The following is a 72089-nucleotide window of genomic DNA, read 5'->3' on the forward strand; positions in this document are numbered from 1 at the left end:
ACACACATATATATATATATATATATATATATATATATATATATATATATATATATAACTGAACAGCAGCTACATCTATAATGTCACGAGGATGGAAGGATGTTTTTTTTTCCTCGAAACAAAAAAAAAAAAGGTACAGAAGGACACTTCCTGTAAATGCCAGTTTCTGCATCACATACAGTACGAGGGACCCGCCAGGTCTATACGTGTCCAACATTATTGGATGCCGATTTATACCAAAAATGTCACACAAAAAAAGTCACAGAATGGATGGCAGCAAAAAAAAAAAAAAAAAAGAAAGAAAAATGGCACCACTCCTTAAATTCATTATTGACTTCATCTTTTCCTCGGATTTCAGGATTCAGGACTCAGAGCGTCTCTCCGCCATGTGAAATAACAGCGTCCCTCCGGTCTGGAGACCGACCACTTGACTCTGTGCTCTGACGTCAGGTCTGGACATGACGCGTGGACACCCCCAGGCCCACACTGTCTCACTCTGCCTGTGAGGACTCTCATATGGGAGACCGACATTAAGACCATGCAGGTCCTCCGATCTTCACCTCTTCTTGCCCATCTTCGTTAACCAAATCTTCACAGACATGTCACTGCATAAAAGATGGAGAGAGAAATCAAGTGAGAAGAAGGCAGAGAAGAAACAGGGGAAATAAGCCGTGGCAGCCAGAGAGAATAAAGAGCCAATCAATTGCCTGCATCTTCAAACACCTTCATTGTTACGCCCACTCAACATAGATGAGTGAGGCATGAAACATCGCTCTCTGTCTCACACACACACACACACTCACACACACACACACTCACACACACACACACACACACAGTGGATGATATACACCTCCCACTCTGACTCCCTCTTCAATTATAGAGCGACACCTTTTCTCATCCAAAATAAACATCAAAATGGTCTTGTTTCTCTTTTTCAAAGTCTCTGTGTAGTTTGTGTAGTTGTGTCAGAAATTGTGAGGAGCTGGTTTACACAAGTTTATATAAACCTCTCTGACTAAAATGTTAACTATTATGTAAATACAGAGTAAATCTGCTGCAATAAATTGGAATAAATTGGCAAATTCGCTGGTCCACCAAAGAGAACTCTGGACAGTTCTCATAGTGCCGCGTGCTATGTTTTAGTCATGATATAGTGAACTACTTAATATCAGTGTTATTGCTCTGAGAGTATGAAGCAGGGAGTCAGAGAAGTGCGAGGCAGACTCTGACCTGGTTTAAGTTCTCAGCTAGGATACAATTAAGGGGATTTATGCCGCCTGTGTGAGATGCAATTAAAACGGCAATGGGTTTTTTGCTCTGAACCGGATTTCACTTTGACACAGAAAGATGGCCAAGACCAAGCTTAGTTTTCATTATCCTTAATTGGGTGTACAGCTAGTCAGAGGAGCTAAATTTGACAAAGGCTGGCTTGTTCTTTTTTTAATTTTTTTTTTTTTTTTGTCAAGACACAAGATAGCTTCCAAAGTAGCAAGCAACTGTGTAAGGAGGAGAAGCCAGTGAAAAATCAGCATATTTAAAAGTGAGGGAGGTGAGAGGGGAAAAGGAAGGAGACAGAGCAGTACCACAGAGCAGCAGAGGTGGGAAGAGTTAGTGGAGGCTCATGGGAGGCTGGTGGCCCTGCCCTTGATGGCCAAGACTCGGCGGGGCAGACAGGGGGTGAGCCCAGGAACATAACTCCACAACTTCACCCGGCAATCACTACAGAGCCACCAGCAACAGGCCAGAATCAGGAGAGGTTGCGAAAGAGAGAGAGAGGGAGAGAAAGAGAGAATGAAAGAGAGAGAGAGAGAGAGAGAGAGAGAGAGAGAGAGAGACGGAGAGAGAGAAAGAGAGAGAGAGAGAGAGAGAATGAGGAGCCAGGAGCGAGGATAGTTCAAAGCACACAACTGCACAGTTAGCACCACAAGTTAGTAAAGAAAGGAAAGAACATCTCGACACAAATCTACCAAGTACACATTGACACTTCAACTTCTCTAAACAGTAAGCAGAGAAGAACAGATAGTACTTCCATGCTTTGCCTACAGGAAGCTGAAAGTACAGGTGTAAAATGGAACTGTTTAAAAAAAAAAAAAAAAAAAGGTCTTTTATAATGGAGCCTTTTAAATCATCAACTGTCTGTGAACAGATAATCCAAGATCTCAGGGTCCACAGCCAACAGCCCGTCATGCATTTGTCCAAACTCCTACTCTAATGGCCTAACTAGCAAGAACTTCTTTAACCAATCATAACCTCATGAATTACTCAGTTCTGCGCAAAAAGCAATTATTTCCACTGTTTTTCCAGTCAGGACAGTATAGCTTCTCCTCTGTTCCTCTGTCTCTCTTTCTCCTCATTAAAGTTGATCTCTTTCTTCCCCTAATGATTTCTTTTTTTTGTCATCTTCCTCCATGTGCTCCAATGCTGTAGGGTACTGTACCTGGAGGCAGTGAAGATCTGTTTCGAGTTGGTGCAGATGGCATTAATGGGACTGTCGTGACCTTTGATCTCTCCGATGGGGGTAAAGTTGTCCACGTTCCACACTTTGAGCATGCCCCCCCTGCACGCGCTCAGCAGCATGGGCCGACCAGGTACGTAGGCCAGGGCACAAACCCAGTCTTTGTGTGCATTGGGGATTTGCTGTGGAACAAAAGACAGACGAGGAAGTCAATAGCTGGGACTTTGCCTTTAACTCGCGTTGGTTTTTGGGCCAGCGACTAGAGATTATTCTGGAGTTCTCAAAAGATATCTATTTTATTATTCAATGAGATTTCCAGTGTTTTGCAGAATTTCTTCTCGAGTACCCTGAACAGTTCCTGTATTCGCTCCTTCCCTAAAATGGTTTCTTTGATTTTTACCATTCAAGGGCAGGAGGCTTCACTGACGCTGTGATAAAAGTCTCCCAGGGCTTTAGCGGAACAAAGAATGAATTTCTGAAATAATGGGCTAAAATGTGCATTGCTTTTGTTTAATATACGGTTGGCAGTGACGCGATATCACTAAACCAGCATAGAGGACACAGCAGAATCAGAAGAGTGTTGAAACTGTTCAGTGAACCTGAAGAGCGACTATAAGTCATTACAGCGTTCAGAGACAGAACACACAGAGCTGAAACGCGGCTCATTCTGCACCACAGAATAGCAACATCGAGCTTCCTCACGCGCCGCAGTAATGCAGCCCATAAACCAACGAGATGGCTGACCCCGTATCGCCACAGATCCGCAACTGGCCCCCGGGGAGCTAAACGGGATTTCTCATAACAGACTGAGCCAAAACCACATTATTTGGACAAATTTACTCAGGTGCTGAATCAGTGAGGAGAAACTTGTTTGCTGGGCACATATGAAGACAAACACACTGATTAAACAACGTTAACTACACAGGGATCTCGCCCTTCACAGATACGCGGCATGAGTCTCGACATATTCATTCAAGTGAGCTGTCAATCAACGACTAAACAAAAAAAAAAAAAAAAAAGACACAGACAGTCTTAGGGCAAACTCGAAGAATGTAAGCCATCATTAGCATTAGCATGCACGCATGTGTGCATGTGTGGATTATTCACGTTTTTTCCATTTATGTACTAAAAGCTATTCATTAAGAATCCTGAAATAAACACAGCAGCGTCCCGTCCCTCTGTCTCTCTGATAGGTGGGTAATTGATTGCGACACTGCAATCTCTTCTTGCCTCATAATAATGTCAAATTATCTCTGCCCTTTTCAGCAGAGTGGAGGAGACCTAAACTGTTCAGGTGCAGCACATGGTCTAGTCTAATACAGTAATGGGTTCTGATTGGTTTCCATAATATAGAAAAATAGGGAAAAAATAAGAGCAATCATTAAAAATGCAGCTCAGCTGTGCAATCGTAATGACTTGAGGTGTCATTGCAAGGTGACAAATAAAATAATGGTATAGAACCAATGAGTTGAAGATTAGCTATAATTGCATTCTTGAGGTGCGACAAAATATAATCTTTCAGCAGGATTTTGAACTTAATATTGCTTCTGTCAATCAAGTCGCTTGGCAATGTTAAATGACAATTTAAGCCAATCTTCTTAATCATCCGATCTCTGGTCTCTCACAGGGATCTGCATGCGTGGAGTGTGCGCTTGCAAGTCATACTAGCATAGTCATAATGCACCGTTCACGGATATGAAACTTTTATGAGCAAAAGGCAGCCAAGAGTTCTGAAGCTCTACTTAGCGATAGCACTGGTCCTGAGGATCCATGGATATTAAAATTCTGCCATTGCGCTTTTACCTGGATCAGTTCCTGCTGTTCCAGATCCCATTTCTTAATGCCGTTGTCACGGGAACCGCTAAAAAGGACGTCGCCTTGGATGGCCAGGCACTCAATGCCATCATAATGAGGTGGTTCAAAGTTATGAGCAGGGCCGATGTTCCCCTGGGCGCCCTCCGCCACATCAAACACCTGAACAACATGAATAGCACGGTACTTTTAGCTTCCATACACACAATGTATCAAAGCGCTATAGTCTCTGATCCTACATGGCGAGGTCACCACAAAGGGTTCAGAAAAACTACATAGGATGAAAGCAGGTCCGTGTCATAAAAAAAAAGAAACATATAAGATGACTCGACTGGGGGGAAAAAAAAACTCAGAAATATTCCTGATAGAAATAACATTAACATGTTAATGGATCAAAAGAGCCAGATACCTTCACATAGTGATCCTTTGACCCCGTGATGACCTGGTCTTTGCCTCCTGCAGAATGGCCCACCGTAAGGCACATAACCGATCCGATGTGGCCCGTCAGCTTGCCCGTGGCTTGCATCCTGTCAATACAGATGGTTGGCGTTAGTGTCGGGCTCCCTGACGCGAGCAGGGGGAAACGTGTGATGGGAGCGTTCCGATCCGTTATGAACACTGTAAGACGGGTAAGTTCAGGGCAGTTCTGAGGGGGGGGGGCGCGCACGGTACCTGTTCAGGTCCCATGTTCTGACGGTGTTGCCAGCGGCAGCGTAAAGCACAGAGCCGGAGGGATTCAAGGCAATCTGGTTGATCTGGTATTCACCCTGCGCTGTGGTGATGGTACGGGTGGTGGTACCAGCACAAGCATCACCTGACACCACCTGTCCAGAGGACCTACGAGGACAGGAAAAGACAGACAAAAAGTGAAGAGGGCAATAAAAACGTCATGTCACTTAACCCAAAAAAACCTAAGCCGCGGGACGCGGACACTCACGTGAGGGTGCGCACACATTTGGCTGAGTCGCGGATGTCCCACACTTTGATGTAGGAGGTGGAGACGGTGAAGACCAAACAAGAGCTGCTGCAGTATTTAACAGATACTACGTTGTTGGGGTGTCCTTTGAGTGTGACAATCTCCTGGCCCGTTACCAGGTTCCACATCTTGCAGGTTCGATCTACACGCGAGGGGAAGGGGGGGGGGGGTGGGGGAAGTGACAAACAGCTCTCTATTGAGCCTCGAATTTGCAACCTAGCACCTTTTAAACTACGACAAATGGCTTTCAGGATCACCTTGGAAACACAAGGATGAATAGGCGTAGCATAGAGTCAATGACCAGAGACAGTGCTCTGCATCTCGATAAACCATTTAGCTAATGACCCGTTGACTTGAATGTACATTGGAAATTGAAAATCAGGAGGTACAATTCGCTGATCTCGTTTTAGCACAGGCGAAACCCCCGAGGCAGCGGCGTCGGGATGGCCGCAGAACACAGGAGGCTGCGTCGCACTGAAACACGGGCATAAAGGTCTGTCCACGAGGACACGGTCCTCCGTACCCGAGCCGCTATAGTTTGACGGGCTCTCACGGATCTTTCCCCGCATTTGGTAATAAAACAGCAAATAATCAATCTCCATTTCACCGCCATTAAACAGTGTAGGATCAAAGGAAGTACTATATCTCATCTAAGCCAGGCCATTTTTCATTATCAGCCAAATCACTCCATCAATTCCCCGTGATTTAAACAGGCGTTGAGCTTCGCAGGCCCTTGGTGTTAAAGAATTGGATTATGTAATAGCTTCGGTCTGCAGGGTCACGGAGTAATACTTAATGCCCCTGGCAGTCAAGCCACTCCACTCCCCCATTAACCTGCTTTACAAGAGGAGGCTATTAAAGACCTAAATGAGCCGTGCTGAGTGTGGCTTCTAAATGGAGAGAAATACTCAGGAACTGTGTCTGTGTAAATGTGTTTTGGTACATGGGGGGGGATTATGCATGCGCGGTCCATACCTTTGGATCCGGTAAAGAGCAGTTCGTCTGTGGCGTCGAGACAAAGCACGGGTTTGGAGTGACCCTCTGCCACAGCCACACACTGCAGAGGAGCGGTGCGCCCCCCCTTCAGCCCCCCCGTGGGACTTATCACACCCCTGCGTGGAAACATATGGAGCATATGAAAACTGCAGCTGAAAAGAATGGGTTATTGGCAGGTGCGTGTGCGTGTGCGCGTGCGCGTGCCTGTGTGTGTGAAATAAACGAATTTCAGTGAGTGTCATCAGTCACGTACAGATTACTGCAGTCAAATCCAAGAGCCCGCAGACCAACGAGACGTCTAACACCGGCAGGCAAATAGACGAGCCTCCGCAAATCTTTCACACCATCTCAGTGACCAGCAGCTCTGGACTTTATTATTAACACTGGGGTACTTCATTAGCTTTATCGAGGAACAACTGTGAGCTACAGCTCCAATGCCAAGTCCACACTTTGTCAGTGGTGTTCCATCCGCTCCTGGCACAGTGGGGGTCGTAGATATGGACTCCAGCCAACCAGATTCAAGTTGGTGAAAAACAATAGACAGCAGCCATTGTCTAAAGCAGGTGCTAATTACACTCTGCTGGGCCTTATCTCTTTCAAAGACGGGGCACCCAGATAACCAGAGCGAGAAGATAACAGCACCAGAGATTTGCATGGATGTAATTCCCATGTTGCAGTAAAAAAAAAAAAAAAAAAACGTTCAAACTTTGGCTAAAAATATCATTTAGTCATAGTCATTAATGAAAAGGTTATGATTACTTGCAAAAGAGTATGAGGTTAAACTTATGGAAGCATTTCACAATATACTGGAACTAGTTAATGGCAAGATGCCTGAGAACTTGCCAGATGTTTGACTGAAATCCCTGGCACAGCTGATTTGTTTAAGTGAGCGAAGAAGCAAAATTGTTTACGCACGTCTGAAAATTACAGAGACAAGCTGAGCCTGTGTGTTTATAGTGAGTGACTGTGTGTGTGTGGGGGGGGGGTGTTTGTGTGTGTGTGTGTGTGTGTGTCTGTCTGTCTGTCTATCTGTGTATGTGTATGTGTATGTGTGTGTGTGTGTGTGTGTGTGTGTGTGTGTGTGCGCACGCACGTGTGTGTGGTTAGAAGAGAGAATATGAGATAGGGAGTTTTTTGTGAGCCGTCAGCGGGGGCTATTGTGTTCTTTGAGAGATATAAAAGCCTGAGTATCTGAGGAAAAATACTTAAATGTTTTTTTTTTTTACTTTTTTAATATTTCATTTCACATAAAAGATGAAAACCTCAAAAGAAGCTTTGGTAAAGATGGACAGCAACCCTCTTTTCTTGACAAGCAATCTCTTAGTCAGATCACACCAACTAAGTTCCCTCCAGCACCCAAAAGGCACATCAAAAAACTCTTAACAGTCAAACACCAAAACAAACAGGGCCTCACAGATCAACACACAATGATCGATGATCAGGCCTGTAATTGTTAGGTCAAACTCGCAAAGTCATAAACCATATATGTGTCCTTCCCAGTGTCTCTATGGACATTTATATGAACCAGTGCTTTCAATAAAAAATGTAAAAAAATGTTTTTTTGTGTGTATTTCAATAATATTGTTATTGTCTTGTCCTTTGTCTCTAGGCTGACAAAAATGTCCATGAACACTGCATGACACCTGTCAAGACATTTCATGTCAGTGGATAGAAGGTCTCACTGTAGACAACTCTACCACGCCACGAGGCTGACGATCCACTGCAGTCTAGCCTTGGCAAAAACACTAGTATGTTGGTAACCTAAATCACCATATCTGTCTTCAGAGTATCTCATTGTCTGTTGTGAAGTGACATTCACTGCCATGACATGTGGCAGGCCTTGTTTACGTTTAGAGTTATGATGGCCTTTTGCCGCAGGGTGAGAAAAGAGTTTCCATCTGTGAAGAAATTTAAACACCTACGGTGTTTTCTGATCGAGAGGCTTCCCTACAACGAAATGAAAAAAAAAAAATCCTTAAAAAGATGTTTGTGCTAGTAAGATTGTTTCTGTAGGACTCCTAGAAGGACTGGGAGAGTGAAAATGAATGCAGTAGGGGTTGTTTTCTTGTTGTTGTTTTTTTCTTTTTTTATTCCTGTTTGACTTATGCTTCTACACCCATCCATTATAGAGAGACAGAGAATAAATCTCTGTTTACATAAACAAAATCACAGCTCATCGCTGCCCCCTCTTGGAAACGTCAACTCTCTCCCTTCTTGCCTCGCACAACTAGACCTGCATGCCATCACAGCCAAAAACAAAAACAAAAACAAAAAAAACCAAAAACAAAGCACATCACTTTTCACAAACGAGTGATGTTGCACTTTTCTTGTCATACCTTTTCCCATTCCGTAAGCTACGGCTTGTTTTAGCTGCCAATTAGACCGCTCACTTTCAGAAGAGTCCATCTTTCATCAACCTGGCAAGCCAAAAACAAGCACTCCTCCCCTCAAAAATAATGAGCCTCTCGCACTGTTTGACACCGCTCCCAATGAGCCCGGTCTCTGAGTGCTCTCCAGGAAGCCGTCCGAGTGAGACGGAGATGAAGCCCACGCTGGGATGAAGGGAAATTGGTCTCTGGTGGGCAGAGGCCGGGCCGGCTCTGCCTCTCTGAAGTCCTAATAACGGCGGAGCGGAGCGGAGCCACCGTGCGGGGCCCAGCGGCACGAAGGTGACAGGGGGATGCGTGATTAAAGAGGAAACTGGGACAGAGCGGTTCTCCGGAGAGACGGAAATAAAAAAAAATAAAAGGGAAGAGAGGCCTGACGCTGGAGCTGTCACAGGGTGGGGAACACACAGCAACTACTGAGGTGTGAGGTGTGAGTTGGAGTTCGAGCTGATGAATATGTGGAGGAGCGAGGAGAAAGGTCCCCTACGCACGGCGCAAAAGTTATTTTCAATCTGCTGGAGCTTTCAAGGCAGGGCTCACCAATCTGCATAAAAACTGAACTGGCGTATTTGGACTAGTCCACAGTAGACAGAGTGACCTCACGTACATGAAAACAGATTTCTTTTTTTTCTTGTATACAAGATATATTCATATTCCAGGTAGCACTTATGAGTCCATGGGGGTGTTAACAAAACCATACCTTCATGTTTTCTCATGCAGTGGTTTTGTGACTCTACAACTTCTCATGACGCTCATTATTTGGTCTCTAATTAGAGCCATTCAGAGTAAAGCACCGTTTCAAGAGTAGTGTGTCATGCTGAGCAAGCCGATGAACATTACTATCAAAAACCATCAAACATCCTCAAACTCAAAAACACACACAGAGAGAGAGAAGCTTCATGCAGTGCCGCTATGTCAAAAGTGATGAGACAATCACACTTTAACAGAAACCTCGGTGAAACCATACCGTAGAAGTATAGCGTAAAGAAAAAAAAAAAAAAAAAGGAGATCTTTCAAATCAAATCGACATGCAGTATTTGGTCTGATGAAGAGTGAGCTCGTGGTTCTGGACCCCGAGAGGCCCGGGAGGAAACCGGATCAAGTGAACAACAGGAGAGCCGTCACATCCAGCCTGCCTTCCCTTTGTCATCTCTGTGTCTCTCCAGAGAAGCTCAGGAGGGAGGAAGAATGTGACAGACTTATAAACCCTATGGAATAACGGGGGAGGGACGTCACGTGAATGAACCTTATCAGCCTGGTTCCATACAGGGCATTAGGCAGACCACCAACCAAATCAAACAAAAGCTTTCCCTCGTCCAACGGCAGTCTTGTGACGATCAAAACCGCCCAATGTAAGACTTTAGATGAATGATGTCCGGAGCGGACTGATCCTCCTGGCTCGGTTTTGAAGCTTATCTGCTTGCCCGGACGTCATGGCGAGATCAGTCACTTCCTTCGGCCTGCACGGCGTCACTTAATAGCTCGTGAGCAATCTATGGACTGTGAGCCCAATACTATAGAGGGGAAAGATGTACCAGCTTATCAGTCAGTCTAAGGTACCACTCTCACTGACTGGAAAATAAAGAGCTTGCTCTCACCAACTTATTAGTTTCTGATGAGATGAGAAGAGGGCAACTCAACAGGAACAAGAAAAAGAAAAACAAAACAATCCTGCTGTCGGCGTCATGGGAGCTATAAGAGGTGCTGAGAAATCTCACAAGTGCCTTGCTAGATAAGGGAGGGAGAACTGAGCCGCATCCCAGGAAAGAGCCTGTAGGCTAAGATGCAGTTTGTAGGGGGTAACCTCCTAATGTGTCCATTGTAAAAACAGGGAATTTCCTCAAAGGGATTAATCAAGCATCGCTGCAATAATCATCGGCAAGCACCAGTGCTCCCCAGAATTAGCCAACATTTGATCTCAAGAAACATTTCTCTATTTCTCAGCATTGGCCAGAATCTGACGGAGAAGTAACAGGGAAATTAAAAAGCAGAACACGGAGATCCAAACGGAGCGGCGAGGAACGCAGCATTTTAAGCGTTTGAAATGCCGCGGTACGGATTTCACGAATCTGCCACGGGAGCAACATCTTTGGTTGCATATTTTAAGTGAAAATCTCCATTTCAAAACAACGTACGGGCAGCTGAAGTCTTAAAGCTCACGTTAAATAGGCTTTCAGGTCATAAGGTTCATTCAGTTCACACAGGGATCACAGCAAACACAGAACAGAAATGGGGGGGGGGGGGGGGGGGAACTGAGGAAAAGCATGCTTCCAAAAGGACCACACCCCCCCTGAAGCAGGGGGGGCAGGCCAGAGACAGGTCAATCAGGCAAGAGGAGACAGAATGACAGACAGAGATCTCTACCTGAGCACCTCCGAGAGAGAGGAGTCGCTGTCATCCGACCTACAGGGCAGAACAGCAGTAGGGTTAGGGGAAAGGCGGGAGGAGTCAGTAGGAATGGGGGAGGGATTAGGAGAGGAGCCTCTTAGGGAGCAGGCAGTACACAGGAGAGGAGTAGGAGGAAAGGGGGGAAACATTAGCAGGAGAGAGTATGCAGAGATTATTAGGAAGGATTACTGAAATCGGACCGGACATCGAAGGAGGAGCCCACTCGGCTGTCTGAATGAAAAGATTTGCTCCTGGCGTCCTCGGCACAGCGGTTTCACTTTATTGAACTTCGTGAGATTTGCAACTTGTGTAACCACAAAACTATTTACTGTTCTCGGTACACTTCATGGGTCAAATCACAGAACCGTTATTACAGTAGGAAGAAAGTGAGAGGAAGGCATTTAATGTATCTTGCGGGATACACAGGAGCAAATGTTTTCCACAGGCAGAAAGGTATCTGGATGGCTGAACCTCTTGTTTCAGATTTTATGATACACCCTATCCCTCAAAGAAACATAATTCCACACATCAATTCATGGTTAACATTCAAAGGCATTGAGTACTCACCAAAGCACCCTCGTTCTGACTCGCGTAACTCGGTCTTATCGTGGATGTCTTTGATCGCACTTTCATATGATCATTTTACAGGGGCTTCAGCAGAGTCCCATAGAGTTAAATTTTCTTTTAGTCCATAGATTTGATTAGACAGATAATCCACAAGATTTGATTTGGCTCACTGGACAGTGCCCCTGGCAATAAAAGGCTACGGCTGTGAACTCCGCAAAATTGGATATATACGTGCAGTGCACTTCAACAAGAGACGCAGTGACTAAAAGATGAGGGGGGGGGGGGGGACTAGCATCTAGCATCCACCCCTGAAGAAATATTAACTGAACTAGAGGTTAATGAAGTTCCTTTCATTTGAACCAACATGTCCTGTGTTATGCAATTTCTATTAGTTTGCAAATCACCACGTTTTTGAATACATGAATTAATCTGTGTCAACGAACGGCTGTGACAAGACGCCAGCGGTCTCCGTTTTGTCCCCCCTAACATTCTTGAATATACACTGATGATAATGATGAATTCAGATAATTAATATTAAGGTGTATGAACGTGTAGCCCTTCTGTGCTTCGGCAGCTTCCGTACTCTCCACAGAATGTCCGGATATCGTGTCCTGACCTCTAATTAAGATTTGTGTTTGCGTTCAGCTGGCGATGACTCAAACACAAATGAATAAACAGTGGAACAAGTTATTAATACAGAGTTGACATACAGTCGTAACCTGACTCACCGTGGTACGTAAGAGGCTGATCAGTCAGGATCGTTTTTTTTTTTTTTTATGGTGTGTGACAATAAAAAGAAGATGAAGAAGAAGAAGAACGATGATAATAATAAGTACACAAAAACAATCAACCAAAAAAAAGGTGTGAAGAAAACCAGTAAAACGAAGGCAGACGGTACTATCACAAACTCGGTGGTGGTTACAGAAAAAAAAAAACAAGACAAACTCTACTGTCGCACAGATTCTCACACTCCACTTTGAGCCTACAGACACACGCAGAGCGAGTGATAAAGGGAGCGTGGAGAAAACAGAAAATGACAAGGTGGAAAGTGTTCAAATGAATATCAGTGGAAGGTGACCACAAAAACCTGAAAAACAAAAAAAACAAGGGCAGATAACAGCCTGTCCGACAGTAAAATTAAGGAGGAGGCCAACAAATTACAGCCTCCGATTTCTAGGTGTCCACCCACATGCATGGGTCATATTCCAGGGGTAAGAAATAAGGAGATAAATCACTGACAGATGCATCAAATGATCAATTTAGCCCTCTATGGCAATAACAGACACTGCTGATTCAATTACCAAGAAAGACTGCCTTCAAAACCATCTTCGGAAAAAAAAAATAATTGGTTATCCTGGCCTAATTTCATCTCTCTTGGTGCTCTAATGAGACTCCGCAGGGCTCTTGTTCAAACTTTAACTTATCCTATGTGCTTCTCATTATCCTCGAATTCCTCCGACCATTAGAGATCAATACTGCCAGCAGTTCCCAGGGATAGCACAGCGTCCTAAGAACTAAAAATGTGACAAAAATCGTTTCTGGCTTATAGCTACAGTTGATTAAGCAAAAGGAGTTATTTTCTTATTCCATGCTTTACAAGGATGCCTGTGCTCTGCTGTCAGCAATAACTACAATTCCACTCATAGTGATTCTCAACTGATGGTTTAGATCATCTTTTCTATGGTTTCCTAGAAGGCAAATAAACACGGACTGAGAGAGAAAAAAGAAAAAAACAGAAGAGAAGAAAAGAGAAAAAAAAGAGAATGACGAAAACGTGAAGATAAACAAAACAAACATGAAAAAGATGAATAAATTGATTGTACTTGGCTTATTCTTTGCTTTGTGGGCGATATCATACGTTGACAAGAATCTTTGGTATGTTGTGTCAAACCTGAGGTTGCTCCTCTCATGGTTAATCAGTTCTATTATCATTATTCTTTTACTGATGCCAGATTGGTGCAGTAATATCTGTTCAGTCAATGTCGGTATGTGTAGTAAGCATGTCTGTCTTGGCTGATTCACTCTATTACTGATGCAGTAACCAGATGTTTCTTTCCTTGCTGTACAACGGATGAACAAACTCTCCTCTTGAAATTTGTGAGGAACGGAGGCGGGTTGGGAGGCCGAGGTCTGAGAGGAGAGCAGGGTGTGTGTGTGTGTGTGTGTGTGTGTTTGTCACTCACTTGTCGAGCGCGGAGCCCTGGCTCTGATTGCTGGTGAGGCGAGAGAAAACGTTGCGGTCATTGCGGGGTCGTAGCGGAGGAGAAGAGGGCGGGGTATAAATCACATCCTGAGGCCTAGAAACAAAACGCAGCTACGATAAACACTCTGGAAATACATTAAGCGCACTAAAACAACGAAACGGTTTCATAAATACATCTGTGCTAAACTTGATTTAAATCATTTCTAATCATGACAAAAACCCGTGTTATTAAATTGTTAGCTCTAAGCAGCTGAATTACCTATATGGCTGGACTCTGTCATATGACTGTCTTCTGGTCAAAGGAGATGTATCAGATCCCCTAGACTGTCTGGGACTGAAAAATGTATGCATATACATAATTCAGCAGATTTTTTCACTGGTGAAATATGTCCTTAAATAAACGCAAACTCTCGAATCCTAAGAACAGTAGCGGGATCAGACTTAATGAAGAAAGATGTAACACAGTGTTCCAAACTCATTCACAACAAATCACATGTATCAAATATCATTAAACAAAAGATATGCATTATCTAGAGCACAATGAAAACTGCAAACGCAGCCAGTTACAAAGTTCAATGCATCGTTTGATCAAATTGACATTTTTAAAATCATTTCTGCTCCTGTTAGGTAAATTACAATCTGACACACAATGTTGCATTATGTCAGACGTGGCGTCAGGGATAGCGTAGAGACACTCACAACGTGTGTCCTCTGACAGGAAGGCTGATGGTTCGAGAGACTCTGTCCCTGGAGTAGGGCTCTCTGAGGGAGAAGCCCAGGCTGTTTTCGTGGATCTCCGTAAGGGAGGCCAGAGACTTGGTGATGTTCTTTGTGGTGGAGTCTAAGATGGGACCCAGGTACTCTGCAGATATGGCCTTCATCTGCCCAGAGAGTCGTGGCTCTGCCTGTTAATAACACGACAGCACCTCGTTATGCTCTGCTGCCACCTACTGGCCTTTGTTTTTGACTTTATTTTTTAGGGCTTTTGTATCAAACGACTAGGACAATTACATTGGTCAAATGACATAACTGACTGAAAATGTTTAAGGATGTTGAAATTTTGTTTTAAAAGCAGAATATTTAAATCACATTTAATGAGAATGGAAATGATAAAACTTCAGTGCTAGAATGCTGCTTTACCTTCAGTTTGAAGTCATCTTGGCTTGCTGAGGCTTTCATTTGGGACTGAGAATAGCTGTAGACAGAAGAGACAATGATAACCATGAATCCTCGCTCTAAAAACACATCTGGATTTGACAATGCGAGTCTTGACACGACACTCACCTGATCTCAGAAGCCTGGCTGAACTCTGACGCCTCTTCATCCGTGCTAACATAGCCATTCTCTGTGGAGGACACCGAGTTTTATGATAAACTGTCACTAAACACCATGTCCAAGTCACAGAGATGCATTAGACCTCAGGGGGAAAAAAAAACTGAGGGACAGCTTAGAGAGAATGGAGACACTGCTAGGATGCACTGAAATTAACTAAGAGAGTAAGGAGAGATTTGACACTTAAGAAACAAAAGGTGGAAAAATGAAAACAAATAAAGCATTTCCTGAGACATTCATTCTCACTCAGAAAAAAACAAACAAAAAAAAACCATGCATGCTAGCAGTGAGAGGTGGATATCAGACTTAAAGTTATGGGTATGTATCCTCTTACCCTGCTGAACATTGTGAATGAGAGCCTGTAACTCAGGGATGCATTCCGCCTTCTCTCGCAACGCATCAAGGATCACATGGTTCTGAGCAGAGCCAATCATGTCGGTCTGACGGAGCTGGCCCTCCAGCAGGCGAATCTGAGCCTCTTTCTGGGCTACTTGAAGCCCCTTTAAAAACACAAAAAGTGGACATCGGTTACGAAAATTCTCTGTCTCTCTACCTGCAGGTCCTCGAGGTACCAAAAGAGGAAATTACTGAGGTTTCAAAATTTGATTAATCTAAGCCCAAATTCTGAATTCTATAATAAATTCATTGTCAGGCTTGAGTAATAGAACAGTTAAATGTCCTTTCGTTCTCTCAGTATAACATGAGCTGTGGGACAGATGTGTGTAATAGCACTTGCCTTGTCGATTGAGGCCTTCAGGAAATGGTCCAGGAGGTGTCGTGCCTCAGCCAGTGAACAGGAGCTGATGACCACTGAGGTGTCCACTGAGTCCAGTTCATCCTGGAGACAGACATCTGGCATTCAGGCCTCTTACACGCACTTCAACTAACACTGTTAATTACTTCTAATTATGTTCTGGTTCAATTTGAATCATTAGTTAAGCATTTCCAAACCAGTGATATAATCTTCGTTATCAACTCAAACAGTAGTCTGATTAAAATCTGTACTGTTAAAGGCATTTTTAAGATGTTATTCTCTCTTGATTATGTAACCTACACCTAAGTGCATTGTATGTAATTTTTAATTTTGGTGACAACTGTAGTCCACAGCTGAGAAAGGAATACCATGGTTTGCAATTTTTGCAAAGAATGTAACAGGTGGGAAAAAAAGGTTGAGAAACTCAGATCACACAATGGTTTATGCAACTGCTGCCTTGTGAAGAAACAGCTTTTGTCAGTAGCCTGCGATATTGCAGCCTTGCCTTGGTTTCCTCGATCTGTACGATGGTGGCCTGGCAGTCAGACAGGCTGTCATTGATATAGTCGATGTTCGCGTTCAGCACTTCAATCTCTTCATTCATTTCCTGCAGAACACGCTCACCCTCCTCTTCCCCGGTCCCCCCCTCGCTCGACAGCTTCTCTCGTTTCCTCAGCAACACCTCCTGCTGGACGGACAGCTCCTCCCGTTTCTAAGGAGCAGGGGAGAAAGAGTCAGACTCCCGACGCTGACGACAGTTAAAGGGCGAGCAGGAAAGCAGACCGAGACGAGGTGACAGGTGGAAACCTTTATGAGTCGATCCATGTCGGCCTCTACGTTACTGATGGTCATTCTCTGCATCACGATATCCATGATCCTCCTCTCCAGTGCCTGCCACTTCTGACGGGCCGTTTTGGCAAAGCTGCTGCCAACCCCCTTTCTCTGAAACTTCTTCCTGCTACTGTCCACATGAAACAAAAAAACAAATTCAAGTTCAAATCAAGTAATTGTAAATATGTTGTGTGCAGATATATTTAAGTTCTGAGGACTATTCTTAACGTTTACTATACATAGGTCAAACAATTATTGTTCTTATAGAAACGACTTAAATGATAAAGAACGCTCGGGAATGACCAATCATATGGATTCATCCACACCAAAGATAGAACCAACTAGATGACAACCGTTTCCAATCTGTCAAAGACTGATATATGGTAATGAAACACAACTGAAGAATGACACTTTTCCACCTCAGTGTCCATTCTCTCTTAGGGGGGGGTCCACTGACCTGGCTACTCGTCCTCCGTTAAGGCTGCTTTCACCTTCACCCAGGTATCCGTTGAGCTTCGTGTTCCACTGGCGTACGATGCTGGAAACGGACCGGGCCGAGTCAGGCTCGGAGGAAGTGGCGCTGCCGGGCAAGATTTCGGATCCAGAGTCCACGGTGTGAAGACGGCGAGGCACGCGACCGGCCACGCGCTCGGACATGGGCTTGGCCAGCCGTCGCAGGGCGGTCACCTCCTGAGTCTTTCTCCTGAGGACTATCTCCTGCTGTCGCTTCTGGGACTCCAGAGCACGGATCTGATACTGAAAAAAACACACAGGCAGAAAGCTTTGATTTCACAGCAGCAGTCCTGAAACTTTCAAAGAGAACCATGTCCCGCCGCAACTACGTTGAAGACTCAGAAGCTTATCTCACAAATTTCACAAATCATTATTTTAGGGCTCGTTACACGCTAAAGGATCCAAAAATCAAAGGCGTATTTTCCATGTGCTAAGACAGGGATGACACTCTGGGTATAATAACGCGCCGCTGAACTAACCTCCTGTCGACGCTGCTCTTTTTTGAGCTGAGCGATCTCTCTGTTCCTCTTGGCCTCAATCATTCTCCGCCGCTGCTGTTCCTCCTTCATCTGCTTCATTAATGCCACCTATAACAAATGACTTCCAGCATTCAAAAGGATTCCTATTCCAAAAAAAAAAAAAAACTGGGCCAAGTACTACACAAACAAACACTGCGCTGAGTTCAAGTACATGTACCGTTAATGTCGTGACTGAGTTGCCTTCCACCTGCAGATACTTCAATTACTTCTACTTCAATTACGATTTTCAAATCATCAATCCTGTTAAAGCCAGATTTTCGTATAGGTCTTTAGCTCATTAGCTGATTCAAGATACCGTGCTAGGAGCAAAGGATCAATGAGATCCCATCACAGTAAAGACAGCTGTTATGAATCTGGTCTGCTTTCTAACATCACCACTTTATTACGTAAGCCATATATTTATAATCAAATCCTTAGACATTTTCAGCATATTCCTCTTAAAGAGAACAGAATGTCAGATGCTTTCTGTGTGTATATAAAAAAAAACCCCTAAAAACCACAGTGCATCTCACTAAATTCCAAACAGAACGATCTTCAACACCTGTAGGGGGCAGTGTTAATCTACAGCCGATCGGTGAACAGTCCTGCACTTACCTTGGCCTTCTTCATCTCGGTCACTTCTGCCTGCAGTTTTTTTAGCTCTCTCTCATAGCGGCCCTGGTTCTTCAGCAGGCGCGCATGCTCCTTCTGTGCAGCCTGCAGTTTGAGGAGGTCCCTGTTCATCTCCTTCAGACGTTTCTCGTAATCGGATTTGATCTTACTGGCCTTCTCCTCGGTGTAATTCTCCATAGACACTGTTAGAGCGGATAACGCACGGGGTAAGATTTTTTGTAAACGGGAACATCAGTTTGGATTTATTTTTAATTCCTCGTTAAACAAACATCACTCTTTGCGGTAAATGACTAAGGAAAACTGGCTGAAAGGAAAGGTACAGCGCAGTGCATGGAGAGCGTAGGACAAGCTCGTCAGAAGCTTGTCATGGCTTGTCATTCATTTTAAATGAAACACTGACGCATTACCACAAAGAAGACGGCGTCATGCGACAGTCGAGTCACAGACGGTCGAGTTTGCGCCATGAGGGCAGCCATACAGAGCATGGGCCAAACAGACTGTACAGTACAGACTCACTGAGGTTGTGCAGTACGCGGTCTCTCTCCAGCTGTGTGTCTCTGATCTTATTCTGCAGCAGGATCAGTTTCTCCTCGTACTGGAGCTTGAGCGTCAGTAACCTGCGCTGGCTGTTCTCCAGTTCATCTATCAGCTTCTGTTTGATCTCGATCTCGCAGGTCAGCTCGGCAAGGTCCACCTGGAAGTTAGCTGAAACAAGACAGAGAGAGCAGAGGTCAGTCACTCGCAGTGGTCACTCATTCCCGTTTGGTGAAATCTCTCTCATGTTCTGTCTCTCCCGTCACGCGGCAACGGTTTTCACATCGTTATGTCGTCTTTCTGTTTTCTGTAGTGTCCGTCTCTCTGACGACTGCTGTCATCCCGTCCTTGTTATTTCTGAGGCTACTCTGTCAGCTTCCTGTAGTTTGTCATGTCTGTGGCTCTGATGACGGCTTTCTCCCCTGTCCCTTTCCATTTCTCTCACATAAAAATGTCAATCTTCGCATTTTCTTTCTTTTTTCACAAAGAAAGGTTAAAAAAAAAAAAAAAGTCAAACAAGCCCCTCAGACAATCTCTAGACCCAGAAGCTTACCCTTTTCATCTGAGTCCGAGTCCGAGTCCACCAGGCTCTCGTCGCTGTCAAACTCTTCGTCCTCTCTGGTCTCCTCTTCCTCATCCTCTTCATCTTCATCACAACCACTCTCCTCCTGCTCCTCTTCCTGGAGAGGATACATACCGTCCTGGCGGCAGAGACGGTCATAAAGTCAAGCTTTTCAACATTAATCCTTAAGCCTTCTAACATACGCTCACAGGAACCAATTCCAAGTTGTTTCAATAATGAAAAAGGGTAATCCAACTCACAACTTCAAGTTTTTTCAAACTCACTTCCTCGGCGTTGTTATCATCAGAATCTCCATCCCCGGTCCCCCTGCTCTCTCCATTCTCTCTGTTCATCTCATCTTCTCTGTTCCCTCCGTTCTCCTGTGTATGGAGCTTGGCTCTCTTCTTCAAACCCTTTTCTTTGTCCGGACTGTGAGAAAGGCAAAAAAAAAAAAAAAATCAGATTAAAACACAATGAACATTTTAACAGCATGAAAATTGATAATAACGAGAATCAAACATTATTATCACTCTATAATCTTGACATCTTGGGGTCAAGCGGCAGTCATTACGGATGGGGACTGTTGGGACCATAATGTCAAAATCCACTTTGGCTTTAAAACAACCCCTCTCATGTTCTGTTGAAGTAATACAGCCATGAGGAAATGTTTAATTGTGATTTAATATCACCAAGGGGACTGCTAATAGCCAGAAGATTAATACAAGAACACAATGATTTTGCCCTTTGTGGGTCAGATGAGTCATTCCCCAACTTTAGCAGTAAAAGCCCTGTCCCTTCTCTTCCCCTGTTCACAAAACGAGCACTCCAGATCAAAGAGGGCAGCAATTACCACAGACCCCTTTCCCATTAAAGCCAAATTGGTCTCACATAGTCCACAAGGATTGGGCATGGCCCTACTGCTCATTACCAAGAGAGAGAGAGAGCAGATTTACTGAGGGCCATTTGTGTCTGAGCCAAAAAGTTGTCCTTCCCTCTAGTCAGAAATGAACCCCACACACACACACACACACACACACAGAGAGAGAGACACACAGACACACACAGAGAGAGAGAGACACGCAGACACACAGTGATAACTCTGAGTCTGGCAGACAGCTTTTACAGCCCCTCATCAGCGCCAACGTTAAACCCGAAAAGAGAGGACATCTCTCGACTCTCTCAGCTACATTTGTTGCTAATAATGAGCTGAGGAGTGTTTTTACAGATACCAGGAGTAACAGCTGTCTAAAGCAGCACACCGATGCCATTTAAGAAGGGTCTGTGAGCCACTAAATTGGCTGTTTTGCTGCAGACGCTTTGAAACACACTACGACGTGGGCGGCCGGAGCGCAGCGTCTTCACGACCGCGCGGATCGTGAATTAAGGCGGCGCAACAAAGAACAACAAATACTTTAGTCACACAGAAGAAAATCAGATCCTCATTTAGTGAATGAACGCAGCTGTACATAACCTGAAGGAAAATTTGAAACTTTGCTCTAAAGGATTAAAAGTGACTTTATTAGCGGGGCGGGAGCGCGTACGGTGAGGCAGCTCGGCGAGGGAAAAACCTTCGACGGACATTTGGACGTTTTCCCACCTTTTTCTCCGCTGGTTTCTCTCCTTCTTCTTAAGTCTTTCAATGTCCTGCTTAGCCTGCCGGATGAGGTCTGACATCTCCGCCTCCCTGGAGATGGAGGGGGAGGAGGCCAAGGGGAGTCCAGCGGGCGAGCCATGGGAGGCGGGGTACGGAGGTCTAGCAGACAGCCGAGACACACTACGCCGAAGAGACTCGTTCATGGCCTCACTCTCCAGGAGCTTAGATCTGTTACAGAGAGAGAGAGAGAGGGAGAACTAGAGTGATGATATGATTACAGCATTATAGAAATTATGAAAATATATTTCCGCAACAATTTTTTAATGAACACCTTCATTGTGCTTGTTATGCTTTTGTTTTGCATGGCGTACACGACTTGAATGCATTATCGATATACAAGCTGACAAATGTCTGATATACAAAGGGACAAGATTATCTTACCTGAGTTCTTCGATCTCTCTGATGTAGTTTTGGATAAGTATACCAATCTCCTCGTTACTCTCACCTGTACAGCACAGATTAGAGAAAAGCAAGTACTATTATCTGATTTGGGATCTCACTTCACTGCGGTACACTGTGGACTGGTCCATTTTCCACACATACAGACATGTAATCTTAGCAATGCTGTTAGAGGTAACTGGAGACTACCCTCCACCACTAGGGGGTGCTCTCTCACCTGTCTTGGCCAGCAGAAGGTTGACTTCGTTAGTGAGAAGTTGAGTGACTCTGGTGTTAAGGTGGTCGATTGTCTCCTGCATGGCCTTAACACGCATGCGCAGTGTTTCATTCTCCTTCTGGAGCATGGAGTTCTCCTGGAAAAGATCACTGAAACCCTCTGACCCATCTTCACAGGCCACACGCTTCCCCTGAAGACACAGAGCAAGAGTGAGAGAGACGGAGAGAGAGAGAGTGTGTCAGCTCACGCTGTTAAGTCCACTCCATTGAGTTAACCTCTTATCTGTCAGCACAGTTCATCTCTCCACACAACAATCCTACTAACCCAGAGCTTCATTCAACAAGGTCATCAAAGACCCTCACTAAACGAAAGCCTACGGTCCATTAACCTGACAGTTGAGCGAGATTAAATGAACTGACTTCCTGCTAATCACGTTATCATGCCCCACAACCTCACACGCCATGACCTTCATTGTCTTCCCAAGTTATGAAACACAGATAGTATTTCCACTGGTTGGCAAATGGAAAAATAACCAGACGTATTGCTGGGAAAATCTAGGCTTCTTCCCCGTAGGAATAGGCTATACTAAAGGTTGGTGACTAGATCATTCCAAACACTCAAGCCAAATTAAACTGTCTCGTGTTTATAGACATGCCCGCATGTAGACCACGTTCAAGTTCTCCAACAGGAGGAGGAATCCCTAGATTTGCTTTCAAAGTTGTTTCTGATTTTCAATTTCCAGGACCGGTTGTTTATTTTTTGTGGAGGACAAAATAAACAGAACGACATTTCCTGTTTTCATTCGGCTTAGCCAGTGTGACTGTTTGGCTGGAGTCCACACTCCACTGACACAGTGACTTTTCACATCCTGTCACAAGTGATGTATGGAGAATGGGCTTACGTCCAGTACAGAGAAATTACTGCACATATTTGATGTCAGCGTGAAAGCTTTTCGCCGAAACAGTGGCGCTCCAGTTAAACTGTGCTTTTCGGCAGAATAACTCCAATAAGGAAATATCTTTTTTTTTTTTCCCCTAATAAAGCCTGATTTAGGTCATGCTCATTTTCATGTTGCAATGGTTTTGTGAAAGTACTTTGCATGCGGTTTGTCACAGGGCGTGCAACATGTATATTAGCCCTTGACGATAAACAAATCTCGTTCTCTGTCTTCTTCCTTCTCCTTCTACTTACTGCTTTGTACTCCATCAGCTCCATCTGCAGACGAGCTATCTCTGCCCGCAGGGCACTGATCTGCTGACTGGTCTTGTCCTGGTTCACCACCACTTTGTTCTTGATGTTGCGAGCACGGTTGGCGTACTTCAGTGTGTTTAAGGTCTCCATGAAATCGCGGTCCGAGGGGCTAACGCAGGCTATCATCACTGTGCGGCTACGGACACAGAGGAAACAAAAAAAAAACAGGAGGGGGAAAACCTTGTGTCAGTCACTTATGAAATGTACTAATGGGAATACAGATTCCAAACACATACACACGAACGCATACATGTATTGGCAGTAAAACTTTTAATGGTTTATGATGCCAGTGAGTGCTCTGGAGTTGAATCGGTCTTACTGGGGCCCCTCATGTTTTATTCAAATCCTGGATGGATCGTCAATCATAAACATATGCGTCCATTTAGCCCCGGCGACCACGTGCTAAAAATCTGGGCACCACACACAAACGTGGCGAATTGCATTACCAGCCCGTGATAGCTGACCGAAGAGCGAGTGGGTGAAACAATGCCTGCATTATGGAAAATGACCTCCATTTCTAACTGCATGACCATTGTATGTGCGTGTTTGCGTGTGTGTAAACATGCAGAGCTGAGACAATGTGGGTTGTGCTGGTACTGTACCTGTTGCCTCCGAGCGAATCTTGCAGCAGACGAGTGAGTTTGGAGTCTCTGTAAGGCACGTGACCACCTTTCTTACTCTGATCTCCCAATGCGCTAATCACATTACCCAGAGCCAGCTGCAAACACACACACACACACACACACAGAAACACACCCCGTCACACACCGCCACACACCACCACACACTGTGGTCAGCCTGACCTAAATGAGATTAAATGCTTTTAAACAGTCTCTCTTAACAAAACATTAACTGAGTTACAGAAACAATGGCTTTTGCTTTTGCTTCGCTTTAATTCCGGAACTCTCCGCCGATCTTATAAAACATCACTAAGAAGCTCTAGAACTCGTTTTAATGAATTCTAACGAGACCAAGAAGGCAAACTAGAAAACTGCCACCTCATCACTCCTCATTACATAAACTGTACAGTCAGCTAAGAGGAGCTTGATAACAACTGGTCCCAATAAAACACATTAAAGCCACTGCCAAGTCAGCACAGTGTTTGACTAAGCCTTGTACCAGGCCACAGTTGATGGAGATGCCTTCTCTAGCTCGCTCCCCGGTGGCTCCAGTGCGTTTCAGTCGCTCTGAGCCGGCCAGGTCCACAAAGTGAAACTTGGCGGTCAGTGTTTCATATTCCGGCTGTGAGATAGGTTCTTCACCCACTCCATTCACCTCTACGGTGCCATTCACCTGTGGAGAGATAGGGGAGAGAGATAGGGACGTCTGACACACCCTGACAAAGTCCTGATGAGTGCAGTAAACGCCTCTGAAGCAGTTTCGCAATCATGCAGGGTTATGTACAGTTTTATAATGCATGCGATATGGTTAGCTGTCCTTGGAAGCACTGCAGGTTCTCTCTGTCGTTTTATTTAAACTCTTTATCGGTAACGCACTTCTGATAGCAATTCACAGTCTGACTGAATGCGTTCATGTCTTCATTTCACAACATAGCAATGAAAGATTTCCAATGACAGTTTCACTATATTACAGAAGAGCCGTTATCTAAGGTTTGTGCTCTGCCTTTGTACCCAGCTGACCCTTACCAGTTGTGGCTGTTGGCACACCCTCATCTGGCAGAGGTGGATGGTGAAGATGGCATGGGAGCGAGAGCTCTGAGCGTTCATCTGTGTGCTGGCAGTGGTACGGGACAAAGCTCCCAACTTCAGACACTGAAGCAACTGTGCACACATCATGGGAGAAGTGAGCGTCGGTCAACAAAAGGACACATCGACTCACACATACAATACATAGACACATATTTGATTAACAGTTCCATTACGAGATTGACTTCGATAAACTTTAAAGACACATATACATAACACACGTAGCAGTGCAGTTACATAAAGCAGGGACACGGGCATGTAACTGACCTCCTCTTCTGAGCTGACCAGTCGTGAAGTGACTCCCGTGGTGTAGATGCCACCGCTACTGTCCTCGTGGATCTTGATGTTCGATTTCCTGCCTCGAGCGTCGGGGTCGCGTGCTGTGTCAAACAGGTCCAGGATTTCCTCATTGTAGAGCTGGAAGACAAATGCATAGAGACTCTGACCTATCGGAGAGCAAAGGTCAAAGGGCAGAGAGATCTCAGCCTTCCAAGCAGCACTCTTGGGGGGGGGGGGGGGGGGGGGGGTACCATGGACCACACAAGCTACCAAACCAGAGCCTGTTTATGATAAACATTGATAACCCACTGAACTGAGGGTAAAGACTTCAAGCTGGCCAAATAAACAAGAGAGAGGATGAGAAGACTGAGGGGGAGGGGAGGCAGTTTGAAGATAAAGACAAAGCCAGGCGGTGAGAGAAAGGAGAAAAGAGAGAGAAGGAAAAAGAAAAGCTGTGGCCCAGCTGAGAACAAGACGTGTTCAGAGAGAGAGAGAGAGAGAGAGAGAGAGAGAGAGAGAGACAGACAGACAAAGACGTAATAAAAGGAAGAAGAAAAATGGTGTGGAAGAGGACATGTTGCAGCATAAAAAAGCCTGAGAGAGAGAGAGAGAGAGACTGATAGATAGAGAGAGAGAGAATAGGAGTTCAGCACAGGGCCAAACTAATAGAATAAGCGACAGAATAAGGGCATATCAGAGGCCCATTAGGTCAGTCCCTCGGGAACTTCCTTTTCACAGCGGCAACGATGCAGCTTTTGAAAAATTTCAGCGATTATTCTCTTAGGAGGACCGCAGCGAAACCAGATTCTGCCGAACAGGCATCAGCCCGTTCCAGAGCACACACAACAAGGACCGACAAAACGTCCGTTTCCATATTGGAAGTCATTAGTTTAAAAGGAGGTTATCATCTGTTTTTAAGACCTATACGAGCTCTCTGGCAGCTGCCGGACTGGCTCACAGTTAATGTCAGGGACAATGACAAATGTCAACCAGGAATCAGATTTGTTTAAAGATTTCACCTCATCTGTCATCACTGTCACTTTCTGTTTCTATTCAGGACTTGATTTACATGCATGATGTAATTTAGGGCAGCTCTGTTTAACACGATCATTATATTGAACAATGAGACACAGATTAATGTGGTTGGAACGGTGGTCTGGAAAGGACCAGGGTAAAGTGATTGAGCCATCTGCCCCCACTGAACGAAGCAGCCTGGGGAATTATCCAAATTATAATATATAAACACATTACGTGAATGTATACCTAATGACTTATAATCATAAAAAATTACCACTAATCAAATGTGTCAGACACGGGGTTGAGTCTTAGCGGTCGGTGTTAACACACATCCATGTAGTCGAACATGCAACTGCAATCACCAAGCTGCGAGCCTCGTTACGAGTCCTCAATGCGGCAAAACAGGGAATTTGGAAAAACCGTGTCATGTTTGTTTTGTCCTCACCTCTAAGAACTGAGCGCTGACTTTAAATTCGGGTGGATGCGTGCCTGCTTCCTGCGCCTCCTGCTGTCTTCTCTGTATGCCCTGGAAGAGCTGGCGAACCGCCCGTGGGATAATGCCCTGCTCCTCCTCACACACAGTCACGTCAAAGCCCGTCCCCATGGTGTACGTCTTCCCTGACCCCGTCTGTGGACCAGCAGAGAAAATAAAAAAAATACAGCAGTATAAATATGACGTGCATATACACACATAATCGCAAACATATAGTATATTCAGAGACAAGTGTCGCAAGTGGTTTTGTTTTTTTTGTTTTTTTTGTCTGATTCGTGAGCTTAGGATACGTGTCTTAACGAACATTCTCCTTACAGACATTGGAGGCTTGAAGCAGTATAAAATGTTCATTTATCCTGCTAACCTTCCCACGCCATCTACCAACTCTGGCAAGAGTCCAGTATTCACAGATAAAAAAAACCAGAGTGACACAGACACACACACACTGAAGGAAATCGCTGCAGACCGCTCTCCGCGGTGGCTACACAAGCGTGACGTGACGTGCCGTGGATAATGAGCCAGTCTGTGACACTGTGTCAACACAGAGAAACACTCACAGCCGCCACAACACGTTGGGCCGAAATGCCCGCCCGTGCTATGAGAGTGCATCGTTCAGTTCAACTCCCTCAAAGAAATAATGCATGCTCTCCACTACAGAGCAGTATAGATTAACGAGATGAACTATCAAATATTCATATTCAGCTGACAGCATGATGAAAACATGTATAAGCACTATGTAAGAGTCAGTGGCCACGGGACCGCGATGTGAAACTGCTCTGAGCTGTGAGTCCGGCTTTAAAAGCGTGTACGTTTGTGCGTTTCCCTACCTGTCCGTAGGCAAAGACGGTGGCGTTGTATCCTTCGAAACAGCCCTCGATCAGCTTCTGAACACAGGCGTTGTAGATCTGATGCTGCTGGGCGTCCATGTCAAACACAAAATCATAAGTGAAGGCCTTGTCCTTCCCCAACAGCACCTGGGGCTCCCCGGGGGTCACCAGGGTACAGACGTGGCATCCCTCAATTTTTTCCTTGGCCATCTGAGGGCGGATCCTGAAATAAATAAACACAAGCACAAACATTCAAACAGTGCAAAATGTCCTTAGAAACACAGACTACACCCGTTACCTCTGTATGCTGTAAACCTCTCCTGAATAACTTAGACAATGCTTTATTTCAAGGACAGAACAGGAATTTGTTCAGAATTATTAAAAACGGATACAGAGATTAAGCTCATTTAGTTATCCCCCCGCACAAATAAAGCAACAGAGTTTATAAATTCTCACAATTCATTAGTCAGACATCTAATTCCTGGTCACATCATCATTAGAGTGTTATTAGATTCTCCGTCACAAACGAGATTAGGTTCACTCAGAGACAAATCTGCATCTTCCCAAGAAAACACTGCCTTAGGAGGGACCGTTCCGGTAATAATGTTTTATAAATATTTTCCACCTGCAAATATGAACATGTTTTGCAAGAATTTGGGATTTTTTTTCTTTTTTTAATCCTTATGAGGCAAATCTATCTGGCAAAGTCTATAAGCTGATAACAGTGATGACCACTAAAAATGCCGGGTTTAAACAGAAAGCCCCTCTTCACTGGCTTAATCTAAGCACCCAGACTCCTACTGAGTGGATAATGGGGAAAGCAATTGAAATTGCAATGTCTGCAATTTCTGTCATAGTCACAGTCACCAAAATACACACTGTATTATACACACACTTATATGGGAGTGTCATTAAAACAGACAAAGGAAGGATCTGAACGGACATAAGAACACCACTGGAACTGGAACATAAAAGCCACGCAAAAGCAGACACCGGCCTACTGAAGTAATAAATAACCCACTGGGACATAAGGTAAACCATTAAAAGCGGGCCTCGTGTGGACTGGATTCGCAATCACTTAGAAATAGCACTGACACGCCCATCACACAAAAGCATGTACACAAAGACCCCCACCCATTAACACACACACACACGCGCGCGCGCGCGTGCGCATGCAGGGTCACCCCTGAGCCCCTCCCCCTTTGCTGATCACAGCGTTTTCTTTGTGACCACCTCTCCAGATCCTCCTCTCCTTTCAACCGTATGCAGTGAGTCTTCAGAGCCGCAATCTGGTCAAGGACCAACCAGAGGGAATTTCAAATATTACACATCACATTATTTCAATTGGCTTTATGGAGTTTTTACAGACACAACGGAATGAAAAAGTTCACTAGGAGGTTGCAAGGTCATTTCAATTCATTTCATTTCATGTCTTTCCATTTTTAGACCGTCATCAAGTGGATTACCGCAGTTCAAAACCACTAAGCAATGGTGTTTCAAAACTAATTCCTAATGTATACCTTTTCTATTGACAGTTCCTTTGTTTATTATGTCAATAAAGGTAGGTGTGAGAGAGAGCCGGGAGGCAGCTGTTGCATGCACCGGAACAAAAGCATTCATCCGCGGTAAAAGACCCTTAGAGAAGCACACAGGAGACAAGGTTCCCTGTTCTGACCACAGTCAAAAAAGACAGTCATACAGAACCTCCGCAAGACGACCACAGTGAAAACAGATCAGCAAACATGTGCAGCCCATGCGTAAGCATCTGCTTCCGACCGTCAAAATGCTGTTTACTGAGAGAAGATTGTTAGTGTTGATTTGGTTTGACCTTCTTTTCCAAAAAGCCTTAAGCCTTAAACCCAAAAGCCTTAAACCTTTTTCCTGTACCTTATTCCAAAATCTCCTGTACCGCCACTGCTGTGAGGGTAGTATCTAACTGACCGACTGTGACAGGAAATGAAAGATTGATGAATAGTCGATTTAACCGCAAACACACTCATACATGCTGATTCCCCAGGCAGTAGATTGAAGTGACATCCATCCACAATCCCTCACTTCTGTCAGACAGGCCCATAATAGCCCCTCCCATGCGTCTCTCTCTCTCTCTCTCTCTCTCTCTCTCTCTCTCTCTCTCTCTCTCTCTCTCCTAGCAGCGGGCTCAGCTGGGCCAGAGCTTTTCACACACACACACACACACACACACTCACACACTCACACACTCACACACACACACAGTCAAAAGGTTCAATCTATACAAGCATTGATCAGCACCACAAACATTACACACATCACACTATTCCCTGAGAGGCTTAAACACTAAAAATATACTCCAGAAAGGAGGATTAGAGCAATGCGGCTGCCAGACAGAAACGCTTTTGTTCAGTTTGTCTGTAGAAATGCACACAATCCTCACAGTATTATCACTGGATTCCAGTGAGGGAGGTAATCAGCAATATCCTGAAAATAGAATTAGACCGATTTTTGAGGAGGTTATTAAAACTTCTCCAAAACTCTGCTCATCTCTTCTCATTATGCCAGGCCAAATTAAACTCCCACAGGGTCGTGAAAAGTAATTGAGATGACTGTATTCGGAGCAGCTACTGTTATCGCCGCCATTATCAATTTCAAATTAACTGCAAGGATTAAGTTCTTTCCATAAACTGCATCATGAGCTAAGACTCAAAAAATAACGAAAAAAAAAAAACATAAACACACCAAGGGAGAATAAACAAACATCCTTCTGTCAGAGGAATCAGATTGCGTTCTCAAACATGGGAATCATACATAATTCATCTCCCAGAAAACCTTTTTTTAATTTCTACAGTAATTTATCACTCAAGGCCTGAAACCATACTCAATTAGCGCTCTCTGCCACTTCAGAGATGAAATACAGACGACCCAAAACTCTCAGACACATTAAAGCGCATGGCATCTGCCTTCCGGCTGTCAAAGCGTGTCAGCAAGTCTCCGCACTTTCAGTACGAGAGGAAAGCCAAAGGCCCCCGATGTCACCTCTTGGCTTCTTTTGAATTTCCGGTCTGGTTTGGCCAACGTCACAGCACAAGAGGAGACTGTGCCACATTCTCAGTGCTGACTAATACAAAGCAACAGCTTGTCACAACCACAGCGTCAGGTTCTGGTTAAAATGACTTAAACAGTTAAAATGTACAAAGTTGTGTAAGAGGATGTATCCTTCCCTGGTACTGCTAGAATGTGAAGAGCAGAGAAAAGCTTAGGAGATTGTTGACTTCTTGACCTGCACTGCATTGCAACAGACTATATTTTTTTTACGGCAAGGACGCCCATTTCACAAGCTTAAAAGTCCACATACCAGGGCTTTGTTTTCAGGAAATTCATATCTGAGGGCATAGAGGACTTGAATAAAATGCCACGACTGGGTCAAAACAGGATTTGAGAGAGACACACATGGGGATAGCAATAAAAACACACAAATGATATGAGGAGAGCAACACAGTAGCAAAGAGAGTGTCATACATTACCACTACTCTATCCTCTACTGCCAGGAATCGAGCTAAAGTCAAATGTCAATTAGGCCCATTTCCATGGCAACATTAACCATCAGGCAACCTTGTAGGATCATAATATGACAGGCCAGGGATGGCCTAAACGGTACATTCATGTAAATATCCTGTCAGATATCCCCTATCGTAACTCAAAGCCAGGCAGACAAAGGACAGTTTGTGAGAGCGACCAATTACAAGCCAACGTGTATAGATGGCAGATCTCTTCTGGGCTGTACTCCAAAGGGCCCCAGTTTATTTGAAACAAGACCTATTCGAGTGGCAATAAACCCAGCATTGTACCACCAGAGCCATCCAGCACTCCGATCCAGTCTAATAACAACAAGGCTCGACAACGTTTTATGGAACAGAGGTACAGATATCAGTCCGTTTCTCCTTTTCTGTCAAGTTCATATGAAACTGATGCTCCACAACTGCTTTTATGTTCATGTGAGGATTTTTAACAGAATATGCTGCAAGACCTTATCAAACCTTATCAACAGGGAACCAAAGCAGTGTAGCCAGGCAAATTAAGAGTGCAGAAAATAGATTAGGTGGAGAGGTTCCTTTTTTCCCCTGAACATGTTCTGAGAGAGAGAGAGCAAGAGCGAGAGAGAGAGAGAGAGAGAGAGAGAGAGAGAGAGCGCGAGAGAGAGAGGAAAAGCAGCCATTGTGTTTGTTGTTTCCTGATTGTCTTTTTTCTGCATGCATCATTGACCATGAGAGAGACTATGTTCTACAGTTCTTTTGTAGTTTTTACATCACCACCGCCACCCCCCCCATCCTAAAGTCCATCCCTCCCACCCCCTTTTTCCAACTTTCTGCTGTAGCCAGTGCCTGGAAAAACAGATCAGTGGGTCATGGAGGAGGAGCAGCCACAAAGGAAATGGACCATGTTCATTTCCCTTCTTTCAGACATTACTCCTGAACTTTCCTCAGTCTTTTTAACATTAACACACACACTCTCTCTCTCTCTCTACATAATGAGCTTTCTCTCCCTTTAAAGCACACTAATACTCTCTTTCTTCCTAATTGTACGCTCTCTACATCGATTTGTCTGTCTTAAGCTGACTGCTGGCTCTCTTTCTCTATCTCTCTCGCTCACTCACTCTCTCTCTCGCTCGCTCTGTGTTAAGATTAGGTTTTGTATTCATCTCACTCCCTGCTTGGATACACACAAGAGAAGCTCTTTTTAAAAAAGTCTTTGGGCTGGTGAGTCATAAGTGTCTTTGCCTCTTTGCCAGAGTTACAACTCAAACCACTTTTCCTCCAGACAGGAGAGAAGTGCTTCACGCCTAAACAGCGCTTTCACCGAACGTCCAAAAGTTCATAAATCACCAGTGAACTGACCCGACCGTATCCAGGGAATTCACAATGAGTGATGACATCGGTTCAAATCCCGTCGCAAAAGGGAGACTTTTACTTGGGCCACAAACGACAAGAGACCGGCAAATACATCCTTCAACAGGTCCAGCTCTCTAAACAAACCCTCATTGTTGTTCTTGCTGCTTAATTGTAATACGCTGACTGAACTCCAGCCGCAGACACTAGACAGCAACAGTCTGGCCGATAAGATTAACTGCCCTCAGCTCCATCGCCCTTCTCCGAAAAAAAAAAAAAAAAAAAGATAAATCTATCAAACCTGTATTCAGTTTTTCAGATTCTATCACCTTCTAATCACTCGTTGCCCTGACTATTGGCTTCAGTGGTGTAACAGAAAGCATGACGGCCCTTCAATCGACCACAAACACAGACATACACACACAAAGCATTTGTACTGGAGCCGGGGGGGGGGGTTTAAAAAAAGTAAACACTCTGAGGTGTTAAAAGGAAGGTGGTGAATGCAGGATTTCCCTCGATGTCTATGTTTACATGGAAAACGTGTTAACGCCAAAATAAACAAACTTCGTTTTAAAATGATTTTTCTGATGAAGAAACAGGTAAACAAATAGCAAGTTCATATTTGTTCCTATGAAAAAAAAACATACACTATTCACTATTCATGGCATACAGCTAAACGCATGACTGGAGAAAATGTTTTGACACTGGACACTTGTGAGGGTTCTTTGGAAATGAGGATTCAGTCAGGCAGGGCTAGGTTACTTCTTCCTCCTGTCTCTCCATCTGTCAATATCTAAATCAGCAGTTCATTTACATGAGCTTGGATTTGCATGTGGTGAACATTCACCTGAAGGGCTGCAGCTCGCTCACAAGGACAAGCAGAACACACATCCACACCACACACACACGCACACACACACACACACACACACACACACACACACACAAACTGCTCTTTACGCATTTGACCAGCACTGACAGATCTGTACATCAACAGTGACTACGGCAGTCGAATCTAGTCAAACAAGAAACAGAAAGCCAATTTCAAACAGAGCCTCTGCAGGCGCAGGATTTAAACTGCTACGCGCAATCCGTTTAATTAACTTCATCTACATTAGTCTCTGTGCAATCAGCATTAGGCTAAATGGTCCACAGATCAAAATTGATTGACAGCCAGCAGGCCCACTCACAGTCCGGGTTTAGAAGTAAAGCAAACAGACATATCTTTTTCTATAAATATTACCCCATATCACACAGACCCTTTCTCTACAACAGTAGCAGCCCATTACCTCGCTCAAAGCTCACAGAGAGAAACATTTGGCTGACACTTGAAGAGTAATCATCCAATTTACCTTACGTGCCACATAATGTCATAACTGGGCTTCTGACTTCAGTGTCTTACACACACATCTCTTGACATATTACTACATCAGTATAGTGGCAGAGTCAGCCAGCTGGCCAATCAATCCTTACTCTTTTTGGGCAGGATGCCCATGCAGGACAATAAACGCTACTGATTCTTGGCACTGTCTCATAAATGTTCACCCAGAGGACAATCATGCTTGTATTTCAGTCCAGAGCGTTTCAGTGGGCGAGCAAATAGGAAGATAGATTGTGAGTGTGACATTAAATTGTGAGAGGGGTTTTTTTTTTTTTTTTTTTGGAAAAAGACTGAAGAGAGGACAGTGAGATGTGATTATCTGTCTGCTCGTGTGGTGACACTCTAAGCATTAAATGGTCACATCTGGAAAGAATTCTAAGGAGTTAGGCTTTGTCTTAAAGTCAACCTCAGGACCGTAGAAAGAACCAAGTCAACCTCCTAGGCAATGGAGCGGTACTTTTAACTAGAGAGGAGCCATTCACATGGACTTGTGGGGTGTGTGCATGCGTGTGTGGCCTCCCCCTGCCCCTGTGGCCTCCCTTTGAAGAATTCCACAGTGGAAATGGGCTATCTCCCCTGCTGCCTGTCCCAAAAAGCTCCGTCAGCTTCTCCCTAACCGGCTCCACCCACAGTAAACCACAGCAGTCAGACAATACAGGATCTGTCTCCTCATCTCTGACAACTGTCCCTGACTACCTGACCCTCTGTCCCTACCATCATCCTCTCTCTCTCTCTCTCTCTCTCTCTCTCTCTCTTTCCCTCTCTCTCTCTCCCTCTCTCTCTCTCCCTCTCTCTCTCTCTCTCCCTCTCTCTCCCTCTCTCTCTCTCCCTCTCTCTCCCTCTCTCTCTCTCTCCCTCCCTCTCCCTCTCCCTCTCCCTCTCCTTCACTCTCTTTATCAAAATGAATATTCTCCGCCCTATTGTTTTTGTGCTTCTTTTCCATGCAGGGAGATGACGCAAATAAGAGATTAGGATTATCCCAGCATGCTTCCACACTCATTCATACAAACCAGCCTACACACACATATAGCAACGCATAGACTGTACACACACACACACATGCACACACATGCACGCACACGCACACACACACACACACACACACTTGGAGATGAGCTGCAACAGCTGCAGTTGGGAGCTGTTTTCTTCACACTACCTCAACACAGGCACACATGCATACATATATACACACACACACACACACACAGCACTTCAAGCATTGAGCCTAACTGTACCAGGGTGGATGACTTGAGAGCAAGGGCACGTACCAGTCAGGCTCCGGGCCCAACACGTCAATCAAAATGAACGAAGTCTGTGTGACCGTGTATACCCCCCCCGTCTGTGCGTCAGCAAATGGATCCTTGTCTGTATGTGTGAGTGTGTGAGTGTGTCAGTGTTAAATTCGTGCACATCTGCCACAGACACTGTTGTTAATCAAAGACCTGGGGGGGGGGCAGACGGGGAAGTTTCCAGTGAAGAGCAGAGGAGGCAAAACAGTTTACTCCCCTCCACAGCTCACTGCCTCCGGTCTGAGGACAAGCTGTTATGTGAGAGAGAGAGAAAGAGAGAGAAAGAGAGAGAGAACAGGATGTCTGGAGCCTTACCCAGAGAGGGAGTAGCCCATCTCCTTCGTGACCTTTAACAGCGGGGTTATCAAGCAATTTCGAGTTTGAGCGGTGAAATGGAAACTCTGTCCTGCTTCGGACGGATTTGGCTCCTCTGTAGATATCGTTTCATTAAGAAGGTGGAGATTAAGAGAGAGCGAATGCTTCTCTGTGATGTTGTGGAAATGTCTCTGATGACATCATTTACAGTTATATAAGCTGACAGTCATATTGCAATGTCTCTACAACCAGACAAGATAACTAGAAACCATGAGCTCTTAAAAAACATGTGTAAGAAAAAGGTAAATCAGCATTTACCATAGCAGCAAACGGTAACATTATCAAAGGAAGGGGCCCACAAGCAGTGGCTATTATCATAAAACTGATTGTAAATCCATGACAGCGTTAAGAAAGCTAACTATTATCTAGCTTTCAACATACAGACAACAGCATAAGCTGGGTAAAACATCAGTTCTGAAGTTGTTAGTTTCTTAGAAACGTGAGAGACCCAGTAAACCTGATGAGAGAGAACCACGACAGAATTCTACACATGAAGTAGACTGTTTATAGTCTATTCTCTATTCAGTCTCTCAATTGAGTAGGCCAGAAATAGGCTGTGTTTCTGGTGGATAGGCACTGAATAGCGTGGGCTGTTCCATTATAAGGTTTCCTGTGTGTCTACAGGGACCGTGGCAGCCCTGTTTAGACGGAGTCTCTGGTGCTTTTTATGAAAACAATAAAAACATGTGATGGTACAAAAGGAGCCCTGCTGAGCCACGGGACACACGTTCACCTGATCTACAAGCACTCGGATCAGACTACTGATAAGCAGCTCTTTGAACTTTCCAAGAGTGAATTATCAATAGGTTCATTTAACCATGCTGAAGTGTGAAATGAAGAGCCTGGGAACACTAACAGTATATTATTATGAGAAGAACGGCATATCCAATTCATCGTTAACGTAACTGGAGACGCATATAGAACGCAAAGTCCCAGTCACGGTGGTAAAAAGCTACGCTGGGACATTGAGGGGTCAGATTTGACCTAAAAGACCCTTCGACTGTAAATGCTCAGAGCTGTCCTCTTAACTGGCTGTGGAGTTTTTTCACGTTTTTGTTTTTTTTAACTGAAAAAGTTGCGAAGCTTAACAGGAAAACAACGACAGGCACCATCTTAAGAGACAGACTATTCTTTTTGCATTTAAAAAAAAAACAGTAGATATTGATTCCTCTAATAACCTGGTTGAACTATTAAGCTCCAGTTCTCAAACCAGTTATAGTATAACATGCTAAAACATGACCCTCTAAATGGCACCAGTTATAGTGTAACACGCTAAAATATGACCCTCTAAATGGCACCAGTAATAGTGTAACACGCTAAAATATGACCCTCTAAATGGCCATGGAATGGTCTGAACAGCAACACAAGGGTGGTTTCCCTGCAGCCTGCAGAACAATATTGATCTTATTGATTTTTTTTTAGAAAACAATGAGAATTCCCATTTATATTGTAAACGTATGGAGGGAGGAGGAGGCTATGTGAGAAACACTAGCCCTCATGTGTGGGAGTCTCATTCGGTGTCTGTACTTGCAACAGAGACGTTAATATAATAACAGAAATTCCAAAAATGTTCTAAGGACATCTGTGATTTTGTAGGAAAGGACACAAATGTAAATTTGATGGAACATTTTGAAAATAGCAATTACATAACAATGTATTCCTAGTATTAACTGAGGAGTATTCCATGTTTTATTTGGATTTCTCCTTAACAGTCATCATTATTAGAAAAAGGTATATTGTCCAATTCATGGAATAACATTCAGGTTAATGTTGTCTATGTAAATATAGAAAGTGTTTTTCTCACAACACTAATCTGACCTCCAAAAAAAAGGAACCATGACACATATAAATACAACAAAAACTACCTTCTAATAACGACTGCTGGGTGTGTCTATGGGCAATAAGACACTTCATGCTGGCAAATGACCTTGCGGTAAGAGCCCAGGGTGGCCACCATGGTGAGTGGACGTCTGTCACCATAGACTCCATATGAGCACTAGTATATTTGAGCCAAACCAACGGGCAGAAGATCCCAGACAGACAATTATACAATAACGACTCCGAAAATTGAGCGTTTGAATTGAGGGCCTTTCCGTGCTGCGAGCCGAACGGGCTTTGGTCTGACTCCAGCGTTGCTGTCCAAGCTACACTTAACTGTCGAGGTACACAGTTCGTTTGAGGCACTGCAGGACAACGACCCAATCTATTGATTAATGGCGGACAGTTGGAAAGCACAGGTGGCAAGAAGGGCGGCAGGACAAAGCAGTGGGTGCCAACCTGTGACTCTAGCCAGTCTACCACAGGAACAGGCCCCGCGGCCGCGTTCCCACCTCCCTGCCCTTCTCTGATTCTGCTCCGTCACACACAGCAAGGGCAGACAAAGGTCACGAGGACAAAGACGGTAGGGAAAGAGTGATCCCAGAGCGCCGATGTACTGTACACCTTACAGAACACCTTAGAGCATTTGATCATATACCTCTAGCCTCAAGCCTCTAACTAACTAAATGCACACTATCTGGTGTGTGTGTTTCTCTCTCTCTCTCTCTCTCTCTTTCATTTAGGCCACTTTGTGAGATTGCATTGCCATGTCTTCATAACTCAGCAAATGACAGCCATATGTGCACACAAGTACTTGGATAGCGCACATACACACAAACACACTTCCACTAAGCATAACTGTAAAGCAAAACAGCATGCATTCACATTCGTTCTCTTAAATCAGATCTGGAGGAAACGCAGGATTTACACAATACCGTAACGACTGTTGTATGTTAAACACAGCGAAAAGTTCTACAATCAACCTTAATTAGAACGGACTCGTGTGTTCAGCTCACATGATTCAGTGGCTGAGCAAACGCTCTACGGAGAGCTGTCGTTCTTCATCACGAAGTCCAGAGCCAGGACAGCGAGCCCCAATTCCCACTCCCGACACACACACACACAACGCCAGAACAGCGCCCGGCTCCCAGAGGGCCGTCCAGCAGCCGACACCGCTAGAGCTCCCTGCAGGATGGGATTACCCCATTATACAGATCTGAGGAGAGCTTTTCTCACAAAGCAGTCATGTGATGAGTGTGAGGGGTCCAGCCATAGAGTGTGTGGGAAAGAGAAGGGGAGTGGAGTCCTCTTTGCTCCGAGCGCACACTGTGAGACATGGGATAATAGCCGACTATATAAACAATGACACAGACAGAGCACAGAGTCTGATGGAGGTCACACATGGAGGTCATTATGATTTGAGGGTGTGAACGAATGAGTGAGCGAGTGAGTGAGTGGGTGAGCGAGTAGATGACTGAATGTGCGAACAAGGGTAATGAATGAAGCTCCACGAGTTCGGAGGTTTTATTAAGCCGAGAAGGTTTATCCCCACGTCCGACCAGGCAAGCCCTGTCGCTTAAGGAGATGAACGGCGTTGATGTCACAAAGCCACACGTTTCCGCATCAGCAGAGTAGCGATTCTGGGTCAATCCTCACCGCCTCCCATACCCCAACCCCCTACATCCTCAACCCAGTCCAGCTTCTTGCCTTGACACACCCCCCACCCCCCCAATCCCAAATCACTACCATGTCTGTGAATGACTTCAGCTTCCTGTCTGTTATTCTTAATGCCAGGAGGGGTAGAGTGAGTCTAAGATCCGACTCCACCGCAGGAAATAAGGAGGGCACTTCCAAGACAGCCAGACTGAAAATCACAGACAAAACACGGATGCAGCCGTTCAAAAACAGCAACGCGAGCATACAACACGGACATGCATGTAAACAAAGCACACGCAGAGCCCTAAATGGACTCAGTCAAACAAAAGGAAATACGACACGCAGACATTACGGGCATCATAAGAGTAATGTATCACACGCACCAGCACACATATGCAATTAAGCAAACACACAAACACACACACACACAACCACAAATTTGAAGGAGTCAAAGAGCATTTTTTTGATGCCTGAGTTAAGTCCCAGCGGCCAGGTTCAGATCCCCTTGTCTGCCGAGCAGACTCAAGGTCAGAATGCCTGGGAGCCGCAGCGAGGTGTGTCTGAGCGTGCGTGTGCGTGTAAGTGCAGCTACAGTAACAGACGACTAAGTGACACAACGTGAAACCAACACGATTCCCTTCATCAATCTGTAAACTCATACACAAGAACATCAGACCGATATCGGTTAAGATGCACAGCCAGAAAATACACACGTTTATACACGCATATAAAATTGGCTTGTGTATCAGTGTTTAAAATGAGCCGTTTCTGGTAGAAATGCACAACTTTCAACTCAAATATTTAACTGAACATCTGATCTACAAGCATAAAAATATAACGCAGTGTCAAATTGGACAGATGGTAATTAAATTTCCGTATGCCGTCGCTTCTTGCTCATCCCCCCTGTTTCTACGGGGGTTTTATAAAAAGCAACACTGCATCTCATAGCCTTCTGTGACCTTCCTCTACCTGAGCTGCAGACTGTACCTGCAGGCTCTCCCAGGACGGTGTCCGTGGCCTGGTATGACCCAGTTTGAACAGAACCGCAGCTAGCCTGACTCAGTCTGTCCACTCATTCCTGTCTGTGGGTTACTGGCCTGCAAATTAGTTAAATGTCAACTCTCCATATGCAGGTGAAGGAGATGAATCCTACGCATCAGAGCAGTCATGGCCCTCTAAGGAGTTCATACATGGTGCAAATGTTACGTAGAGGGCAAGGAGACAAAGCCTGGCTAAAAGCATGCATTCGACGGAAATCCAGCCCTGATCACGAGACTGTGCAGTTAAATTAAAAAAAAAAAAAAAAAAAACTCCTATTCCCTCCACTTAGACCAAACAAAGCAAGTCCCTGCTTAAGCTTCTTATTGTAAAAGGCGCTTAATTACCAGCTGGTCACTCACCATAGTGGCTAACAGGTTGTCGTTGTTATTGTTTACAGGAGGGGGAAAAAAACATCAGGCCACTCAGAGAGAGAGCAAGTAGGGCCTGAATGAACTTTACAAAGATAAGGTTAAGGGCCAGTTTAGGGAAAAACACGCGGAGTTGTCCAGTACCTCGGTGGTTAAGGCATTCTGGGGGAGGAGGGGCTCTCTGTGGAGAGGTCAGTGTACAGAGACCATAACAGGGGCAGTCTATTCACTCCATTGTGATTCAATCACACTCCAGCGCTTAGGGGAGAAAGAGCGTTCGGAGGGGAAGCCGCGGGACGGGCCAGGGGGACGGAGGCGGCAAACGGGATTTCAAAGCCCCGCGTCCTGTGAGATGGTTCTGAAAGGCTTCCAGTCTCTCAGGATGGAGCCTGCACTCTGGGCCTGCCACAATGCAGCCTCAGCCGAACGTAGCCGGGCGGACAGTCCGGCGGGGCGCCCAGCGAGCCCACTCGAGCGTGAATGAGGAAAATGGAGCATGTATGTGTACGCGAATTTTAAACAGACTCATTGAAATTCTGGACTTTTACTGAAATTCAAATGCAAAGGAAAAAAAAAAAAAAAAATTCAGAGCTCTGTCAGCAAGAACAAAACTTGTGCAAATATGCAAACTATGAACCCTGAAGGTCAACAACAGTATAATGATTTTCAAGTGCTATTTGATAACAGAAATGATTAACGTGTTCTTGTATCTTCAAACTGTCTTTACACACGCACACGTACGTACACACAGACACCCAGGTTTTCATTAAAAATATAATGTCAATTTGGTGTGAAAAATTGTGAAATGCCTTGACTCTAAGACCATCTGATGTCTCCTGCAGGGCAGTGCAGTTCATGCTCAGTGCTTCAGCACCTGGGGCCTGGCTGCTCTAATAAAGCCTACTGTCCTTCACAGCTTAGCACATACTAATCACAGAGGCTCTGTGTGAGAGAATCTAATGGCAACACAGCTGTGACTCAGCCTGCTGAATGCAGGCACATGCACGTACACACACACACACGGACACACACGCTCGCACACGCACACACACACTCAGACACACTCACACACACAGACAGACACACAAACACAAACACACACGCACACACACTCACAGACACAGACACACTCACACACGCACGCACGCACACACACCCACGCACGCACTCACACACACACACACAATGACACACTAATTATCAGTAAAATGTTCCTCTTTGTTTAGATTCAGTGTGCACTGTTGTTTATTTTTCTCTGTAGCCTTTTCTGACACTAAAGAAAGAGAATCTAAGAGCAATAGACACTTCCTGCTCTCACTCTTCCTCTCTCTCCTCCACCCATCTCTTTCCCTTTTTTCTCAGACACAACCAGTCTTTTCTTCCTCTAGGGAAGAGTGTCCAAAAGAGCAGTGCCTGACTTACAAAGGAGAACATCGTCAATTGACTCTCTTTATCCCTCTCTCACTCTGCATGCTCCAGTTACATTTAAAGATCTCCGGCAAAAGAAGGTGGCTCTTTGGCTGGGTTTTAAAGTAACACCCTCAGGCAGGTCTGTGCCACATGGATGTTACAGTCAAAACTTTTGTATGGAGCTTCCCATTGTGTGCTTTTAATGTGTTTTTCCGGCGAAAGAGAACAGAATAAAAGAGGTTTGGAAGGGTTAGTTCGTACTCGGTCGTGCTCGGGAGTAGGTCATGGAAACGTCCTTTTCTTTCTCCACATGAACATGAGCATGCTAAAGATCGCAAATATTATACTGATTAAAATACTTACTGCCCGAAACTCGTATTAGCTACGCTGAAAACTAAGGATTAAAAAAAAAACCTTCATTGACTATTACAGCCTTTTATTTCACGTAGTCCTCGGATGTCAGAGAACCGTTTTCTCTGTGACGGATGTCTAAAAACTGCCTACACCAACAGCTGTGGACCCTTGTTCAGCAGTTCTAGAACTCAGGCATCATTATTTGACGTGTAAATATCAGATGAGTTTTTCAGTATGTCTGTTTAAGCTGTAACTGACACATGCCTTAGTCTAGGGCAAGTGTGACTGACAACTGTCTAAGATCACAGCGCTAAACCCCTCCTATTCTCAACATTACCAAGATGGCTCTCACAGCTCCAGCAACAGGAAACGGTGAGAAAGTCTGGTGGGGCCCTCGTGGCAAAAAGGAAGTCATTCTGTCTGCACACACACACACACACACACATAGTCAGACAGTTCTAATAAAGCAAAAGCACAAGTTCATCAACAATAGACAGCACCTGAAAAACATCACTGGGTTATTTAACAAAACACACCCCCTCGCATGTCACCTCCATTACCAGTACACAGGTTCTGTATCAATGTCTTAATTCATTCATTCAATCATTTTCCAAGCCGCTTATTGCTGGGGGGGGGGGGGGTGGGGGGGGGGGGTGGGGGGGGGGGGGGGGTGCCTATCCCAGCGCTCATTGGCTGAAAGGAGGGGAAACACCCTGGACAGGCTGCCAGCCTATCACAGCACTGTCTTGACACTTATTTGAATTTGCAAAATCCTAGTCATGTTTCAAAGTAGCGTAGCATGCTAAAATCAGTCACATTCAGGTAAACCTTGTTTCATGCCGTCATACCGAGCAGGGCAAATGCATTTGAATGTGCAATTCCACTACCAATCCAACTAAGAGGTTATAAAACAGGCAGTAAACAAGACAAGTCAACTCTGTCTCACACCAGCTGTCTCACATTGTCCTTGAGTCCAAAAAGACTCAACATGTGATCTTAATGAGTAGAAAACACTAAGCATGCCCGTGGGGGCCACCAAGAAATTCGGAATCAAATGGGGATCTCAACAAGACCAAATCATTTGCATTGCAGCCCGGAGTTGGAGAGGACCATTCCCATAAACAGCGTAATTACAAGACTGGTTCCCAGAACAACTTACTCTTAAAACTAGCCCCCCCTGTGAGGCCCTTCACCCTCACTATAACCCCTGTGAAAAGTTCAAAGAATGTCAATAGGAAGCAGACCGGACGCCTAAACAAGACATACATTTTTCAGCATGATCCTCTCCCTCCAAGTCAAATGTGGTTGCATTTAAGTTCAGATGTTTTGCATCCTCTCAGTTCGCTTATGTTTAGGTCAAAGTCAAATGTACTAATTTTAGGAATATAACATTAGGACACAACTCCAAACAGATGCCATGACAGCGTGTTATCTCAACCCTCGGGGGGGGGGGTTGGGGTAGCCTGAGAGATGCCTAAAAATACAGACAGCAAAGTGGCCACTTTCAAGGATAAACTTCCTTTATCATTTTTGAGAATCATCACCAGTTCCCTCTAGACAAATATTCAGTTTGTATCTGATTATACTATCACAGATGACTCAACAGCTTCCCAAAAACCCTGTGTGCACTCAGAAAGGGCTAGAAAATGCCAGTCTGCAGAGGACAGACCCACACATATATTCTCGCTCTGTCTCTAGAGAAGTAAACTATAAGGCAAGATTTCTCAGTTAGCAGCATAACATTGAGCAAAATGTCCAATAGCGATGTTGCTAGGTCCTCTCCTTGCTTGCTTGTCTTTTATTGTCTAGAACATAAACTAAGAAACTAAGAAATCCTGTTTGCCTAGTCCAAGCTCTCACTTGTCAAAAAGCACAGAAGTAAAATATCAATATCCCATCCACAGCTTGACACACACATTAAGAAGCCAGAACGCTGGAAAAGGATGAAACACAAATAAATGAGATTGGATGCACCTTTCATCCAGGGATACAGAGTCACCTGTAAGTCACCCTTGCAAATTAACATTCAGCTATTTTTAACTGATCTAAATGGGTTTGCTGTGTCCAACTGAATCCCGCAAAATTCAAAATGCTCATGTGTCACGGAGTTCAAAGGGATAGCCACACTAATTAGGGAAGATGACAATCTGTTGTTTACTCTGAAATGAAAGTGTAGACAACCCAGAGAGTCTACCAGACACACAGGAAATGTACTGCTAGAGTAGGAAATAGGTATCAGCAGGCGAGCATCACATTTCTAATCAACTGGCACAGAGTCCATTTGACAGCAAGCATAACCGCCCATATACCTTTTTAACCCTGCAACAATGCACAAGAATTCATACTACCTAAGAGCATGACACCAAAGAGCTCTTAGCACTGAATTGCACATAGGAGACATCCTGAATATGGCACAGACAATGAACACGTTCTCCTGCTTATATAACAGGTATTTGTGTTTCTTTATAACTCATTACTGCATCGTGCAAATATGAAATAAACAAAAAAAGATCAGGCAGGTCAAATCTGTTTGATAATAAGGAACCGTATTGTTAACTAGCATGCCTTCCCCTTGCGAACGCAAGATTTAGGAGAATAAATGGCTAAAACTTTATTCCTCTATGTCACGGTTCAGTGCCTCACGCATACCCCTAATGTGTGAAAGAGATCCAGCCTCAAACAGTAATATATTCTGATACAGAGGCCTAGCTGAATAAATCAGTAAGTATGCACCTGCAAGCTAACTTCCTAAAATGAAGCTCTTTGACAGACTGAGTTTCACTCTCTGCAGCATTACAGAAACTTGCACTTCCTCTTTGCCTTAAAACAGTGCAAAAACAGAACCACAAGCTTCAACAGACGGGCCTCCGCCTTGGGAAACCAGCATTTTTGGGTAGCGTCGTTCATTAGAAAAGACGTCTTTAACTTATTTTCCCATAGACAAAACTGCTCCAATTTCTCCCTCAGACTGATAGGGACCACCAGACAATGAGCGAACCACCGCCTTGCGATGTGCATGAGGATGGTTCTCTCAGAGCATGTGATTGCTGACATGCAATACAGTTTAAGAACTCCGCATTGAAATAGTGACAGTGCTTCGAAATTAGGGTGAGGATGTTCTTTAAACGATGCGACTAGAACGTTATTTAAATCAAAAACTCATCAATAACCAATCAGTGATTGATACTGCGTTTCAGAGCTGGTGAGCTATTAACAAAGGAAGTGAAGGACATTCCACTGCTGGCACGAGACAGCATTTCTTTGTGTCACTCCCCTTGAAGATCTTTTTTATTTATTTATTTATTTACTGCAACGACAGATGCTCTGTAACACTGATGCACGAAAACTAAGCAGTAGTTTTTACGTCCCATACACCAATACATCATCATTTGAAAAGATGACATTTTGTGATACGGTACGATCAGCCTCACAAAGCCACACCTGCCTTCACACACGTAAATAAAAAAAACCCAGAGATTACACATTCAACAACAAATTTTAAGTTACAGTGATGGTCATGTTATTGTGAGCGTGACCAACCCGCATTCAGACAGTGCACAACGTGTTTTACCATGCTCAGGTCTTGTGGTACCTTACGCAGCATCACCCATAAATTACTGCACTGTCTCTCTAAGCAGATCTTTGCGGTGCACTTACGAAGATATGAACAAAGCTTATGATTATATCAGACAATAAGGTGAAAAGAGAACAAATTAGGCTGCTTGATGTCAGACACAATACATACTGCAGTAGTCGACAGAAATCCTCCCCACAAACATTCAAAAAGGCTTACCTTAAAGAGACCTTGACACAGCAGTCGTTTTGTGACGCCATCCTGTCCGTTTTCTCAGTTTTACCGAGAGATAAGAAGTGCAATTAATTGCTGAGTATATGCGTATGTAATTAAACGAAAACTAATGTAGTGCCCAACAAATGCACAACAGCACTAGCCGGTCACGTTAAAACCACAACTAACAGAAGGAACCTGGACATTGTATGTCACGTCACCCCCTCTCCCTACTTCCCTCTAGTCCCACTTTTGCTATCAGCGGTCGATGTGCTGTTTTAATCATTGCAAAAATATAAATGATTCCCTCCTCTTTTTGTTGAACCGTGGCGGTACCCTGTCATGTGTGTGAGAGCTGTTCGGTGCTCTTCCGAAATCACACACTCCTGTGTCGACTGTCGTCTCACGTTTAGTGGATAGTGAGCGCAAAAACGGAGTGGGCGGTTCACTTTTCATGCGATTGACAGGCGGCGAACCATACATACTTGATATTCCCGCCCACTTTTAGGTGTAATTGACCAATTAGACGTTAGCAATAGCTTACCGAAGGTACCTATTAACCTAATAGAAGCAGGCATGAATTGTGTGAAACTGGAGCGGCAACATCTGAAACACATTTAACGGCTGTAAAATGGGGAATGTCTCCGGGTAAGAGAAAGGTTCAGAGGGCAAGAATTAAAGATCTCCTGGCTCGCATAAAAACGAAAGTGCGATGTATGCGATATACTGTTTGGAGAATGCATGCAGTATATAATAAAATTTTAGGGGAAGCCTAAATGTTGCGGTGGGAAGCACGAGTCTGCCCTTACCTTCTCTGAGTATTCTTCAAGAGAAAATGTTACCTGTATCCGCCCAGACGTTAGGTTAAATCTACAAAAAACCCTCACAAGCAAGTTTACTCTTCTTAGTCACTGAAAAGTGAGCCTGGGTGTAATCTCACATGGCACCTCTATTTTTTTAACCCCCAAAATGAGACCATATATATTGCGCTTATTGTACCTTGAATATTTTTGGCTAAACCAAGTGAATAAACATGGAGTGTTGCCATAAGCTGAGAGGCATTAGTTCTTCTAAGAACCAACAGTATCCTTAGTCCAATACACTGGCACATATTGTCACAGAGGGCCAGATTCCCATACAGATTAGCCTGCAGTTACAAGGATCAGTGACAATCCTGAAGACAGAATGTTTTTACCACAGAGAGCTGACTGCGTCAGATAAGTAACACACAGCATGGTGGCAACTATGCCATGTTTCCACAAGGCCTCAAGGAAACCAATATCATTACACAACGGATGACCCAAATCATTTTTATCTCTTCCTTTTTTCTTTTTTTTTAATTTATTCAAAAACTGACAACGTCATGAAAAAAATGTCCAAGAATATCCATGAAACATGTTTTAAGGATTATTTGCTTATGTAAGCATTAATAGGGTCTTGTGTATGGAGTTTATGTGCTTCAGAGATTAAAAATCACATGATGTTTGTATAGGCACTGAGGAAACTGAGTTTACAAGGTTACACTGAATAATTTTGTCTGTTTTCCCACAATACTGGATGAATGATAATGGATCATCATTCTGATCTCACCAAACTCATTTCCAGAGCTTCAGCTGTTATTGTCATTTATAAACAGAAAAAAAAAACAGGAAAATATCAGGATGCTAAAAATGCTGAGCAATTTTGAGGAAAAAACAATACACTTTAATACACACAATTTCTACAGAATGAAAACAAAATAGCTTGGCTACGGTCCTGCAACAAAACTAAGAGCATGTTATATTTTTCATCATTCCTTGATGTTTCCATAATCCCTCCTGTACAGATTCCATATTTGGCTTTGAAGTCATAAGCTGATTCATATTCTTTAATAAACCTTGCCTGTGATTACGCATTGAATAAGCTTATGTAATCATTTTTGCGAACTCACTGCCAACTCACTGGCTATGGATAAATTCAGGCAAATCTAGTCCAATTAAAGCCTATCACATAAATGTGTTCAACCTTTTCTCTCATTTTTAGGATGCAGTAACTGTGTAATTTAGAAAAATAGACATGGTATGTTCATTGATAGGGTTCAGCTTGTATTAATGAGGTTTAAGTCTATGGGTAAGAAACACTGGCACGTGCTTACAGCATATCAGTGTGAACACACCCCTTTCTCTGTGATGTAGACCCCCTGCAGTGTACTGATTCCACAGACAATGGCTCTCACACCACTGCCAGAAGCACAATGCTGGACTATGAATGTGTGTGTGTGTGTGTGTGTGTGTGTGTGTGAATGTATCCATTGGGTGAAGGGGGTGGGGTGGGTCAGACATGCTACAGACTATGTCTGCTCTGCACTGCTTTGAGCTAAGAGACAGAGAGAGGGAAGAGCAAGGCACAGAGTCAGCTGGTTCTGACTTCATCTAGGTCAGTCTGCCGCATGTGTGCCCTTGGGCCACACACACACACACACACACACACACACAAACAGGCTAACACACAGCTCGCTCGTCCCCATGCTGCACCCAGAACTACCACCATCTGTAAGAAAAGTGGCCTGCCAGAAACCCCCGGTCAGAGTCCACCCACCTCTACCAGAGTATCCTAGCCTACAGCAGCAAAGCAGAGACCCGAAAACATTTTGTTTACAAACATTGTAGTCTCTGGCTGAGCAAAGAATTTCAGTATGTGGAGCATAAACAAGTAACTACACAATCTGATTTTTTTTTCCCCCTGAGGTGCTTTAGTGTTGTATAACAGTCGAATAAAAGCACCCTCTGTTTGTCCAGATGAGAACAGTATGGGTGTTTATGGCAGGTGGAATTAGGGTGAGGAGAGTATGTTTCCCATTAGTGCCTTTTTGTCTCGTCCTGCCCAGCTAATCAGTCGCTTATACCGGGAAACGTATGATGCCTGCATTTTGTCAGAGTAAAATGATTATTATGAGTGATGGTAACATGGAGTAACATGGAGTACCTGCAGCCTCACGTTCTGTGTTCTATGGTATAGACAACGTGTAACAGTCTGCTTGGGCAAAGCAGCTGGCCTGGCTAAGGGGGTGTCACATGTTCCATGGTGTGGTTCTCCAAAGGGCAGAAGCTGAACTGTCGCGTGCCTGCTATGCACCTCCTCTCTCTCTTTTCAGACCTCTAAATTTCATGGTAGGTTGAATTTGGGATGTGGACGGGGGTTGAGTGTAGCCCCTGGGCGTGTCATAAGGGGGATGTATGGCCCACTGACATTTTTATTGATTTGGTTAGTGCCACATGACAGGGTAAGATGGCCAGTACTATGACAGGGCAATAATGAGGTCAGAGGGAAGCTGTTGAGCCTTTGTCTCTGAAAACAACTGCCCTGCGTGTTTGTCAAACTGACAAGTAAGGATCCTTATTATGGGTCAGCTTGCTGATTTGATAAGGCAGTCTCCAACATGACCCCGTCAAACAAATAAATTTGTCCATAAAATGGAGAGAACAGAAATAATACGTTGTCAGTGGCCTCTTGATGTGATGATCTGGTAAGAGAGTGATAATACAATTGATGCACTTCTATTACATCTTTTCAGCGCACTTTCCGACTGAAAATGTACCTTTAGCTCTGTTTTACTGGTGGATGTCTGCATTTTTTTAAAAGCATCCTGTACCACGTTTCCATGGAAACAGTTTTAAAGAGGGAAGTAGGGGAGACAAGGCCAAGGCAACAAAAAGAGTCTCTGTATGGTGTGTCTTTCAGGATGTTCACAAACTGGGACAGTCTGAATTGAAAGGCATGCCTTTCACCTGAGGGGAAATGCATCATGGGACAGACATCTGGCGCTTGACAGAGATGATATCAAAAGCATTCACAATTTAGAATCTCTTTCAATTAACCCAAAAATCGTCCATCAAAAGTGATCAGGAAACAAAGATCAGGTTATTATGCTACAAAAAACAGGGTCAATCATTATAACTGAATAAAGCCAGACAGTGATGTCAGAGTCATGATGTACCTTCAATGCAGGTCTTAACCACATACCTCTGTGTGATTTGAGAAAGAGAGAGGAACCACTGGCCCATACTCCACTTTGTGAATGAAAATGGGATTGCAGTCCCAGAGTAATCTGATTATCTGTCTTGCCTACATCACTAAATTACGTTTTGTGTGCTCTGTAAATGCGTATTGCTTAATAATTGAGTCTGAAATGGCTTGTTGATGATAGTGTGCTTATAAAATAAAATAAAATCAGTCATTTCAAGGGATCTCATGATACACTATATTCACTGACTGGCCAGTTGTGCATTTGGTATAGCCCATGCAGGTGAATCCTGACTATTCTGGTCTTAATCTGTGGCAGTAATTTAGATATTGATCCTAAATGTACAAATAAATAATTCTGTTAACATTAGTAAAAAAAAAAATAATGATAACAAAATAATGATTTCTACTGAAATATCATCGCTTTCTGTACTACTGAGAAATTAATTCCAATATTCAAAAATGTTGTACTAAAGTAAAAACTGTAATTCTATACATCCTCCCTAAAACTGTCCCATTGAGACCAGTATAAGTGAAGTGATTAACAGATTTGTGGGGTTTTCCATTCTGTAATCACAAGGGAGAAATCTGATACTACAATACTTTCCCGAAAGAAGTGTACTGTATTAAAACTACTACTTAATTAATACAATAACTAATACTACTTAATACAATAATTAATACTCGTTGTTGCAGTATTATCAATAATAATGGTTTCATTGTTGAAAGCAAACTCAGTGGTCGTACTGATGCTGATGGAGTTGTTACAGTGTAGAGGGTTATTTCTGTAATTATAACATTTTATTCTGTATATTCGCTTGGTGATAACGCAAAATCATATGTGACATTTAGCATTTCTCTTCCAAATACTATCTGCTGAAACAGATGGTGATTTCCGCCAATCACTCTGTGCGCGTCTGGCGGCTATTCATGAAAAAGCCAGCAGGACAGTTGAATTGAGCAGATGAGCGGTTCATTGATTTACCAGCACATCCCCAGGAGACCGCTGTATTGTTCCGTTGTCCCAGTGCTGTTGATTCATATATTCTAATCATGAAATATTGTAAAATTATTCACTGAAACAGGTGACGGTTGTGGCGATCACAATATAATTCTCCCTAAATGTCAAGGCCGCTACCCCCTTTGTTCAACTCTAAACAGGGGCACAATCAATGACTGTTCAAACTGACAGAGTGAATGAATCTTAAAATTAGATAAATTAGCCCTTTTCAAAACACGCCTCAGGAAATACAAAGAGATCATGTATGAACTCTAACAGAACTCACGTCATTGCTGCGCCCATTAAGCACTATCTGGTAAGTGGTACCACTGTTATTATCGTCATGTATTATTTCTGAGGCGCCATCAAACTAGCATGCTGTTCATCTTTGTCTGTTTATTTTATTAACATACCTGATACCTGAGATAAGAGAACAAAGCAGAAGAACAGCATTCGTTCTTTATGCAGGACAACTGCATAAGATAACTGTGGTGATGTGTGTGTAATTTCAATAATTTTGATTGATTGTTACAAATCTCACACGTTAGGTCTTTTTTTACCATCAACTAATCTGGTAGCATTACACTTATTTTCCTCAAGTGCATACTTAGATTTCCATTAAGGTGTCTTTTCCATGACATTAGAGCGCCCCCCAGTGACACATCTTTAATGCACACTAGCGAGCTCATTAACGCAGGATGATTCTCTTTTTACTAAAATCTGTAGTTTGTGCTGTAGAGTTTAATTAGGCCCAAATGGTTTCTTAGTTTGTGCTGTCCATTACAAATTAAACGAACACATCTGCATCTACTGACCAAACTCAAAGTGAACCACGTTCTACTGGGAGTTTTGTGTATGAGCAGTGCTCAAATAGCCTACAGTCCACCGCAGGAGGGCGTACTGTGAGTGCTAGAAAACCCCGTACCAATCAGCCTCTGCTGCACGAGCCGAATAGTGATGACTCTCTAAGTAGTAGTAACTGAACCTCTCTGAAAAGTCTATCTACTTAGCAATGTTAAAAAATTGATAAAGTACTCATCGCCCGTCTGGCAAAGATCAACAGATAGTAACTCTACTCCTCAGCTGTCCTCACAATTAATTAATCATTCCTCGAGTACCCAGCAAAGCAGACCATACCCTGTGATGGACCATTAGGTTACAGACCAACCTCAACAGCAGCTGTTCTGACTTCACAATTTGTTTTACGACCAGCAGCATAAAAACTTTATCACCGTCGACAATCGTTCTTAGAAAGATCGCTGTATATGCACGCTGGGGACCACGGACAGATGATAAACGCGTAGTTGTTTACATTAAGAAAAGCAAATCCAAGACAACAATTTGCGACAAACTGTATGCAGCGAGTATAGGCTCCGGCGTTTAAGATGGTCCATATTCAATGTGTCCTCTCCAAGGCTTCAGAGTTCACTTTAACTTGTCAATCAAGATGAGCACGCGTTTGAAATAGGCGGGTACATGTGGACGACCCGTTCCGCACATCACAATAGTTAATTCGCCACTGACAACAAGAAACAGTTGCACACTAATACACTTGTCGAGTTCTCTCGGACTAAGAATCTCTTACATTTAATGAAAATTTTCCTCTTGGAAGTCCTTTCTTGTAAGAAACAGACAAAATGTTACCAGCTCAGGAAGCTGCCAAAATATATCACACAAATTATGTGAGGAATGCGAGAGCAGTCGGTGTGCTGTGGACGATTTTCACCATATGCTTTGCCATCATCACTGTGGTGGTCTTCATTCAACCTTACTGGATTGGGGACAGTGTCAACACCCCTCAGGCTGGCTACTTTGGCCTTTTCCATTACTGCATTGGAAATGCATTGACCTCCGAACTCACCTGCAAGGGTAGCGCTTTGGACTTCGGTTCCATCCCCTCAGGAGCATTCAAAACTGCCATGTTCTTCGTAGGGATTTCCATGCTACTGGTTGTCGGCAGTATCGTTTGTTTCAGTCTGTTCTTCTTCTGTAACGCCGGCAGTGTCTACAAGATTTGTGCCTGGATGCAGCTCGCCTCTTGTAAGTAGCCTAGTACTTTTTCCTGTCAATGTGCATATTTAAAACTGCATACACATAGTACTTACTAGTATATCATAAAGTGACAAGTACGTAGTAGATTCATTTTAGTCCAGTTATTTGGATTTTATTGTTCTTATTTTGCAAAGAGTTTTGAAACGACTGCAAATTTAAATATCTTTTATTGGAAAGTGCCCCTAGATTCTGCTGTGACTGATCTCTAACTTGTGTGTTTGAAATTAAGATATGAATATAGTCTGGATGCAATTCAATACATAGGTAATTACACAGTAAACAAGAAAGAGACAGAACGTACTCAGCAATGCAGAAGAATATAATTAAAATTCTGGTGGCTGTGTCTGATGTTTCACTTTCTCAACCACTTGATAACAGGCAACAGTGTAGATCCGAATGAAATCACGTTCACCAGTCTTTTTTTATGCATTTTTTCTCACTGTGTTCGTAAGACTTAGCGACAGTTTGCATAGGTCGCGTTATATTCTGGATTCCTTTCAAGTGTCAAAACAATTTTTGATGTTGCTTGTCCATACTCGTATCATTTTGTGTGCATAGCAGCACTGTGTATAAAGTTTTAGAAAATAGAACATGGAAAGTTACGTGACCTAGCAGTAAAATAGAGAAGAAACTATCACTTGGATCATAAGGGAGAGAGAGGGTTTTGGTTTTTTTCCTTTTTCCCTTAAAGATTTCAGCACCCTGGATAGTTCCTTCGCATTGTTCCTTTTGCTGCGGCGAGGAGGAGGAGAATTTAAAATGACTCGTTTTTTTCTTCATGCATTCATTCGAGTTAGTGGAGCATACTTTGGTTAGATTCACCTTATGACTCTGACAAATAAAATGCAAATACTGAAACTATTGTGAGAAAATTTTAGGGGAACATCAAATCATTTTATGCATTTCAGTTACAGTTGTGAGGGCATCCTGAGGCGTTCAGTATAGCCGTAGTCGTCATTTTATTCCTGTGGAAGACTTGGTTGTGTCTTCAGTAGGGAATGTAGGCTTTTTATTGTCAAATTTTACTCGAAGAATTTATTCAATTTGAGCTTCAAGATCATGACAGCAAAGATTTACCTCCATTAGCGTTATAGCCTGCTGAAGATCATACAGGCTGCAATATTGGTAAAATACAGTAAGCCATTTGGAAAAGTCCATATAAAATCCTCAGTAAGGCTAAAGAATGGTTAGCCCAGGTCTAATAATATCTGTTTACACAACGCAGCGCTTTCATTAAGTGAAAGTGTGTGAGTGAGAGTAAGAGGACTCTGAAAGTTTGTAAGCCAATCCCCAAACCTGCGGCAGTTGCTTTAATGAGGGAGATGTTGCAAGGCTGCTCAAATAAATAATGTATGTAGTTTTATCTGGCTCTCTGCACTGACAGTCCTCATGCCTGGAGTTGCCAAGCAACTGTTTCACTTCTAACTATATTTTCAAACATGTTTTAAAAAAAAACACTATCAGTGTATGAGACAACTTCAGAATCTTTGCTCCATATGCATTAGTCTGTCCAAGGATGTATTAATGGCAAGGGTAAAAGCAAAGGAGTTGCAGAGACAAAATGAACGACTTGAAAGAGCGCTTAAATCATTAGGTGAGTTTCATTGCCTAATGTGTACAAGAACCCCCTATATTCACACACGGACAACATATCTTCTAAAAGACGAAGTTCCTTTGTACCATTATTCATATTCGTATTACTTTCAGCCATTTTTCCTGTAGCAACGCTGCACACATACAGGTTTAGGGTACATTTTTTTCATTCTCATTCATTTTAAAAATATCGTAATCGTGTACTCTATCTCTCACGTTCAGCGACCTGCATGGTCATAGGCTGCATGATCTATCCAGATGGCTGGGATTCTGATGAGGTGAAACGCATGTGTGGCCAGAGGACAGATAAGTACACCCTGGGTAACTGCACTGTGCGCTGGGCTTACATCCTGGCCATTATAAGCATCCTGGACTCTCTCATTCTCTCCTTCCTGGCCTTTGTGCTGGGAAACCGACAGGACAAACTGCTGCCAGAGGATTTTCAGGTGGAGGAGAAAGGTAAGCAGTGTTCTTTTGAACTTAAAAAGGACAGCTTGAATTTTTTTTATTCAAGTCTTTTAGAGCTCCGTGCAGTTTTGTGACTTTAAAAATAATCATAATAATGGGTAATTACAAAAGACCAAAGGTTAAAGGTAAGTGGTGATTGTAGAGAACATATGGAGGGACAGCCATCTGTGAATGAAAGGACTAAATGCAACTTCATAAACTCTGACTAAAAACTGAAACATTGTAGAGTCATAGCATAAATTACTGGTCTTAGAATCAGGTTGTACAAAGTGAGGTTTTTATGAGGTACCTATCTAGACAGGTGTCTGCTAAGAGTAACCCATTTTTCTGAGAAAAAAAAAATCGACAAACTGACCTACTCTCATTGCAATCTCTCAGTCCTTTATTTTAACAACTAATTTTTCTGGCTCAGTACAGAGAGAGAGAGAGAAGGAGAGAAAGAGAGAGAGAGAGAGAATCTATACTTTGAAGTGAATTACAACTCAACATGGCTCAAATAATAAATAAATAAAAATAAAGAGAAGACAGAAAGAATGAGAGAGAACTGGATTCCCACCCTTGCAGTAATGTGAAGCTGTGAGGCAGATGACTTCAGATACGGGTCTGGCTGCGGTTCCTGACCACTTCATTAGTGCCATAGCGGAGTCCAGAGGCAACACTCAACGCTAGTAATGAGAAACTCCGCTCACTTCAAACAGGCACCGCTATTAAAAATACATTTCAGCGTCCAAAAAGATGTCAGAGAAGAGAATTAATTATGAGCGGGGCAGCTCAGCCTTGCTCACAACTGCACAATTGCTTTGAAGTCTTCTGTTGTTTTAACTCGAATACACGGAAAACGCGAGGGTATTGACACCACATTCTCTCTTTTTGTTTGTTTCAGATGAGGCTTGAGGCTTTTTCTCAGTGATAACTGAATGCATGTTTTTATGACCTGGAAAGAATAAGGTAACGCATCCCAAGGTGACATGGATCAGTTTTCAACTGATTAGTGCCTTTAACACAATGCCACCAGCCAAGGGCAAGCTCCTTGTATGAAATGTCATGTGGGACATCATGAATATTTGATTACAGCATGTTTAGAAAAAAAAAAAAAAGTATAGATGTTGTTTAAAGAAACCGGCTGACATCTTAAAATAATTTGTTGTCTGTTATACTGTCACAAGGTTCTAGATATAGCTCTGTAAGTTCACTTGCGTTGCCAGTCTGGTTCTAACAAATTAGTTACATTATTTAAGAAATAACATTCACAGATATCACCTTACATTATTTATGGCATTTACTGATCTTAGTTCAGTTAAGAGCAGATGTGCTAACATCATCATGAATGTGGTATGGCTTTTTTTTTTAATTATTCAGTAATAGAGATATTGTAAACAGGCTTAACTGAAAGCCCATGTAAAGTGGACTAATTAGCGATGAATAAACATATCTTTAAATAACCTGATGTCAAAACTCCTTCAAAAAAGAAATGAACGCAACGTGCCATTAATATGAATCAGGCCGACCAAATGTCAGTGATTTCAAAATCTTTATTTGTCGTTTGTTACAGAAACGGTTTGTTTGGTGAACCATCAAAAGCAGGGACAGAGTAGAAGAACATGTGCTTGTAGAGCTGTTAAAGGTCAAAAGGTGAAAGCGCCTTTCAAACGAAGTAGCTGATGCTGGGGCCCTTCCAAGCAACATTACAATCCAATCTCCACCCCACTGCACATCTTTAAAAAAAAATGATCAAACTGTATGGGGCAAGAATTAGATCAAGAGAGTCAAAGGAAAGCGTAAAAATGCAGATTATTTGCAGATTTATGTCAAGGCATCTTAAAATTAGTAGCTCGTATTGCCAAGCTGTAGCAAAAATGTACACGGATGATGAATCCTTAACACTGTACAATACTGTTCCATGTGAAGAATGCCAACTCTTTGGTAGAAATATGTACAAATTGAATTTAAGACTCAATTGATTTGTTTTTTGTGTTGTTTTTTTTTGTAGTTGAGAACCATTTGAAAACTTGTCACAACGCCTTACTTTCACTGCAATAAAAAAAAAGGCATTCACATTTTAAGGGACGAGAAAATCACAAGGATACAGAGTAGGTCAAATTTAGCAGTGACAGCTCAAAATCTGTACCTGGAGACTTAATGAAAAATCTGAATTAATGTGTTAGTCTGAATTAATGTGCTAGTTTTATCGGTAGCACACAACCTTGTTTGGTAGCAGATAAAAGCCTGCCCTTTTCAACATTCATAAAGTAAATATTTCAGAAAATGGTTTCTCTGAGCCCTTAGTGTCCAGTCCTTCTCTGGGACGTCTGTACCGTTGCTTCTCCTTTCATTTCAAACGTCTGAAGCAAACTTGACTCGGCGGCTAGGGGGGGGGGCCTTTTCAGACAGCCGCGCGAGACAGCGGGCTTTTCATAGCGTAGTAATGAAAGTTGCCCCGCAGAAAACATTGACAGTAACAAAACCATGAGCCGACGACGCGGTGTGAAGTTCTGAACATGACGCTTGATGATGCGCTGCAAGTAGAGCACGGTTTCTCTCAACAATATCGATATGACGGAGACATTGTGGGGGGAAAAACTTTGAGAAAATGAACTGAAACCATCCAGCTCAGGTCAGAAATACTTCAAACAAAGAAACATTTATATGTTGGCACAGAGAGAAGAGGACAACTCAAACGGCAGATGCTCAAGTAATACCCAGCATGGAAAAAACAGGAATAACAATGTGAGAAATAGATATTAGATTTGTTTGATTGGACCTCCGCATATTAAGCAGTAGCCAGTATCTGCAAAGAAAGACATAGCTCTCATGCTATCAGTCTCTGATTTATGTAAAAGACAGATATGTGAGTGTGTGTATAAGTGAGTGTGTGTGTGAGTGTGTGTGTGTGTGTGTATGAGAGTGTGTGTGTGTGTGTGTGGGGGGGGGGGGGGGGATTAGGAGGTGATCCAGGCGTGACGCAGGCACTCCGCTGCAGTGGCCCTCTTTTCAGGGATGAGGTCCAGCATGGGCAACAGGAAGCTAGCAAAGGCCTGAGCGTCCTCCCTTAGCCACTCATACTTCTCCATCAACACGTCCTGTAAACCCCAGGGCTTCAGCTTAGTGATGTGCCTCAGGTCACCTAGACAGACAGAAAGACAGAGACAGACAGACAGAGACAGGCACAGACATACAGAGAGAGAGAGAGAGAGAGAGAGAGAAGCCAAAGTTAGTGTGTGTGTGCGTGTGTTCAAAACTATGAGACAGAGAGAGCAAGACAAAGTGTCATAGAGACAGAGTGAGACTAATAGTTTTCAGTATTGACAAACATTCACAGGCACACTCTGTATGTATGTGCTTAGTGCCAGTTAATCAAACAAGCTGTTCTCCAAGCTGTGAATAGAGCGGTGTGCATACCTCATTCATCAAACTTCAACATTAGCACCGCTTTATTAAAGACATTACACAGGCCTATCACGTAAGTGAAGCAAGTATTAGACAAGCTCTATCACTGGCATGGGGAAAATGAATGGGGGTTCGACGCAGATTACCTTTCTTGGTGAAGAATTCCTTGGAATATTTTCCATTCATGATAAGTTTGCGAGGGACTTTTCCGAGAAGCTCTATGATCAACGCGATATGATCTGTTTGAGAGAGAAGACCACAAGAGGACAGGGAAAATGACTCAGCACTTGAAAGAGCCAAAAAAAACACAACCCACATGCATTCATACTTGGTGTGTGTGTGTGTGTTGGTGTAAGAAAGGTTATACAAATAAATCGGTCACACTTTTTGTATTCATATCCATAACTGTATGGATAGCATTTAAAATTCAAACAGTTTAACTGACGTCAGACAAAAAGGTTTGGAGGTCTCATCTACTTCACAAGCCGCTCTCCCTTGTGAGCCAATCTGTGATGACGGTGAGTAATAAGAAAAGTCATTTCCGCTTAATTAACTGGAGAATTATCATAAAAAGAAGTCTCAGGACATGGCAAGTCTAGCCTGGTTTGACCTCAGTTTTGTTCCACACTTTCACAATAAAACTGACCGCAATACCTCAGAGAGCTGCCTGTGCCATCTAAGGCTAATATATTCCAGTTCAGGTTGTGTGTGTGTGTGTGTGTTCATTTGAATGCAGTGTTTATTCCGTCTGGAATTTAAGAGCTAGAATTAGAAAACCTCAGGAAAAAAAAGTTCTCCCGACTGTGAATAACATTATTAGAAATGCAGCAGCAGAGTTTTGTTTCTAAATCAGTTCCCTCTCTTGGGTCAAACCTTGTTTAACATGCGAAAAGAGAACTGAGGCTACAAAAAGTAACTGTGAACATCAGGAGTACGAGGCGTCCCCGGAGCCGCGTGTTTCACCTCCGTGACCCGCGGAGGGACACAGATGCTATACCGCGCACAGCGCTGACAAATGACTGCTATGTGCCACAGTCCCCATCCCCTGGACTAAAAGCTCCACTCTGGCCGAGGAACATGTACATTAAGCACTGCCATGAAACTTTGATGACTCTCATCCAAGTGCTAATTAATTGACGCAACGTGATGTTCATGATTTATATGTAACAGTGTTCTGGCACTGACGCCAGTTATTACACAACTGTGGGAGGAGAGCTAGACCATCAAAGCAGATTGGGAGCTAATTATACAAAAGCAGCACACGCTATTCAGAGGAGCCATTATGATTCAAAACAAGCAGATTAACTGTCATAGGAAAGGAAAGAGCTCCTATGACCACATTGCTTTCTTAAAAAGCTCTCCAACACTTTAAAAGACATTTAAACTTCTTCTGGTAAATGCACCTAGTGTTTTTCCACTGCGGGTTTTTCTGAAAAGCTAAGTCTAAAACGTATACAAGTAGATGAACCTGAGGGGAGATGCTAAATTGGAACTGTTTTGTAGGCTGGGCACTGATCTGTATGTAAGAAAGACATTTCTGCGCGTGACGTGTGCGGTGGAATACATTACCTTCATCTCTCGAGTAATCCTCGCCGGAGTGCGGTTCGAACAGGTAATCCCCCGTCGCCAGCTCAAACGCCTGAGACGACACACACACACACATTCCCAGTCACCAGTCAACAAAACAACCCTTTCCTCACAACTGGCTGAAAATGTACGCCAATTACCGTCCTCCGCCACTAAACCATCACATTCCCGTGTGAGTAGGCACTTGTGTGAAGGTCAAAGCCATCATCTTGACCTTCACAGAGCTCATTTCAGTCTGAGAAGATACCGCTCTCCATGGCTCTTTTGTTTAGGTGTGGGTTTAAAATGCTACAAACAGACAGCGGTTCACCTCTCTCTGTCACTGGGCTCTTATTGTTGTTAAATGAGCTGTGTCAGCGTAAAGCACGAGAAGGCGACAGCCCAACCGTTTGTTTCTAAAGCTTTTTCAAAGAGCAAAATCATATGCCTGTTTTACATAAGCAGAAAATTACACAACCGATTTCACAAGCCCATAAACATTCAACTTGGAAAGGACGTAAAACGGAATTTAAACGCCAGCTGTGCGGCGGAAAGTTCCGGACTCGTGTTTGTCTACCTACCATGCAAGCTGTGCTCCAGATATCAGCTGGCGTTCCATAGCCTGACCCTATCAGCACCTCCAGAGAGCGGTACTGTCGCGTCTGAATGTCGTCTGTGAAGTGTTTGTGCTGGGGGGAGAGACGGTACAGACGGTGACTCTTTACGGGTACGGCACAAGTCATGCACAAGAGCTTCGTTTAAACTACGCATTTTAAGTCCTGAATATCATGCTCAGGAGAGCGACAGATGTCAAGTCTTACTCACCACCCAGCAGGCATTGCCCAGGTCAGCGATCTTAACCTGGATCATATCAGCATTGAGCGGATCCAGTGGGTTCACCAGCAGGTTTCCTGCTGCAAGCTTAGCTACAGAGAGGAGGGCAAACAGACAGACAGTCATCAGTACGCACACCCAGCGAGACAGAGGGCTAGACACCGCTAGGGCGTTTAATGTGTTAGCTGATATGCCTTTTAATCAGCAAGTGAGGCCTCATTTCCAGCCAATCAATTATTCCGATCAATACCCGAGCACTGCAGTGAAGTAAAACACGGTGTTTCTCCTCAGCTATACAAACATACATAAACAACTGTCCTTCATGAGTGGGCATAATAACTTGATGTTTATGAGGTTATGTGCTTCGTTGAATAAAGAAAACATCTTTATGGAAATGACTGACTTTGTCAAAAAGGATGTCCAAAAGCAATTTGCATCCTTACAGCCTGAATTTATTAACAAACAACTTTACCATTCATTTAGTTCAGTTATTATTAAATGATCATTGATCAACCACGTAAGTCTAAAATGATACCATATTGATCTGTCAGCACTGCAGGGCAAACTGATGAATTTCTAATGGCTCTAAAAATAATGGATATTCCTTTGGAAGGCCTGCTACAAACTACTGAAAGGGAATTAGTAATCCAGACAGGAGGCACTGGTCGAGCTGTACTACTGAAAGACTAATTATCAGTACATTAAACCAAATATTATTACACATATACTACATCCCACATCAATAACCCTGCCAGAAAGTACTACTACACATCAGCTCTCCTTAAATTATGGAATACAAGAATCTTCTATACTGTGGAAAGGCTCAAAATTAGGAGAGGGAGGGTTCACACGACATATACTGCACATTTGTCCAATTTAACTTAACTTAATCAGGTTTTAGAATGTCGTACCGAAAACTCCACATGTCAAATAATAAAATGAAAATACATTTTGGACTGACCAACCCATTCATTTTGGGATGAGAATAAGAATAAACATGTTGGACTGTAGACGACTGTTAAGCGTAGGATTCCCAGGCCAGCAGACAGAGTTAGCGAGCTGGAGGCCACAGTGATAGGGCGGACACAGAGGAAGATGTTAGTAAAGAGCACACAGAGGGAAGAGAGAGAGAGAGAGAGGGCATCCACTATCTGTCTCCTAACTGACCGTCCTTTGGGTTTTCCTCCGCCTTCTCTGGACCAGACTGTGTGTGGGACTCTAGCTCCTGGGTGTGGCCCTCTGCAGGGTTAGGGCCTGTCTCTGCTTTGCCCTCAGGATCCTGGACCTGGACCTTCTCCTGCTCCTGCTGCTCAACCCTACAGGACTGTGACTCAGGCATGTCACAAAGCAAAGGTCCATTACCGTCGGTGCCGGCGGGCGGGGGGGCGGCTTCGCTCAGCGCCGTCCCGTTGCAGGCCGAGTAAGAGGCGCTGTGCTGCGTGTCGGACCCCTCGGTGCCGCTGTCGTAAGGGTTGATCAGGTCCTCGTCCTTAATCTGCTCCTGAGCGTCCTGTGACGCGTCCTCCTCGACGCCCTGGCTCTGGCCGTTACAGTTCACCTCCATGACGTTCTCCTGCTGCTGAGGCCAGCCTTCCTGTGCTCCATCTGCATTAATCACACACAGTCAGCCAATGACAAGACATGCAACACAGCTGAATCTCAGGTAAACGAGACAACGTTTAGTCGGTCGTCTGAAGGCAGCGGCTGGGATTTTGTATTCTTTCTACGGCTGCAAATCCCTCCGTTCCAAAGGGACAAACTCACTTTGCGTGGCCTCTCCAGCGACCTCCTGCGGTGGCCTCTGGTTCGAGAGGACGGACGGAGGACTCTCCGACATTTCCTCGTCCTCCTCGTCCTCGCCGGCCTCGGGCCCTTTTTCTAACTCCGCCATTTCCAAGATGCGTTTCTCTAGCTGCTCCGCCTGACGTTTCTGTTTCTTCTTCATCTTCTTCTTCTTGCTCTTCGACATTTTCACCATCTGAAATGAAGTCACTCACGCTTAGAATTCAGGCAAACTTTTTCGATCCGCAGAGAACTTAAATGGTTTTTCCTCTGCAACATGGTTTATAGTCGACAGTGTACACAACACGACCAGACACACAATGACAAATGACTCATCAAAAATAGGAATAGAAAGATACAAAAAAAAAACGTACTTGTTTTTGTGCTGGGGCAGTGCTCACTGCAATAGAAGGGATAAAAAGGCTTTAACATATGTTGTGTTGAGCAGTTTCTGTCCTTCGAAGAGGACAAATGATGATCTGCTGTAGTGACTGCTGCACACACAGTAGGAGTTGACAATTTCAAAGACAGCTCCGCCAAATCTTGTCAAATATTCAGACCACTGGAAATTATTCACTTATCTGTGGGGACCATTTTATTTTTGTAGCCGTCCAATGAATCCTAATCCCCAGTTTAGTAACCCGCACCCGCTTTCAAAAGCCTTCTCATTAAAAATGTTCTGTCGGCTCCAAAATCACATTATTACAGTGCAGCAAACTTGAAAATTGCACTTGAAGCGGAAAAAAAATTAATCTCAAGTGGAAAGTTACAGTTCTCCATATTCTGTAGTTTCCAGCACAAACTTATTACAGAACATGTCAGGAGCAAAGCGTGTTAATGTCTTAGCGTGGGCTAAAACTAAAATGTGCTTAGAATGAGGAGGGGTCACCTGCAGAGCCTGAGGGGGGCGGGGCTCCAGCCCGTTGCCATTCAGTGGCTTCAGCCGCCAGTTTCCTAATGTATGCCTCATTTACATTCATCAGTATATTCTCTGGCTTTACGTCAGTGTGAATTATCTTACACTTTGTGTGCAGATAATCCAGGCCTTGTAAAACCTGCATGTAAAACATATGCATAAGCACATAATCAACAGACTGTTTCTGAAAACACTGAACCAGACTCAGATCAATACAGAAAGCTCATGATAATGATAATTAGCAAATCATCTTGTGCGCTCATGTAAATGTGCAGTGCTGTTCAAATAAAGAGCACTTTCATGACGGTGCCTCACCTGACGAATTATACTCTTGACACAGGGCAAAGGTAAGCCCTGGTAGTTGGACTTGATAATCCACTTGAGTAGATGATGACCAAGGACCTCAAACACCATACATACATCTGAGGGTGACCTTGGTCAAGGTCAAACAGAGGACCCATCTGAAAAGGACATACATACCGGAAAGCCCGTTCCCACTATCCCGTCATCCGAAAAACTGGACTCATTAAGATATCATCTGCACTCAGAGTGCAGCGGAAGAAAAATCTGGGCATTTTGCCCACTGCAGCAGCTGTGGATTGTGGAATTATACGACAAAATTGTCCAGTAGGCATCTTTCACTGCGTGGCTTTGGTATTTGCCAACAAGCAGATGTCACAAGTCATGTATGTGGACAACATCTGTGACACGCTGGCACGAGTCACTATATAGACAGGTGCCAACCGGGACGGGATGGGGGGGGGGGGGGGGGGGGGGACTATGCACCAAGTAACTCGCTACCACTCACACAGGGAACATGGAGTCAAAGGATACGAGTCCCATTCATTCCAGAGATCTTGAAGTCATCCAGTAGCTGGACCACTTTCTCTCTGTTGGGATCACCGGGGTCTGAGTTTCTCACCTGACAGAGAGGACAACACAGGCTTCATGCTTTGTCACACAAAAAATTAAGTTTGCTGTAACAAAACATGTTGTAGGTTCCCCCTTTAAAAGAAATGTTTTCTTTCAGTGTAAGGAAAGGTATTAGGTATCACAAGGTATCACAAGGTATTAGAAATCTGACTCTGAGTGATGCACTAATTGTAAGTCGCTTTGGTAAAAAGCGTCTGCCAAATAACTAAATTGTAAATTGTAAATTGTAAGGAGAAAAAGAAAGAAAGAAAAAAAAAAAAAAGCTACGGAGCACAGAGACTGTTCCTAAAGACAACTGACGCAGGGGCTCCTACAGAATGACTCATCGAAAAGGTTTCCATGGTAGCGCTGGTGTAAGCAGCTGCTCACCGATCTCAGGAGCTTGATCTCGTCCAGAGCTGTTTCAGTGTAATGTTCTGCACTCTTCACCACCTTCATGGCCACAAAGCGCTTTCCCCTTTAAACACACAAAAAAGCGTGAGGTTACCTCACAGGAAGGGGTCAAAGGGGTAGACAGAGGAACGCTTTTCAGGAACTCATGCTGAGACGCGCGGGTAGGTGGTGCACGTGCGCTGTACACACTTACTGTATGTCCCATGCAAGCCATACCGTGGAGAAATGGCCCCAGCCCAGCTTACGGATCACGTGGTATCGTCCGTTGAACAGATCACCAATCTTTACGTGGTGGTAACCACCTGCACAAAACATAAAAGCCAAAGAAAAAAAAAAAATCAGGATATTGTTGTGTTCAGCTTTGAAAGGACTTCACCCAAGACTTCAACATACAAGGGCTCTGTTTATGTGTATTTCACAGGCACCTGTAAATGCCTGTGGCAACTGATCACAATGTAAAACGTGAGCAGTTATGGAGCAGAATGACTGGTTTCTTTTGGAAGGCTCTTACCCTTGCAGTAGTCGTTGGGGTCCTCTTGTTCTTCATCGTCGGAGCCCAGGATCTCCTCGTCCTGTTCCTGCAGAGCGGAGTCTGGCTGCTGGGAGGATCCCCTGGGGTGGGGTTCAGGCCTGAGGCGAAAAGATGACTTATCGTAAACACACAGACAAAACATGAACGAATCTAATCAATCATCATCTGCGCTCATGCTACGGTTGGCCCCTACAGATAGCGTTGGGGTCTAGACGAAAGGAGCACGGTCCGACGAAAAAAGCGACTTTCTTAAAACGGGAAAGCCCACTTCAGCGCGGGTCAAGTTTAACATCTCTCCAGAGACGAACGCGCTTATTCCCGCGTGGCCGACGGTTCCTACCTCTCCGCTCTCATCTCCCCACTCAAACTCCTCTCACTACAGGCTAAGAAGCCTCTTGTCTGGCAATCATTCAAAGACTTCAGCTCAGCATTCATCAACCCAGAGCTTAAAGAGCATGAGCAGACATCGCAGGCCTCCCACTACACGGCTCCATAAACCTGTATGAAGGTCAGCTCTTTATGAAAACAACAAACGCTTAAGATAGACCGATAAACTCGAGGAAGAGGGTCGTGTGTTATACAGTAGGTCGACATTCTGAATTAAAGTCCATTATATGTCAACGCTGGATTCAACAGAGAGCTGTGAGACGGTGTCACAGTGTCGTGTTGATGAGGTGCTTGGTAAGATGAATATCGCAAACGTTACAGCCATAAAACTTTACGAGGAGATAAGGCTGGTGTATTTTTCTGCACGTAATATAAAACAAGAACGATCTGAAAATGTCTCGCTTTCCAGGCTGTAACGCCTCAGGAGTTTTTGTTTTCTCGTGCCCACGGCTAAACAGCATGTGGGTCAATTAGTGTTTGGACAAGCACCCAGGTGGGACTGTGCCAAGGCAGTCTAGTGCACCATCAAAAGAAAGAGAGGCCGGCAGCAGACAATGGCAAAACGTTTTTGGAAAGTTCCAGCGTTTTTCTAGCATTTCCACCACAAAGGAATCTGTACACTTAGATCACTTTTACCCTATTTTACCATGTGCTACAAAAAGACAAAAAAAGAATGAAAAAAAAAAGAGAGAAGGATAGAAAGTAAATGGTATTAAAGAGATACCACTTCTTTGATTGGCCTAGTGCTTTTTAATCCCTTTCTTTATGCAGCAGCACTGAATCCACTGACTTAAGATGTCAGATGGTTTAAACACAGGCTTTTCTGCTGTAGCAGGCTCTGATTCACTTTTGATAAAAGGCTACAAAGAACTGAGCCCTCACAAGGTCATTTGTCAGAGTAATGTGAGCGGCACATTCAAGAATTAAACATTCACGGTTATGAATAATTGCTCGAGATTCACTTTCGCTCCCTCATACTCAAATCAATAAATATGCAAATAAATCTATAAATAAACAAATACATAAATAAAAGATGCTTTAAGACAAAGCTGTACGTTATTTATCATGACACAAGATAGCAAGTGTATTCCTTCAGCTGAGGCCACATATTTCAAGGCAATTACATGGATTCACGCACCACAGTTACTTGAGGAACACACAAACATTAGTAAACATAAACAATAACAAATGTCTCTGTCCTGTCAATAACACGCACTATAAATATGGGGAATGCTTAATGAACAGTGACCAATTTTCTATACAGTCTTAAGACAAAGCGCCTTTCAAAAGGTCTTTTCGTGCCAAGTAGCTTACGCCAATAGTATCAGCACACTAAATTAATGAGTCAGTGACCATTCTAATAAAACACTCCCATTAAGACTCGTCACCATGGCCACAACGCTGACATAGACATATGAGCTTCTTCAACCACTCACAAACAACTCCGCATCACGGCTACCATATGAAAAAATTATAAACACAGCTGCATAATAACAAGGTGGACTGCATGTTCCAAATAATTAGGCCAGGTAATGATTCTTAGAAATAAACAGCCAGTGGTGTTCTGCTATAAAAGGCAGTAAAAAGGAGTTCTAGACTGTTTGGGTTAATTAGGGAGACTGTAGAAGGCTGAAGGAGCCCAATTAGCTGGAGCAAGCCGCGCGCGTGTTCCCACAGACATGCGACTGAGGTGCTGTAACGGCCCCCGCCGCACGCGCGCCCCCGGCTCCACGCGCGGAACAGCTGTTCCTGACAACGGCGGCCTGGCCAGCGGTGCTCACACCTCCGCTCCAGTTAGAGCTCTGCACCAGCCCCGGCTAACCTCAGGCACATCTCACCTTTCACACACACACACACACACACACACACACACAAGACCGCACGGTAGTCTACTGCACCACCTGGGAGACCTACAGGGATACTTCTCTGGAGAAGTTTAGACTGATTTCAGCCAAAACTTCATTACTGGAAGACCTCCGTTACTGGGTGTTCTGTGAATTTGGTCACGTGCTCAAAAATGAAGTATCAAACAGATCACTGGTCTGGCCCAAGATTTTAGACTAGACAATGAAAATCAATCTGAAATCATTCTTTCGTTAGAACTGCTTATTTTTAACATTTGAAATGCTAATTTTTTTTTACCTGCCTATTCATTTGATAAATGTGCATTAGTGGTGATGTCCAAAGGCAAATCAGTGTCATTCAGACCTAAAGTCTCTAAAGCAGTGTACTGACCTCAGATCAGTACCTGCAGAGATGAGACTTCAGTGGGCTTGTAGTTCTGTCACTTGTCAACGTTGCTGAAAACAGAATTATAATGGGAAACAACAGGAGCGTGATGGGATGGGTCCCTGATGGGACAGCCTGTACTCCTCCATTATCTATTATCTTTTCTCTTTTCCCACTGCAATCCCCATATTCATTCTCTCCCCAAAAAGAGCTTTCACCCAGAATGCAAAATGAATCCCCTCACTGTCCTCTGTGATTTATTCACAAAAACATTTCAATTCCAGCAGATGGCTGTTTGTTCCCCAAAAAGCTGATAAAATAATGTCCTGAGAGAAATAATGCCCTGTTTTTCCCCTTCCCAATAAGGAAACTAATGATTTCACAACTATGCTTTAAAACAGACACAGACAGACAGACAGAGACTGGCAGACAGACAGACAGGTGCCTGAGCAGCAGCTGTGAACTATTTGCTAGACTTTTCTTGAGAGCGGGAGCGACGGACATTTGTGTTATGTATCGGGATGTTTTTATTTGAAAACTGGATAGACCAGACTAAAGTGACCTTTGTCCCCGTCAGCAGTGATGGAGCGGAGATTTGTTCTAACCCAATACACATATTCTTTGAGATCTGTTATGTATTCTGTTCTGTCTTTCTCTTCCTCTCTCGCTCTGTTCCCATACTGTGCCTTGTGAGTGTGTTCCTCAGTGTCCAAGGCAATGGTGATGACACACCAGCTCTGCTGAGAGACAAGCAAAGCACTGGATGTCCTAACTGCATTATGGCTATTAGTTTTTATTCTCAAACTCAACATCTGTTCATGCAGACCGCTGATCGCGCCCTGGTCACCGTGGTGTCGGAAAAAACATTATCATGTGTCTCTGACTGGCTCTGTATGTTGCTCTGTGGACTATGAATTGGAAGGGACTTTTTCCTCAGTTTCGTTCTGTCTCAAAGTACCAGGGTAAAAAAAAAAATAGGATACATATGAATGCATCACTCATCCCTGTTTGTGTCCTGTTCTGTTTCAGCTAGCTGCAGAATGATCTCAAAAATGGCCATGAGAATCACCTACGCTTTTATTCCTTCAGAAACCCATAAGCCACTGAGTCAAACATAAGCTCTAATGTTCACATCATACTGCCTTCATTAAGTCAATCCACAGCTCAATTACGCTCCACATTAAGAAAAGCTCGTCAGTATCTCCATGACAAGAAATCCAGACCAAAAAAAAAAAAGACATGTTGGAATAACATGACACCGGCTGAATGTCTGACTCGACACTGTTAAATAAAAGCCTTTAACTGGGAACACCACAATCAGACTAGCATATATGGCCGTAACGCTTCCACGAATGCCTAATTCTCCTGCTCTCAGAAAGGGATGGTCTTGTCTGGAATGAGGTCTAATGGGGTAAGTCAGGGGAGCCTGAGTTAGACAGGTCTGTCTCGTTATGCAAGTGAACAGAAACCAAGACACATAAACCAAGGGTGCATGAGGAACTGAGGAATGGCTTTACTGCTGCAACCTTGATTCTGTTTCTCATACGACTGCTCTGACTGAGACAATCATGTGAAATCATGTACTTCCAAAAAACAATCGCATGCCTATTTTTTTTTTTTTTTTTTTATATTCGATCGCCCATCGTAATTTATTTAGACATTCATTTCTAAATATCCCACCAGGAATTAATGAACGAAACCGGTCCATTTTGGTGTTTGCACAAATTGCTCTTTCATTTGCTTGGGGAAATCGACGGCGTAGGTGGACGCTATTTAAAACGGACCTCCATCCTTAGCAACGAGTTGAGGCTAGTCATCACACTGACAATTTTCAATCACACATGAATGCGCCACATTCACTGCATTAGCATTTGTGACACAGTCAGTGACAGAGAGAGAGAGAGAGAGAGAGAGAAGAAAAAACAGGCACATTGTATGTGTCTGAATGAGTGTTGAAGTGTCAGTTTGATGACTCAATGTGAGAAACATCTGGCACAGATAGGGTTAAAAGGAGGAAAAAAAAAAAAAAAAATCAACCTCACACAGAGCTTGTCTTTCAGAACTTCACCAGCCCACACAACGCATAGCACTTCACGGACATTCTTCCTTCTTTGTTGCAAACGCGCGTACACACACACACGCACACGCACACACACACACACACACACGCACACACTGAACATACTCTTCTCCCACTTTATCCAAGACTAACTGAAAAGATCACGTCTCTGTGCCATCACCGTATTCCACATTTTAACTGCACTGCAGTAAATTAGAAAAAGAGAATGCCAAAAAAAAAAAAAAAAAGATACTTCTGTGCAGCTGTGATTTGGTTCTTCATATGAGGACAGAAGGCATTTAATTCCACGGCAGTTAAGCACAACAAACACCCCCCGCTGACATTAGAGTCCCTCTCTCCTTTCCATACTCCACCTATGCACGCCATGTGAGTGAAACAAACCAGAGGGCACAGCAGACATCTGCCAAGCTCAACACGCTGCTGACAGACAGGAAAAGAAATCAGGAAAAATGCACATGCTGGGTTTTTTTTTTTTTTTTAACCGTCACGCGGGGTGCTGGGGTACCTGCTGCGCCGCACACACCCAGAGCCCCCAAAACACAGCACCCATCCCCCCCCCCCCCCCCCCCCCCCCCCCCCGCTCATCTCTGTCCTCCCCTGCATCTTTCCCAAACCTTTCGTAATCCTCCCGTCAGACCCATTTGCTTCCCTCGCACATTCAAATTCTAAGGCGATAATATTTCTCACACACCTTCCTCGCCCTAAACTCTCCAGGTGAGTTCTGACTAAAAAAAAAAACATCCGCCTGTTTACTTAAAGGAGTCGCATTTTAACGAAACAAAACCAAGACACGACTTTTGCCCTCCTCAGAAACATATCTTGGTTTACCGAGTGCACCACCAACAACCGGAAAAAAAAAGAATCGCACCCTGTCACATACACCCCGCTGCATCCTTCTTTTGTCTTTTGGGGTGTCAGTCACTTTTTCCTGCCTTTCTTGAAGCTCCTCTGATACGCATTCCCCCTAGTCTCCCTCAAAACAGCAAAGAGCCTCGTTAACACTCTCACCCAAACACATGAAAGCTCTCCGCAAACAAACAGGGATGAGACATTCAAATGAGGCTGCGTTCTCACCCCGGCTCATGCCCAGGCAGAGATGAGGTCCGGAAACAGAGGTGAGTGCGGGGACTTACCTGCAGGATGCACGGATGCCCATTACAGACGATGGCAAGGGCTCAGGGGTTGGAGCCAAAGCCATGCACCAGAGGCAGGCAGCAGTGCTGCACAGGCAGGCAGAGCCACACCGCCTCAGGCAGCACAGTGAGGCAAAGTAGAAACAAGCCTGACGATGCCGCTCTCTCCCTTTCTCACTCTCTCTCTCTCTCTCTCTCTCCCCCTCTTTACCCGTCCCCGAGCTCCTCGCTCTGCTGTCGTCATGCTAAAGCCCCGCCCATTCTCTAAGAACTCAGCTCTCTGACTGGCTAAAGCTGCCCAGCACTGCATTGCAGGTGAAAAAAAAATATATATATATATATTCAGCACCCTCCCCTCCTCCTTCATAACAACACAGCTCACATGGACGCCTCTCTCTCTCTCTCACACACACACACTCTCTCTCTCACACACACACACACACTTTTCGAAGCCTGCCTAATTACAGCGGGCAGAGCCAGCAGACGTTTTGCTCTGGTTAACAGGATGGGGTAACAGACTCCTCTCTCTCTCACACACACTCATCATATCTCTTGCCTCTGCGCCCAGAAAACTCTACATTCCCACTGAGCCTGTTTACAGCCTTGTTATCACCTGCAGGTAGGACCCACATAATCTGCCCAGAGGCTTACTCAACATCAATTACCCTCTTTATCCGAGTCGAGCACTCTCACGCCCCAGTTCCCCTGAGGAGGACGCCTGAGAATGTCAAGCTGTGGAGACGACTCTAAACGCTCAAATACTTTGACCTTTGTTGGTTAAATTGACCCTGCATTTCATCAGGATACAGCCAAAAAAAGAGAAAAAGATCTCTCTGAGACAGTTCAGATCAAATCCCAAATGTCAGTTCATTTGAGGCTTGCGATGCTGGCTGACTGAGGTAACTCTGGAAGCTCAGCCATGAATGCGTCCCCACGGTAATGCTTTGATTGGTTCATTTCCTTCACACAGACTTAGCCAATCACTGCCACAGTGACACTTGAGTAAATAAGCCATACACGTGATGCTGAAAGCAGGTGTTTCCACAGGTGTGGTTCCTCAGGCAGGTTAATACCATTATACATAAGAGCATGTATGGAAGTAAAATAAACAACAAGCCCATTTGTCCATGCCTAAAGGTAAGATCTCAGTGACC

The 72089-nt window shown here is 43.9% G+C and overlaps 3 protein-coding genes across 3 annotated transcripts in view; 1 reads left to right on the plus strand and 2 right to left on the minus strand.

The window, feature by feature from the left end:
* Positions 1-1622: 1622 nt before the first annotated feature.
* Positions 1623-27517, minus strand: kif21b (kinesin family member 21B). The gene is given in 33 exon segments (XM_030776192.1): positions 1623-1722; positions 2441-2640; positions 4262-4432; positions 4680-4797; positions 4943-5107; positions 5208-5388; positions 6222-6358; positions 10994-11032; positions 13768-13881; positions 14047-14121; positions 14487-14692; positions 14928-14972; positions 15068-15132; positions 15454-15619; positions 15856-15957; positions 16379-16585; positions 16681-16834; positions 17162-17460; positions 17697-17804; positions 18351-18550; positions 18885-19073; positions 19456-19567; positions 19749-19893; positions 21062-21286; positions 21500-21563; positions 21735-21924; positions 22926-23121; positions 23588-23703; positions 24105-24278; positions 24632-24766; positions 24959-25108; positions 26433-26615; positions 27308-27517. Coding segments are annotated over 33 exon segments (4941 nt in total).
* Positions 27518-52287: 24770 nt separating this feature from the next.
* lhfpl5a (LHFPL tetraspan subfamily member 5a) lies at positions 52288-55657 on the plus strand. Its single transcript, XM_030778331.1, has 3 exons — positions 52288-52690; positions 54518-54754; positions 55647-55657. Exons 1-3 carry the CDS (start codon positions 52288-52290, stop codon positions 55655-55657), a joined length of 651 nt encoding a protein of 216 aa, XP_030634191.1.
* A 2045-nt stretch (positions 55658-57702) lies between these two features.
* srpk1b (SRSF protein kinase 1b) overlaps positions 57703-72089 on the minus strand; it is a 21866-nt gene continuing 7479 nt past the window's right edge. The window contains exons 3-16 of the mRNA XM_030776196.1: positions 65086-65204; positions 64768-64876; positions 64551-64638; positions 64083-64170; positions 63564-63670; positions 63222-63387; positions 62707-62732; positions 62315-62528; positions 61718-62155; positions 60542-60642; positions 60298-60405; positions 59720-59789; positions 58297-58389; positions 57703-57887 (exon numbers count right to left, since the gene is read on the minus strand). Of these exons, the coding sequence (XP_030632056.1) occupies positions 57703-57887; positions 58297-58389; positions 59720-59789; positions 60298-60405; positions 60542-60642; positions 61718-62155; positions 62315-62528; positions 62707-62732; positions 63222-63387; positions 63564-63670; positions 64083-64170; positions 64551-64638; positions 64768-64876; positions 65086-65204 (1912 nt within the window). The remainder of the gene's footprint in view (positions 57888-58296; positions 58390-59719; positions 59790-60297; positions 60406-60541; positions 60643-61717; positions 62156-62314; positions 62529-62706; positions 62733-63221; positions 63388-63563; positions 63671-64082; positions 64171-64550; positions 64639-64767; positions 64877-65085; positions 65205-72089) is intronic.

Source organism: Chanos chanos, chromosome 6, assembly GCF_902362185.1.
Source record: "Chanos chanos chromosome 6, fChaCha1.1, whole genome shotgun sequence".
Classification (NCBI taxonomy): Eukaryota; Metazoa; Chordata; class Actinopteri; order Gonorynchiformes; family Chanidae; genus Chanos; species Chanos chanos.

Coding starts and splice junctions, on each gene's coding strand:
- lhfpl5a (XM_030778331.1), top strand. CDS start 52,288: ATGTTACCAGCTCAGGAAGCTGCCAAAATATATCACACAAATTATGTG. Junction 52,691..54,517: donor CTGGATGCAGCTCGCCTCTT/GTAAGTAGCCTA, acceptor TCTCACGTTCAG/CGACCTGCATGGTCATAGGC.